Source organism: Euprymna scolopes, chromosome 2 (assembly GCF_053919585.1).
Source record: "Euprymna scolopes isolate OS-2025 chromosome 2, ASM5391958v1, whole genome shotgun sequence".
NCBI lineage: Eukaryota > Metazoa > Mollusca > Cephalopoda > Sepiida > Sepiolidae > Euprymna > Euprymna scolopes.
In genome coordinates this window covers 26,070,063-26,142,151 of record NC_136483.1, presented here as the reverse complement: position 1 = coordinate 26,142,151, position 72,089 = coordinate 26,070,063, and the positions used below count along the sequence as shown (strand labels likewise).

At 32.9% G+C, this 72,089-nt stretch overlaps 2 protein-coding genes across 2 annotated transcripts in view; both read left to right on the top strand.

Annotated features, from left to right (window-relative positions):
• Positions 1-25,825, top strand: part of LOC145290012 (F-box only protein 25-like) — a 143,688-nt gene extending 117,863 nt beyond the window's left edge. Inside the window, exons 6-8 of the mRNA XM_080136455.1 lie at positions 4,758-5,017; positions 7,522-7,594; positions 15,986-25,825. Coding sequence (XP_079992581.1) covers positions 4,758-5,017; positions 7,522-7,594; positions 15,986-16,078 — 426 coding nt within the window. The 3' untranslated portion in view covers positions 16,079-25,825. The remainder of the gene's footprint in view (positions 1-4,757; positions 5,018-7,521; positions 7,595-15,985) is intronic.
• A 15,742-nt stretch (positions 25,826-41,567) lies between these two features.
• Positions 41,568-70,780, top strand: LOC145289970 (N-acetyltaurine hydrolase-like). The gene is made up of 8 exons (XM_080136451.1): positions 41,568-42,147; positions 47,156-47,321; positions 53,945-54,017; positions 57,136-57,247; positions 62,304-62,459; positions 64,136-64,300; positions 65,514-65,731; positions 67,919-70,780. Exons 1-8 carry the CDS (start codon positions 42,117-42,119, stop codon positions 68,051-68,053), a joined length of 1,056 nt encoding a protein of 351 aa, XP_079992577.1. The 5' UTR covers positions 41,568-42,116; the 3' UTR covers positions 68,054-70,780.
• The last annotated feature ends 1,309 nt before the right edge of the window (positions 70,781-72,089 follow it).

Genomic DNA, 72,089 nt, shown 5'->3' with positions numbered 1-72,089 from the left:
ATAATATGCTAATGGCAGTTTGTTTATCACTTCCCAATATACTCAACCTCTGTCCGTCTGTCTCTCTCCCAATATATATATATATATATAGAGAGAGAGAGAGAAAATAGATAGATAGATTGGCAATTTTAAGCACTCATTTATGTTATATACATCAGGTTGATTTTCATTGCAATCCATTTAATTTATAGTAGTTGCATAAGAGATCTATTTTTGTTTATATGTACAGGTTACATCTTGCGTTATGTCAAATTGTAATTTGGCCGGCGTATTAATACAGTGTGGTTTGAGTTGTTCCCCCTTTGCAAATTTGCTGTTTGGAAAAATGGAAAAATGGAAATGGCTCTGGTTGATAGTCAATTTGCATAAGTGGAGAAATGGGCAGCATATAAACGGTACTTTTTTTAAAGCAGGGCGAAGAGTGCAGAGTGTGAAACGACGGTTGGAAGAAGTGACGGTGAATTCTTTTTGTGACGGTGAATTATTTTTTGGACGTTGAAGAGCTCAACCTTTTGGAAGGAACAGCTGTGTCTTATATATATTTTTTTAATTTCTTTTTTTTTCCTCCTACTTTACTACACATAGGCAATTAGTGCGCACTACTTACATATGCACATGAAATATACTAATTTCTACCTACCTCATAAGCAGGAAGACACCAATCAGTTCCCAAGTAGAATTCACACAAGCCAGACTAAATGTGTAACTGTTTGTGACAAAAGTTACGGTAAGTTATTGGATGGGTTTTTTACCAGTATTGTTTTATTTTTGATTCTTAAGCCATTATCGAAACTTCAAAGATATAAGAATTACATCATGGCCATTTTTTTCTTGTTCTTATGTAATGCTCGATACTAGTTGATTAATTGTTTGTTTTTTTTTTTTTAAAACGAATAAATATTTTAAAGATTTGTTATATATTTCTTTTTGGTCACTATTTCGTACATCTATTGTAAAACGAACTCCTTTTTTTTCTTCAAAAAAGTATGTGTACCCTCTCCAATCCCCCCAAAAAACATCCGAACGAACCAAGAAATGAAAATTATTCATCATAAAACAAATTAATATTTTTTCTTCATTTATTTATTGTGGACCGTTATCCTCATATTTTTAGTTGTTTCACGACATTTCGTGCTAATTATTCCTCTGGCCTTCGTCACATGGTAACCATGACAGGATAGGATCTCCGAATCTCCTAACTGCATCCTCAGCAATTACTGCCTTCCATAGTTGTTGCGACAAAGGCCAGAGAAATAGTTGGGCGAAACGTTGGGAAACAACAACTAAAAAGATGAGGATAATAGTTCGCAATAAATAAATGAATAAGTAATACAAATTGCTCATCTCAATAATAAATTCCAATTGATTAAAATAAATTAATATTTATTTGTAAAATAATTGGAAAAAATCAGAAAATGGATCATTTCATATAAAAATAAAACTGCACAATTTTTTTGAAAAGGTTTTGCTACACAGTAAAATAAATCAACGAAACTCACCAAATGAAGGGAAGTAATCAATAGAAATTCTTGTAAGAGTTATTTCCCTTGCACTGAAAGTCGGTGTATCCTTAATTTTAATATACATTAAGAAAACAAAATAAACAATTAGATTTATTTTATTTAGATATAATTAAACGGTTAGCTTCTAAAATTAATGACAAATTACTGATGCTACGCTTATTAGATGTATTCCAAAATTTATAATAATCAATTAATAAGCTTAGAAGTGAATTCTATACATAGAAATATATTATATCTATATGTACATCATATGAACAGATATTAATCTTTAGAATTATTTAATTACATTATATTCTATTGTTATTCACAGCACATAAGAAAAAAATACAAAAACTGTAAATACTTTAAAAGATAATTTTTATAAAACAAAACATAAAAATTGGATGCTTAGAATTAAATGTTGCTGTTTTAGATTCTCTTCTGAAATGTTTCAGGTTGAATGGAATTTCATCATCTAGCCATTTGGAATTGCGTCGATAACACTGATTTCCATTATTTATTTATTTTTTAATACAGCTCGCTGATTAACTTTGTACTCTTCTCATAAAAGGATTCTATTTCTTCATAAAATTCATGAAAAAAAATATCGCTTCATCAACATCTTTGTCCATTAATCAATGTATTAAACGTACAATTGCAGACTGATATGTTTGGGACACAAAGCTTGAATGCATGAAGCCCCTAAAAAATATATATATTTTACTTTGATTCACCTTAAACAAAGAACATTTTCACCGAGATGTTAGGGGCTACTGTGAATTAGGTACAATACCTATTGACCAAATAGGTAATACCTAGTGTGGTATTAGCTCTGAGTGAGCTATGCCAAAGGAGGAAGTTTATAGGGAAATTGAAACCACAACCACATGTATATCCCATCCATGAGAAGATGACATAGTGTGTAGCATTTCCAAATGGTCACCCATCTATTATTGGCCAGGATCCACATCACTTAATGTTGGTGATCTAATGAGAACCAGTATTTCAACATGACTATGCCATACATTACATGGCATCTTAAGTATGGCGTTGTGCAGTGAGATACTTGTTCACATTACATTTAAATATTTGCATGCGGGTACAGTTGGGAAATGATGAGCAAGGAGGGAATTGCAAAGGCAAGCAATAGGAAAAAAAACTATTAGAGTAAAAAGTTTTCCAGCGTCTGGAGACCTTTAAGGTGAAGGGTGAGATTTTGCTGCTTGTCAAGTTGAACAAGCTATTCACATCGAGGAAGCAAGCGCATTTCATGAAAGCACTTTTAAAACAAGCACGGAGATTCAACATTGTGGTGATGGGGCAGGGGTTTGAGCTTGAGCCTGATAGTGTGGGATCTATTATATTAGAGGCTCTCCTATATATCCTGTCTAAGAAAGAGAGGCTTATAGTTGGTGCACTAGTCCAGATATGACAATACTCTATGCGTGAGCTTTATAGAAATATAGAATACGCACATATGTGAGAATTTTTCTAACATATAGAAGGAGCCCACCTTCTTTGCAGCAACCTTGGCAATATCTTCTATGTATTTTTTCCAATTCATGTTGTGTTGCTTGTGAATGTTAGGCCAAGAAGTTAGAAGTTTTATTAGCCATGAAAATTGGTGATTCAAAAGGTTCTTTATAGTTAAAAGAAACAAGCTTTGTCTTTGTGGCATTTAATGTTACCATCCATTTATGTCCTCATTCCACTACAAACTGGAGGTCATTTCCTAAGGATTTGACCACTGCCTTAGACATATGTATATTCGTTTTACTCACATTTCAAGAGTAGAATGCAGTGTCATCGGCAAATATGCATATCTAAATCTGCTAACATCCAAAGAGTCTTTTTTTATTTTGCTGTTGTTGAATCCTTAAGACCCACATAGCAGAAACAGATTAATAATGAGTGAAAATAGGCCGTACTGAGAAGTCCTTCTCACACAGCTGGGAAATTAAGCATCGTAAGCTCTAGAGAAAAACTTTTACCAATTCGTATAGGAAGCATTTTTTTTAATCGCTTGAGACAAGGCATGAAGTCACTTGTTGTAAAGAACTAAAAAAAAAAAACTATTTTAAAAAATACTACTTCAAGGTTAAAAATTAATGAAAGTGTTAGACTCCGACCCAGAAAACAGTAATTTTTCCCCTTTTGTCAGAAACTTTGCACATGGAATTTGAGAACTAAAGGACAAAATAAGAGAAGCGAGAGTTATAAGACTGTTGAGAATAAACTCAAGGCTCATTTAAGAAAATAATTAAGAATTTGATGCCCAATTCATCTAAATATACAAGTGTAAATCGTCTGTCAAAAATTATAAAAAAAAACTTATGCTTTGTTAGTGTTCACTCTAATATTTATATATAAAAAAAAAAACATCTCCGTTGGTGAAGTTAAAAAAGGACATAGAAAATTTCTGAAGCTGTAATTAAAAAAAAAAAAGGATGAATAAACTTGTATCAATCGGCATAGAAAGAAAAGAAAAAAAGAATACATTTCAAAGAGTGAAGGATTTACTTTTGAATTTATTTTAGCTGCGGAGGATAAGTGTTATCGGATTTATTATTTGATTTTTCCTTCACTCTTATCACTAGAAATGGTTTCATCCTGCAGTTTTTACGAACCAAATTTTGTCTTATGACAATAATATATATATATATATATATATATATATATATATATATATATATATACAAAGTATGATGTAATATGATTTATGGAAAAATCATTTACTTAGCCTCTTAAAATATAATATCAACAACCAAACTGTGTACGATCGTTTCTGAGATGATACAAATTTTATTGAAATAAAATTTCTTCATTATCTTCATTAAATATATGATCAAGCCTAAAGTGAGGATAGCTGATGTTTATACAGCAAATTATTAAATTTATAGGCTAAAGAGAGGTTAATTATAATTTACATAGAAAAATTTGCATACCGTCCATATCAAGGCAAGTACACACACAGACACACACAGATATGGAGAAATAAGTACACAGTAGTTTTTATTATATAGTGGAGGATGCCAGGTTAGGTGTAATAGAAAGTGTTTGTTCTCGAGGGGAGATGAGATTTTCCAACTCTTGGACCTCCAGAACAAAATGTCAGCTAAATTCTCTCCCCACCTTCTCTCATAGGCCTTGGTGCCAGTATGCAAACATAACAATAACAAGGACGAGGATAACTTTCTAAAATTTTAAAATTGATGTAAATAATTACTGCAACTTTTTTCCTTCTGTATTTGACAGCGTGAAAACGATGGGAAAGTGATGTTTGAGGATTTGCCTGAAGACTGCATTCGGGATATTCTGCTCCGTTTGTCCGATCATCGAGACATTGTCCACACGGGCCTGACTAACAGTTGCATTTACGACCTGTCACAGGAGAAGTTGCTATGGAAACAGCTCTGCTTTTATAACTTTGATAACCATCAGTTATTGATCTTCATTCCAAAAGATGCAGAGGAGGATGAAGTTGATTGGAAAATGATCTACAGAAGATGTGTTAAGTAAGTAGAAAGAGAAAGGGTCAACCTTGCACTGAAAGAAACATGCGTTGACATGTAGGAATACAAAAAGTCTTTTTATATTTATTAAATAAGTTCAAATGTATTGAACTAAAAACAATATTTTTTTCAAAAGTGCTCAATACATATGTAGAGTTATTATAAGTGAAATTGTATAAATGTAAGAAAAATGTGTTGATGATATCTCGGGATTTAATGACTACATTAACCATTATCAAACATATCCAAATTTCAATTCACCATGGAATTAGCAATAATTCATCTAATGACGAAATTTTCAATGATAATAGTTACATATATTATACAGCTCTAAAAATTAGTGGGTATGTAAATACTAATATTGAATATAATAAAAGAAATAATGGTGACAATAGAAGGAAACATAGAAGCAGAAAAATTATTTGGTATACCCCACCACTATCACCATCATTTAACTTATTAATTAAATCCAAAATTGGCCATGTTTCTTAAGCAGTGTTAAACCTCTGAGGACATGATTAATGTCATCAAAATATAAATTAATCTATTTAGTGTTTTTTTCTGATGTTTATATTGTTTCACTTACATATACTGGTATATTGTTTCACTTACATATACTGGTATATTGTTTCACTTACATATACTGGTAAGGTAGTTTCCAATAATCAAGGGAAGGAATTTGTTTACAATAATAATTTTGGTTTACTTTTTTAAAATTTAAGCAAATACCTATATTTTCTTCTTTACTATCTTACACGTGTTTCACCCTCATGATGGAAAAAGTTTTCTATTATAATATGGTGAAACATGTGTAAGACACTACAGAAGAAAATATAGGCATTCACTTAAATTAAAAAGAAAAAATTAAATATAAAATAAAAGAATGAAACAAAAGCTAGGATTGTGGACTGATTTTTTCCTTTGGTCATTGGAATATAACTTATCAGTATATAAGCTCTGAAGTTGGAAACATAGCTTCATTGAGCATGTTATGAGTAATAATTTGGCCTATATCATAAGGAATATATACCTGAAAAATATATTTTTATATAAAATCTAAAAATATATGTTTAGAACGATTTGAATAAATTATCATTATAGAGTTCCAAAATAATGTGGTAAAAATTTATCGGATTATTTAAAAATTTGAAATTTTTTGTTGATATGTCCAAAATTTAAACACGTTTTTCATCATATATAAGTAGCAGTTTTTATAAAATAAGAATAGTTGCCATTGTTGAAAGTTGGACATCCGTATGTTTCTGGGTATTTTTTTCAAATATTTTATTACCATTAAAGTAGTTTATATATATATATATATATATATATATATATATATATATATATATATAAATAAATGTAGGTGTGTGTGTATATATATATATTTAAATAGAAAATCAATACGAAAAATATATAAATGTTTATATCTTTTCTAGATTTATTTCCTATGTGTTGACATGTAGGAATACAAAAAGTCTTTTGAAAAAAACAAGAATGTTTCTTTCAAAAGCGCATATTTTCGACCGATCCTTCGACCTTTCTCAGTGTGAATGATGGAAACATTAGTGTAAGGCGGGAAAGGTTAGCATCAGGAGGGGCACGGGTATAACCAATAAGGTTAAGATCTATTTGATTATGACTCTTCCAACATTTTTGACTTGGAATGGTCAGCAACTTGTGTGGCATCTATTCAAAACCAAGTCTTTCATAAAACTTTGAATTGGACACCCACGCATCCCATGAACATCCTCACATATGTGAACATACTTGCATATACACCAACGCACTACCACATATGATTCTTCATATATATATTAGTGTACACCTTCTCTTAAAAATGACTAAAAATATAATGCTTCACCAGATATCATAATTTATTTCTAAAATATTCACATAATTATTATTTCTGATGACCTAAGAAAAAAAGACACCCACCATTAATTTTTATTATAGAATGAAGGATTTCTTTCTGAATTAATTTCAGTCGAGAGGGTAAGATTAAAGTGGTTGTCTGACTTGCTATTTGTTTTCTCACTCCTCTCCATCAATTGAAATGCTTTCACATTGAGGCTTTGAAAAAAAACAAAAAAAAACGTGTGCTTTACTAACTTCTGTGTAATGGAGTGGGAGTGCGCACGCACACACACACACACACACACACACACACACACACATTAATTAATTAATTAATTAATTAATTAATTCAGGTATATTGTTACCATGAAGTAAAACCAATATTTCTTCAAAAGTGCTCAATACATGTGTAGAGCTTTTATAGAAATAAAATTATATAAACATTGTAAATAATTATACACACACACACGCAAAATAAATACACATCGATCTTTATTACAAAGTGAAGGATGGGCTTTCAAAAGGTTATTTATGATTTACCAATCCATAATCAGAAATGCATTTGTGCTGGCTTTTTTTTTTCTTTCAATTTTTAGATTTTGAACGGCTGCAAATAATCTGCATATTAAGAGTATTTTTAATTCATTTTTCAGGAGATTTGGCCGAAAAGATACATTTGCTGATATGCTTTGCATGTGTTCCCATTGTACTTGTATATTCTGGAAGGTAAGAAAACCTTATATTCATTGTCTTCTCCAAACCATTTTATGAGTGGCCTCTGGGCCTTGATAAGTGGTGACACCCTTGTAAAAAAAAAAAAAAAAAAAAAAAAAAAAAAAAAAATGGTCTATTGCGATCCTTTATCAAATGAGATGCCACAGGAAATGGCACTGGTAAATTTTATCAAAACTTTCAACTCTGAAACTATCTTTTGAATAAATATAAATTCAAGTTTGTTATAGTTTGAATCTTATCAAGATATAAAAATTTAATGGAAGGATGCCATACTAGTGGGTAATTGTTACGGCTTTGCCTTATCATTAGCTACAAAAAAAAAAAAAAATTCTTCGTTTCCTTTTCTCTCTTAGTTTCCCCTCTCTGTCCTGGTCTAAGTAAATCTGACGACCTAGTCCACAAATTCCAAAATTTCATCATGACAAGTTTCAAGAAAAAATACACGATTGAACCCGGTTCTCCAACTTCCAACATAGACCCCTACTACCATGTCTCCTTCTCCAACATCAGGGGTCTACGTTCTAACCTTCCAGAGGTTGAAACCCAATTACAGGAGACTAAACAAGACCTTTTATTTTTAAGTGAAACTGGCATTGGACAGGCTATTTCCCTAGAAGAGTTTGCAATTACAGGATACTCTAACTTAACTTCTAAATCTGACCCCCAAGATCGCCATGGGCATGGAATATGTGCCTATATTAGGGATAGCTTTCCATGTGGGAGGGACATCTCCAGGGAAGATCCTAACTTACCCTATATGTGCTTCCGGATTGCTTTAGCTCACACTACTGCATTTATATTTACTCTCTATCGCCCCCACAACAGCGGAGTTACTATCTTTCAAAGCATATCTGAGAAAATTGACCAAGTCCTATCTGCTTATCCTTCAGCTAACATTCACGTATGTGGAGACTTCAATGTTCACAACGTCGAATGGTTGACCCACTCAAACAAGACCGATGATGAGGGGAGGTTCTGTCATGATTTCTCCATTGCCTATGACCTCACTCAGATTGTTCAGGAACCCACCCGTGTGCCTGACAATGACGGCCAGTATGCGAGCCTACTAGACCTTTTTCTCACAACTTGCCCTGAACTATGTTCAGTTTCTGTTCTGTCGCCTCTTGGATCTTCCGACCACTCTGTTGTATCAATTAAGATAAAAATGAAATGTAATAAGTCCCCAGATGTACCTCTCCATCGTACAGTATATCGATACACTAAGGCTGACTGGGATAGCTTCCATACATTTATATCTGATCTACCTCTGCATTCCATGTTTAAAAAGGATGTGTCCTCTATAGTATTAGACCTGACTGAATGGTTAATTGTAGGTATTGACCATTTCATACCCTCTAAAAAGTTTCAGCAAAAACCTAACAGCCAGCCATGGTTCTCTCCAGAATGTGCTGCTGCCATTGCGCACAGAAATCAGTTTTTCCACTGCTTCAAACGTAATAGATGTATGGAAACTAAAGCCGTTTTCAGGACTGCCAGCAACCATTGTAAGAAAGTAATAAGGAACGCAAGAGAGTTGTATGCTCAATCTGTTAAGTCCAAAGTAGCTGAGCAGCGGCTTGGTTCCCACCAGTTTTGGCAAATAGCAAACAGAATCCTGAACAGAAGCGTGTGCTCCATCCCAACTATTATCAATGGACCTGAGGTAATCTCGTCAGCATCAGACAAAGCCAAACTCTTTGTCAAGAACTTTGCAGCTAATTCTACCCTTTGCGACCAAGGCCGCCAACCCCCAATATTTCCTCCTGTATCAGAAAACACGCTATGTGATATACGTATATCTGTACGTGATGTTGCCAAGCTAATCAAAAACCTTGATTCCAGTAAAGTAACTGGCCCTGACGGTATTCCAATTATAGTACTCAAAAAACTTCAACCTGAACTAGCGCGCATACTTACAAAACTGTTTAAACGTTGTCTTAAGGAGAATAGTTTCCCATCTGCCTGGAAAATCTCATCAGTATGCCCTGTATTTAAGAATTCAGGTGATCGCTCATCCCCCTCTCAGTACAGGCCAATAAGTCTCCTGTGCGTCATGAGTAAGTTGCTAGAATCTGTGTTAAATACAGAAGTAATCAACCATCTCAACAAAAATAACCTTCTTAGTGACACTCAATATGGTTTCCGTTCTGCTAGATCTACAGCAGATGTGCTTACAGTTATATCGCATAGGATTAGCAAATCTCTCGACGGTGGCAATCTTTCTAGGGCAATTGCTCTTGACATATCTAAAGCCTTTGATAGGGTATGGCATAAAGGTTTACTTCATGAGATCGCTAGCTATGGTATAGCTGGAAAAGTCTTCTCAATTATTAAATCATTTCTTTCTGATAGATTCATAAGAGTAGTAGTTGAGGGGCAAAAATCAGAAGCTCACAGTATTAATGCCGGTGTCCCTCAGGGGTCCATCCTGGGCCCGACTCTTTTCCTGATCTACATTAATGATCTTCCAAATCACATCCTTACATCATTTGTAGACATTTATGCTGACGACACTACCATTTATGGTAGCACATCTAAGACAGTAAACGACCAAGTTCTCTCCAATTCTCTCTCCTCTGATCTTGAGCACGTAGTACAATGGGGAAAGGAGTGGCTGGTTACTTTTAATGCATCTAAAACCAAGCTTCTCTCTTTACATCATCAACATTCTAATCCACATTTGGCATCAATTGAAATGAATGGCTCTTGTCTTCAGGAGGCCTCAAGTTTTGACAAGCTTCTGGGCTTGATCATTACTCCTGATCTTAAATGGAACACGTACATCAAATCTGTTGCCAAGGCCGCTGGAAAAATGGTGGGATCTTTCTATTGATCCGGTAAATATCTCACTGCTGATGCTATTCTCTATCTATATAAGAGCCAGGTACGTCCAAGGATGGAATACTGTTGCCACATCTGGGCAGGAGCTGCTAGAAAGGACTTGTCCTGCCTTGATAGAGTTCAAAATAGACTTCGTAACCTCGTAGGAGATGTCCTTTTCTCCTCCTTGCAACCTCTATCTCACAGAAGAGATGTTGCGAGTTTGTCTCTGATGTATCGTTATTTTCATGGAAAGTGTTCGACTGAGCTTCAATCTATGGTCCCCCCTCGCCAAACTTTCACAAGAAACACTCGTTTAGCTGTAAACACTATCAATAATTCCCCCCACTCTTTATCTGTGCCTAAACCTAAACGTAGATTCCATGAACAAAGCTTCTTTCTTAGAACTGCACGCCTGTGGAATTGTCTTCCGTTTTCCTACTTTCCAGCTGACTACAATATGGTTGTGTTCAAGTCTAAAGTAAATAAGTTCTTGATAAGCCGTTCCATATAAGTTATCAAATTTACCAAATTTTCATTACTAATGATTACTATATTGTCCAATTTCTACTGTACACTCTTTAACCCTTTATCCTTGATAATGTGGTGATGCCTATGTAAAAAAAAAGGTCATGTTCCCTTTTAAGATTTACAAGAGATTATGTCTCCAAATATGTCAATGAAATCAAAAATATTGCAATGTCAAAAACTATGTAAAAATAGAAATCAAGAGTTTTTAAGTTCCCAAATTTTTAGAATTCATTAAATTTTATTTTATAAAAGTAAAATGGTTGACTATAGTCGAGGGCGACCTGAAGATTTCTTTTTTCATTAATTACTACGTGAGATGTAGGGAAGGGTGCTACTACTTTTGGCTCGAAGGCCAAGAAAGAAAAAAGAAAAACAATTTTCTTATACATGGGTCATTAAATTGCATTTACTAGCAAAAGATCTAACTAATTTGCATATTCTTTTAAACATTCATTTTAATTAATTTCTTATTAGTTTTTTTTCGGATTTCTTATGGGATGATCATCTTTATTTAACTATTATTATTCATACAGATATTCTACATGATTTATACTTGTATAATATTTGCGTAAAAAGTTTATAGTAAACACAAAACTTTTTCCATATATATTTATGCATGCGTATATATATTTTTTAAAATTTTGCCTACCAAACTCCTCCTATAGTTTTTGGCCTATGGACATGAAACTTCATATATAAGGTATTTCAACCCATGAAAAACTTTATATTTTAATTTTAGCCCGGGAAAATCGGTACAAAAGTGTGAAAATCAAAAAAATGAAATTTGCCAGGTGAAGGTCGAACGGCAGCATTACGAATATGCATGCATAACGTAGTAGCTATTGGTTTGTTTTAATTTTTAGTCTTGCAGCAAACATGTCTTCATAGCTCAGTCATTAATGGCAAAGGATAAAATAAATCATAAGCTAGACGTTCTGGTTTTGATTCTCGGTGGTGGCGTACAATTTTTTTTTTAAAAACTTTTTAAATCATTACTATATGTTGGGTCCAATATTATATGATAACAAATACGAAATCTGCATTAATCAAAATATAATATTTAAGCGCATTTTATGACCAGGCAATGCTGGGTGCCCTGTTAGTATGTATATATATAATGGTGACCTTATCTATCTATAATTAAATAGCCTGTGTGCCCGACGTTGCCCGGGTGTTTGAATGTGCATGTTAAGCAAAAAAAAAAAAAAAGTGGTAGTAGGCAGGCAAGCTTGGACTCGTACTGCAAAGAAGGAAAAGAATGTGAAAAAAAAATGGACTTCTTTGCTGTTGTGCCCATTGCCAAACTGGAAGTGACGAATGGTTTAATTAAGGCTAGTCAATCGAAAAGAGGGGATGACTTTCGAAAATATTGGTGGAAAAAGCGACCCCTTCCTGTAGAAATGTGCTCAGTTGAAAGTGAAGGAGTTAATGTTTTTAGCCAATTTTTCGATATTTGTCGTCCAAAGAGTAGAGCTTCAAAATGATTTTGTGAAAATCCGTCACCTATGTCGAAAGTTTTAGGCAGATATACATACATACATACATACATGCATGCATTTAAACAGACAGGTGAGATTTATATAACAGATTAGCCTGGGTGCCCGGCATTGCCCGGGTTTTGGAGGTGTGTGTTGAGCAAAAAAAATGATAATAATAAAAGTGGTTGTAGATAGGCAGGCTCACACCTGTACCGCAAAGGAGGAAAAGAATGTGAAAAAAAATGACGTCTTTGCTGTTGCCGATCTCATGAAAATCCTTTGCCTCTATCAAAAGTTTTAGGCAGACATACAAACATACATACATACATTTAAACAGGCAGGTGAGATTTATATTATAGATGGTTCCCATAGTGTATTAAACTTTATGCAAATTCTCGAGTTTGACAGAAAGATTTGAGAGTTCAACAAGTTACACTTACAGAAGGCTGGAGGTAACATCAGCGAAAACGTTGTGCAAATAATACTCAAGATGAGAGCAATAATCTAAATAATTTAATTAATCAATCCTCATCGCAAAAATTCAGAAACATAAGCAAGATATTTTATTGAAGAATCACTCCTGCAAGTGTGGTCCGATCAACATGACCGACTAATCATCATGAATTCATCAAGCTTTGGTATATTTATCCTTGTTAACAAGGTATCAGTGCTGATATATCAGGTCTGACAGTTGCTCCATCATTACACTAAAGACAGATGATCAAGAACTAGGAGTGGATGCAGCATTCACTGTTATACAGCATCCTATTGCTAACACAGCTAAACACTCTCCTCCTGGTGTATTATGCAGAAAGTGCTGTAAACAAAAGTGTAGCTCACGAGAAAGAAAGTCAGTCAACAACATAGTCTTCAGGAAAACGGTGGCTAAGTGATCAGAAACATGGACTAGAAACCTTGTTTGGCCAAGTTCAAATCCAATTCGTTGCACAGAAACATTTTCATCAAGCCAATACTTGACCTTGTGTCTAACCTCCTGAGAAGAAGGTAAATAAAACAGCAATAAGACAATTTAAAATGGTTCAGTCACTTTTTAATTTACTTATTTTTAAACTCTTTGGGCTTATTAAAATATTTGAAACTAGATTATCTAAGATATGCATGGAAAGGATGATAAAAAGAAAATAAAAGTAGAGAAGACTTTTCTGACACGACAACATCTATGTGTGGCCACAGCTAAGTTTAAATCAACTTAATTATGTAATAAAAAAACTTAGATCAATGGAAAGTATTTTCTCATATATCAGTTTAAAATCTGGTCTAATCAGAGATAATGAAACCAAACGTCATGAATAAATATGTGAAGATATAAACAACTTGAATCATAAAATCTTTTTTTTTTTTCAAAATCATTTAATTCGGCATTAAATAACCTGAAAAGGACTGATTTGAAAATCACCCCTTCTCAGGTACATGCTATTATAAAAAACCTAGACACCTCAAAAGCGTGTGGACCAGATCTCATCCCGGCTGTGCTATTAAAAAAATGCTCTGCCGCGGTTGCTCCAGTTCTGTCCAAACTTTACAATAAATGCCTTAACGAATCTTGTTTTCCTGATTGCTGGAAAACCGCCTCTGTGGTACCAGTCTTCAAGAATTCTGGTGAAATAACTGACCCACTAAATTATCGCCCCATTAGCCTCCTCCCGCTTTTCACCAAAATATTTGAGTCCTTAGTTAATCAAGCCCTAGTCCAGCACCTAACAGCTGCTAAACTCCTGACTGACAAACAATATGGATTCAGGCAAGCCCGTTCAACAGCAGATATCTTAACTGTAGTTTCTGAACGTATATACCGTTCATTGGATAAAACAGGGGAGGGTAGAGCGGTGGCCCTCGATATATCTAAGGCTTTTGACAGGGTATGGCACGATGGTCTTCTAAGGAAAATTAGATCATATGGAATCACTGGAAGAATTCATAATGTAATTAAATCCTTCTTAAGTAATAGAAAAATCCAAGTTGTCCTTGACGGTCGTACATCCAAACAATATGACATAAATGCAGGAGTACCTCAGGGGTCTATCCTTGGACCTCTATTATTCTTGATATTCATAAACGACCTCCCTGATAAAATTGTTTCGGAGATGGGTATATTTGCCGATGACACCACTCTCTATAACAGATATGAGGGGAAAACAAATGAACACATATCCAAGGAAATGGCAGAAACACTAGAGGATGACCTCCAATCCGTAGTGGAATGGGGACAAAAATGGTTGGTCACATTCAATGCTGCTAAGACTAAGCTTGTTTCCTTCAATAACTACAAGAAACCTTCTCTACCACCAATAGCAATGGCCAAGAACACATTACCTGAAAGTACTTCTTTTAAACTCCTCGGCCTAACGTTTACAGGGAATATGAACTGGAATAGATACATTGAGAGCATTGCCAAGGCTGCTGCAAGGAAGGTTGGCTCCCTCTACCGTGCTAGAAAACTACTTACGCCTGACAGTATCCTATACCTCTATAAGGCAACCATTCGCCCATGTATGGAGTACTGTTGTCACATCTGGGCTGGTGCATCTGCTGCTTGTCTCTCGCTCCTGGACAGGGTTCAAAAGAGAATCGCCAACCTGATAGGTCCTGAACTGTCATCTAGGCTTCAGCCTCTGTCCCATCGACGAGATGTTGCATCCCTCTGCCTGTTCTACAAATACTTCAATGGTGAATGCTCTGATGAACTGCAAACACTTGTACCTCCCCGACGTAACTACCCCCGACAAACCCGACAAGCTACTAAGTCTCATCCCTTTACAGTAGAGATCCCTAGGTGCAAGAAAGCCTTTTACTCCAATAGTTTCTTCCCCAGAACTGCGGGTCTTTGGAACTCCCTTCCGGGATTCTGCTTTCCCAACTGCAACGATATGCAGAAGTTAAAGTGTAATGTCAACAAACATCTTTCTACTCATCTCCCTTCATAATGACCCCGCTAATTAAGTCCCTGATAGTAGCCCCCTGCTTCAAAGTGGTACTGTGCCTTGTTTGGGGTGAAAATTGAATAAAAAAAAAAAAAAAAAAAGATATACTGTAAACCAAAACAACGGGAGATAATAAAACATAAAAAAGTCTGGTGCTTGTTTAGAGTCAACAGATCGAGTTTTTTTAAATATGTAGTTTTAAGCAAAAATAACAGTTATGTCGAAAATAGTAATATATCCAAAAATTCATCAAGTACAAAATTATTTATAGTTAAAAGTAATTTTTACGGAAAATTGGGAGAAATTGCATTTTCCTTATATGTGAACACCTTGAAAATTGTGAATACAGGGGAACATACTTATCTAGCAATAGACTTGTTTTTACTAAAACACAATGGCAGTTGTTTTACTTAATGAATTTTCGTGATTTTTGCATATATCAATATGTTCAACTTGACAATTATGTAAGTATTGTTATTTTAGTTTAAAACTACATGTTTAAAAAAATCGATCTGTCGACTCTATATTAACAAACACCAAAATTCTTGTTTTTATGAAGGTAGTTCAAGTGTTTTATTGAATTTTTTTTTTTTTTTTTTTTTACTTTTCAGTTGTCTGGCCATCCTTGTTCAAAAGAAGATGAAGCAGAAGCCGTGTTTCGTCCTTTGACTCCCGAAGCATTCCTCTCACTGTTTACATTGTAAATTGTTGGCTGGCACTTCGCTAGTTCTTTCTCCCAACTTTGCTCTCCACCCAATTAATAATCAGTAAAAGACAAATAAATCAAAAAGCAAAGGGGTGAAAATTAAAAAAAACAAAAACAGTCAAGACGAATTTCCAAAAAAGATGGCGTCTGTTTCCTTTGAAGTGATATCCAATCAAACACTCATCGATTATTGATCCCCTCTGCCAAAACGGATCAATCACTGCATTTTTTTTAATCATGCTAGCATGCATTCTACAACACATGTACACATGCACAAAAAGTGATTTCACACACGTCACTGTCCATTTGTATACATATCGAACTGAATGTGTGTGAAGAGATTATGATAGGTACATGCAAAATGAATGCCGATGCTCAAAATGTATAGACATTTTGACCCTTCCCTTTTACTTAAAAATTTACCAAAAATCAGGAAATATGTATGAGTGATGGGACGATTCCAATATTCTTCCCGATTCTGATACAATTATCGACTCCATACTAAATTACTGATTCCAAAACAATTACTACTTCCTTGATATAAAATCAACAGATTTACATAAATAAAGTGAAAACAAGATTAAAGTTACTTGTTGCAAATTTTCTAAAAAATTTCTTAATCCATTGAGTCGATTTTCAGTATAAATCATTATTAGATGATATAAAATTATTCTGAAATATATATATATATATAGTATCAAAATATATTTATCGCAAATAAGTTACATGAAAATGTTAATGTTTCATTTTTGAGAGAAGTCATCAGGCTAAATATGTGGCCGTATAGCTTATCATTGCTTTTATATCTAAGTAATATATATCTTCGCTAACTTATCGATCCGATCGATTAGTTTTATTACTCCTCTTGGGTTATATATTTCCATCAGCCAATGAGTGTCAAGCCTTTTGTTTGAGAAAGGTTTTGATCCTCCCCATCTTTAAATGGGCAAAATTAACAAAATGATATATCATTCAAATAAATGAGTTTGTTACCATAAGTTTTCCATATCGATCTTGGTTTAGTAAAAACATAGGAAATCATCATCGTATTTGACTTACCATATGTTTTACATGCTGGCATGTGTTTTAAAAAGCAAATTCATAACTCGAGCAGACAAGAGTCTGTATTATGAAGGTCTATCTAGAGGGTTACCCACTTTTTGAGAAGCACTGAGAATTATCTTATGAAGAAATAAAATGCCTCATATGTTTTTGAACATTTCAAATTTCTTGGTGGTAGATCGACACAATTATATGCTGCAAATAAAATGCTGATTTTTTGGTGAATTTGAGGTAATTTTAATATTAATATTTATATTGGATTGAAGTTTACAGTTGCTTTTGTCTAGTAAACCTTTCTCATCTTCTTTCCTGATTGGTATATATACATATATAAGAAATAAAAGATGAGAATTCAAAGTTAAATAAAACTGTATCACATCATTGGATCAACAAGAAAAAAAGGAAAAATAAGTTCTTTAGGCCATAGCATTTCAAAGCCTCAAATAAAATGCCTCATATATTTTGAATGTTACTATTATCTTGGTGGTGGACTGAAACAATTGTATGCTGCAAAAGAAAACCCTGATTTTTTGGTGAATTTTTTGGTTTATTTACATTTAATGTGGGTTATATAATATAAAGGATATTTTATTATATCTCTAGTCTTGCTCTATCAAGCTATTGGAAAAACTTTGGGTTATTAAAAATCTATATTTGAAATATTCATACATATCCAAAACTAAGCAATTATAACTCAGTATAAATATGGCATTTATTAGCATTAAATCCAATAGTATTCAACGCATATTTGTAGAGATGTATAACAATAGAATAACATGATAAAAATGAAAATTAAATGGTTAAAAAAATACAAGCATGTTTTGATCTTATAATATTCTGATGAGATCTGGGATTGAAATCTGATTGTGTTTGTGAAGCCATTTAATTTTTTTATGTATATGTACGTACAATCATTCACACACAATTACATATCGTGTATACACATGCACAGAATTGCATATATACATATCAATTTGAAACACTTTATAGCAAATATCTATATATTATCTATGTTTATATATATATATATATATATATATATATATATATATATATATATACACACATGGTCACATATTGTGTGCATATATATATCTCTATATATATATATATATATATATATATGTACAAAATTGCGTATGCATGTTAACTTGAAACACGCACACACATGCTTATGCAAATGTACATAATTTTATTGTGACTAACAATAATAAAATATCACACACACACATTTATATGAAAAAACCTTTATATATATATATATATATATATATATATATATATATATATATATATATATGTTTTGTTAAAAAGTACGCTTTTGCGATTATTTTTCACTAAGGTAGTTTGTTTGAAGTATTGCTGATAAAAAATATCCAAATGTATAAGAAGGCTGTTAGAAATGTAGAATACCACGATGTTGAAGTGACATAATGTATAAACAAAAAACAGACAAAGATCTAATTAAGATTATAAATCTTTGTATATTTTTCAAAATCTTTCACATATATAAATCAGTAACTATAAAAATATGGATTTACGATTTAATATAACTAGGATGGTAAATGTCTTTGATAATTTCGAGAAGTACCTCTCTTTTTTTTAAAAGAAAACAAGCCAAAAGAATGCCGTTTTTCTATTTTTGCTCATACACAACATCTCTTCAACACCCCGGTATTCTACATTGCTGATAGCCTTCTTGTACACACAAACACCCACATATAATATATATATATATATATATATATATATATATATATATAATTTCAGCATACAAACAAAAATATATACTTTCAATATACAAATAAAATATAATTTCAATATACAAATAAAAACATAATTTCAACATACAAACTAAAATATATAATTTCAACATACAAACAAAATATATCATTTCAACATACAAACTAAAATATACCATTTCAACATACAAACTAAAATATACCATTTCAACATACAAACTAAAATATACCATTTCAACATACAAACTAAAATATACCATTTCAACATACAAACTAAAATATACCATTTCAACATACAAACTAAAATATACCATTTCAACATACAAACTAAAATATACCATTTCAACATACAAACTAAAATATACCATTTCAACATACAAACTAAAATATACCATTTCAACATACAAACTAAAATATACCATTTCAACATACAAACTAAAATATACCATTTCAACATACAAACTAAAATATACCATTTCAACATACAAACTAAAATATACCATTTCAACATACAAACTAAAATATACCATTTCAACATACAAACTAAAATATATCATTTCAACATACAAACTAAAATATATCATTTCAACATACAAACTAAAATATATCATTTCAACATACAAACTAAAATATATCATTTCAACATACAAACTAAAATATATCATTTCAACATACAAACTAAAATATATCATTTCAACATACAAACTAAAATATATCATTTCAACATACAAACTAAAATATATCATTTCAACATACAAACTAAAATATATCATTTCAACATACAAACTAAAATATATCATTTCAACATACAAACTAAAATATATCATTTCAACATACAAACTAAAATATATCATTTCAACATACAAACTAAAATATATCATTTCAACATACAAACTAAAATATATCATTTCAACATACAAACTAAAATATATCATTTCAACATACAAACTAAAATATATCATTTCAACATACAAACTAAAATATATCATTTCAACATACAAACTAAAAATATCATTTCAACATACAAACTAAAAATATCATTTCAACATACAAACTAAAAATATCATTTCAACATACAAACTAAAAATATCATTTCAACATACAAACTAAAAATATCATTTCAACATACAAACTAAAAATATCATTTCAACATACAAACTAAAAATATCATTTCAACATACAAACTAAAAATATCATTTCAACATACAAACTAAAAATATCATTTCAACATACAAACTAAAAATATCATTTCAACATAGCAAATAAAAACATGCCAAAACTGTTTTCCATTCTTTTGTGGAAGAACAAAGATGTTTGTCCACATTGAAAATAGTTGTGAAATCTCTTCTGCCAAATGGAAGAAATCCAAATATTCTGGAAGTTTCTTCATCAAAAGCACTCAAAAAAACTTCAAAACAAATGCCAGTAAAAAAAAAAACCCTGTTATTTTTTACAATAAACCCACCATGAATAAAAGCAACTTATTATTTTTTCATTCTTATTACGTTTTAAATTGTTGAAATTTTAGCATGGACACTTCAATAGTCATAAACTATTAGCATTTCTGTGCATTTTAATAACAAGCAAGTATATTTGTTATTTTACTTAAATACATGATAGCATTATGAGTTTCAATCATTTTGTTTTTGTTTTCCTAAGACTATAGTAGGACAAAAAAAACAATCATTATTTTGATGTTTGTGTGTTTTAGAAAACTATTTTTTAGAAAATCTCTAATTTTCTAACTTACATAATATAACAATTTTTTTAAATAAACTCGACTTTTAGCTCCTTAAAAACTCACAAAAGTCATAGCCCGTTGACTTAGAATGGGTATTTTATGTCAAATTGATGGTTGAATATAGTTCATTTTTGCATTAAATAATTTAATTATTAATTTTTGCATTAAATAATTTAATTAAATAATCCCTATATTAATTCTTAACTGTGCATCAAACGAATACAATAATACTTAGTTAATTGCACTTTATCATAAGAAAGGTCTGTACAAAATTTCAGTCAGATTGACCCAGTAGTTTCCAAAAAAACTTGTAGAATAAATGTGGTGTTATGGTGACTAATCCCTATTAACTGTGCATTGAAAAGATATCATAATACTTAGTTTGCTGCACCGTATCATAAAAAAGGCTTATACAAAATTTTGGTCAGGTCAACTCAGTAGTTTCCAAGAAAAAATGAAATCGACAAACAGACAGACTAAGAGAAATTTAATATAGATTATTTAAAAATAGTTTGCTTTTTAATAAATTCTGCAATTTTGGAAATAAAATTGAATAGTTAAATTCTAGCAAAAATTGTGAAAAATGAGTTCACTAATTATCCAAAGCGAATTTTTTTGCTGTAGTAGTCTCATGTAAAGACAGACACTATGGCTGAAACCTGTAATGTAATGCTATCCTGTATTGAATAAAAAAATATTATTGAAATGTTTCAAGATTTGCAGCAATCGAAGCGGTTCATTCTGTTTATAATCCTGTATTCTAGTTTTTCGTTAATTTTGATTCGATATTTTGATGATTGTTAATTGTTTATATTCGACCTGAAATCTTACTTTATTTTCCATTGTTTGTTGACGTATGTCATTCTAATTCCATTTGGGGATTTTAACCCGATTATCTTTTGACTGATGCCAATAAGAAAAATCTCAACACCAAGTTTCATTGCCAAAATCCCTAACCAAAAAGCATTTTAATAATTCGTTCGACTTTTATTGGTTTTAAGTATTCATCAGTAATTTATGCTAAATTATCCATCTACCTGCTTCATTGTTTTTTGCTCAGAGTTTATGACTATTGGAATACCAACACCAATGAAATTTTTAAACATAAAAAAATTAGGTCTATGTAAAAAAAATTAATAAGCTGCTCTTTTTATAGTGACATTATTGTACTGAAGTATCAAAGATTGTTAACTTGATTCCGGGTCAAAAAAAGTTACAGAAAAACTCATCGGACAATGTCATAGGATAATGTTATAGCACTGTTTTTTGCAACTTTCTATAATAGAAAGATGAATACTTGTTTTTTAAAGTTTAATATTATGAACAAAACCCTAAATAACTGACGTAAATAGTTTGGTTTGATTTTTCGTACTGTGATATAAAAAAATATGTTTTATTGCTTCTATTGTTTATAGTTTCTCATTCAAGTCTGTCACAATTTATTTAAATAAATTCTGACATATTAGAATGTTTTATGTCTGATTCTTCCCCCTCCCCTCACCCCCATGTCCAAATTGTGGACCCCCCCCCCGTGACTTTATTACTGCCTACTATAAATTATAACTTTTTTACTAGATTAATTTCAGACATTTTCTGTGGCATTTTGTGACATAATTACCGGCCATGTTTAACTTTTATCAAACAGGAAAAAAAAAACCCCAAAAAAACCCATAACTATCTGGTAGATTTTTTTTAAACGTCCAATTGATTTTTTATAAAACATATTTGAAATATTGTTTCCACCAGTTTTGTTTTTAAAAATAAAAAAACAACAACAATAAAAAAAATAAAAAAAAACAATTCATTGTTTTCTTTCTTAAAATATTCATTGTTTGATTTTTGTTTTGTTTTAAAAGTTATTTTATATTTTAATTTTAAAATTATCTACTTTCAGTTTGATTTAATGGTATAATTCGATTAATGGCGATCATTTTTTAAAAAAGATTTGAAGCATAATCATCATCATCATCATATGACATGATAAAAAAAATTGTGGATATTTGAAATAATAACTTTAAACAATAAACAGCAATTGATTTTATGTTTGGGAATTTTTGGGATGAGGAGTGATTATTTGTATTATTAATAGTGTTCTCATTTAGGATATTATTTTGACCGAGCTTATGAATCTGTATTGGTTCAGTTTGGAATTTCTTACAGATTCTCTAGTTCAAGAAGATGCATCTAAAGTAGGTTAGAGATTATATCAGTTGAAATGTGAGAATAAATACTCTTTGTAAATACTATTATAGCAGGTGTTCCTCAGAATTGTTTGATCTATTCCCTGTTTCCTTTCTTCCAGTTCATTAAAATCGTTGGTCTCATGGTCATTCGTTTTTTAGATACCTTATTATTAAACAGCTTCATATTCCAGCAGCTTCTTTCCAAATATTGCAAGCTTGTGGAACTCTCTTCCTGCTAACTGTTTTCCTCTGACCTTATTCTTTTCAAGACTAAGACTAATAGGCATCTCCTGTCTTTGTGATAATCATCCTTCGTTCTTGCTAGCTCATTACATCCCTTGTCAGGAGCGATTTCAATAATAAAAAAATAACATTAAAGAAGAAAATAGTAGTTTGAGTGTTTGAAATGATACAAACAATTGATTTTTTGTTTTGTTTTGCAGAATATTGCCTCCTCCCCCTTTATTGAAATAAAAAGATTTGTTTTCACTGTTTAAACATTGTTATTAGCATAAAAAAAATTGTAAAAGTTTTTCTGTTATTATTGCTTCAATATTTTAATTTTTGTGGTTGAAAAAATATATCAATTTTATATGGTTGTTTTTTTTGGTTGTAGTGTTCTTTGTATTTTTATATCATATGATTCTCTTATTATTATATAGTCAGGTTGTCAGCAAAAAAAAAACAAAACAAAAAAACCTATATTTAACACATATATAACAGTTTCTTTATTTGTGGATAGACATATCCTGAAATGAAAAAAGCTTTTTTGCAAATTTGTGATCTTCATGTAGGTTGGAAAGAATTTTTAAGTAGGACCAGACATTATAGTGAGATTTTGTTTTATGTTTTTGAACTTTTGAGATGAGGATTGATTGTTTGGATTAAGACTACTATTCTCATCTTGAGTGTTATTCTCACAATGTTTCAACTGAGGTTAGCTCTAATCTTCTTTAGGTGTATCTTGTCGAACTTGGGAATCTGCATGGAATTTCAAATAGAACCCTTTATGAAATTTATGGGAGTAGAATGTTCTCATTCTGTCAACCATGACCAGGTGAAATCTTTAGTAATTTGCAATTTGTTCAATTCTTAATATGGGCAATACAAATTATACAACTGTGAATTATATACATTATTCCTTAATTGGAATTCATTTAAAAAATAAAAATTAATATAAACTGTGAATTACTTAAGACTTTTACTTGGTCATGGCTGAGGAATGAGAACATGCTACCCTTGTGGATCAGATAAAAGGTTCCATTTGAAATTCTATATAGATTTTTGAGTTCAACAGAAAGATTCCTAAGTTTGACAGAAAGATTCCCGAGTTTGACAAGATACACTTGAAGAAAGTCGAAGTTACATTGGCCAACACCTTGTACGAATAGCACTGAAGATGAGAATAGTAGTTAGAATGGTGAGAGTTTGCTAGCTGTCAGTTTGATTAACTACAAAAGAGAACTTTTGTTATACGTCCATCTCTGTCAACATTCGTGCTCTCTTTGATCTACTGGCCACAAATTCCAATGAAATTGACTTTTCTCATGCTGTGTTTTCTCATATCTGCAAACGTACTTTTATCATTGATCTTCTGTCTGACCCTGCATAGTGATCTTCCTTAACTCTCGACCTTCCATGGTTATGTATTCTTTTGGCTCGTCCTTTAAATTACTTCGACACTTAATTCTTATGTGTCGTTTCATAATATTTTATTGAAACTAAGTGGCATATCTTAAGCTCAATACATTATATGTAAAAGCTTTTTTTAAAATGATCCTGTTTTCCTTTGGCATGAAAGCCATCAGTGTATAGGCCATTGTGGAGATGGCTTTTTCCCTGTTGACTGTGCAGTTCCAGGTTTTTCTTTTTCATCTTTTGAGAAGAGGTTAGTTTATTGCTAATCGCCTGAGGCGCTCCTATTGGGAAATGCAGACTGAGCTGTCCAGGTATTTTTTATTTATTTTTTTTTTTTAGAGTGTTTTTCCTCTAGGGCGTTGACTCTTCAAATCCTACTTTCTCGACTTTGTGTCACATTTTCCTGCCATAGAAGAGAGATAAGAAAACCATGTAAATTGAATTGTACTGATTTTATAAAAAGCCAGGAGTTTTCAACTTTGGGGTAGGAGGAGGAGGAGGAGGAGGAGGGAGGAGGTCTTGCTGTCCTCTTTTGTCTCATTCTCGTAAAATGTCACTGCCTTCATGCACAAAATGTTCATATATTTCTACTGTCAATTTCGTACAAAACCAACTGATAAAATTTATTACTTTTAATGTAGTTCATTGTTTCTATTGAAGACAAGGTTTGGTTTGTCAATTTTATGGCATATCAACCCTTTCTGAATGTTTCAAGGTGGAAACACAACCATTTTAAACAATTCATTGCTTATGAGTTAAGAACGCATTTTTATTTTACCCATAGCGATTAGAGGGGAATTGTGGGTTTATGCCTTTATATGAACAAAAAAATATAGCGTTTCTGAATTTTTTGAGATGAGGATTGATAATGTGTGTTATTTGGATTATTCAGACTACTGTTCTCATCTTGAGTGTTATTTGCACAACATTTCGGCCAACTTCCTTCAGGTGTACCTTGTTGAATTTATGACTCTTTCTGTTGAACTTGGAAATCTGCACAGAATTTAAACTAGAACTCTTTAATTCACACAAGTAGTATTGGCTCATTCCGTCAGCCATGAATGGGTAGAATTCTTAAATAATTTGCAATTGTATTTTTTGTATCGCCTGCACTTAAGGTTGGCATAACAGATAAAGTACTGAGTAAAATTCATTTGTAAGTGACCTTCTCCTGTAGATCGAAGGTTCAATTCTCAGTGTGAGCAATACAAAGAAATACAAAGTATTGCACAATTACAGATCTGTTTCATTCATAGGCGAACAGCTGATATTTGTATGTCAATACTGGATATTTCATCCATGGACTCATCAGAAAAACCAGAAAGTTCTCAACAAGAAAAGTGCATCATGATATAACAGATAAAATTTAAAAAAATAAATAAATAAACAAAATTATTCACACTGAATCCATCTTTAGTTTTGGGAGTTTTTTTTTTTTTTTTTTATAATCGCTATCGATTGTAGACTGATATTTTATCTTTAAGACATCATCATAGAATTCTAACTTGGATCTTTTAAATCTATTACTTTCCGAATATGACAAGCATGTAATACAATCTCTAGTTGAGTGCCTAATGGTATTCTTTAAATCAAACTCCTCCTCCATTATTTTTGCTAATTGCTCCTTTACAGAAAGTAGTAACCATGTTGAAAACTCCTGATCTATAAGTTGTTTTGAATCTCTTGTTACCCACAGAAAAAAAAATCAAAAAAATCTGTGAAACTTGTATAATCTTAAAGGAAAAAAATATTTATTTCCATTTGTATATACACAGTGTTTTCTTACTACATATATATAAATTATAGCAAAGACTTCTTTAATATAATAGAAATTTGATGTACGTCTGTAACCAAACTTATGTCAAAAATGAGAATTTATTCTCGATGATATATTGTCATGAATCAGGATTTATTCTCAATTTTTTTTACTCTGAATGTTAAAAAACAAAACATGTCTACAAAATTTTTGATGAAAGGTTTATTTTTTCTTTTAAATGTTTTTTTGTACTGACTGAATTTAAATTATTTCAATAAATGTAATACAAGTGTAAATAAAATCATTGAATAAAATGAAATTTTCTTTGACTTTATTGAAATTATTCTTGGTGCTACCAGGTCAGGCAGTCTGAAGATACTGACTCCCTGACCAAACATTGATGTTGTTGTTTTTTTCTTTCCCTTCGCAAAACTAAATTATTTTCTACAAAGTCAGAAAAGAAAAAGACAATTTTTCTCGACAAAACAACCAAACCAAACGCCATGAATAAATATTTGAAGATATAAAGAACTTGAAGCATAAAAACTTTCCAAAATTACCGAATTTGACATTAAATAACCCAAAATGGTTTGATATGCTGCAAAAGAAAGCGACCAAATAGTCCAAATTATTGTACAAAAAGTAAAACTATTTTATAAATTTTGGTTTCCCGTTGAAGAATATTTCACTGTTGTTGTCCCTAAATGCCAAAAAGTTTTCTATTCTAATAGTTTTCTTCCCTCGAACAGCTAAACTTTGAAATTCCCTTCCTGCTGCCTGCTTCCCTGTCTGTACTTTTATGCAGAAGTTCAAATGTAACATAAACAAATATCTTGTTAATCTTTCCTAGACATGGCCCCAAATAGTAGCCCCTTACGTCCAAGTGGCGATATGCTTTGTAAGGGGTGAACATGAGTAAAAAAAAAAAAAAAAAAAAAACAACTCCAGAAGGATAAATATTAAAGTTTTAAAGAATTAAAAAAACTAAAACATAAGTATATTTTAATCATTCAAGTGGCTTTTTTTTTCTTTTTTGATAAAAAATTACTATGTAAAATGGCCCAATAGACATTAATTCAAAAGAAGAAATCTTAGTATACAAAAGCAATCCTATCTTTCTCTCATATATTCAGACACATGCACACACTTCAGAATAGTGTAATGCAATAGATCTACTGGTATGGAAATCCAGTGATTATTAGTCTTACAAAATACTATTGACTGTAATATTTTCTTAAGACAATCCCAGCTAAATAAAAAATTGCTCAATATACCAGATAGAGCAAATAAATAAAAATATTGGTAATTTAAATTCTATGACGTGAAATGGTTAAGTTTCAAATCTAGAATTTTTATTATATGCAAGACAAAGAATACAATTCAATTTAAATTAATAATTTATGACACACACACATAGTAGCTTCGTTCAGTTTTGATAGACTATAGATAACTACCGTAAGGTTGCCTGTGTGTGAAATTTTTGTGACAAGAGTTGCACAATCTCCAACCATACCTCTCCTGAGTCGGCGTTGTTAAATACTCGTGGCAAGTGGAGGAGGTTCAGGATGACTGGAAACAATGCCGAGATAAGCAGAGAGCACAAATACAACACCTAGAATTTCCAAATGGTCACCCATCTGGTACTAGCCAGGCTCAACGTTGCTTAACTTTAGTGATCTGATGAGAACCGATCTCACACACACACACACACACACACACACACACACATATACTAGCAGGCCACTCGGCGTTGCCTTGTCATAAATACACATAAATATTATATTTTAATACATGCAGATTTTGCATTTATAATTAAATAGCAAATTTTCTATTGATTATTATATTGGGTACAATATATATATATATATATATATATATATATATACCTACTTCATTTACTCACATAAAATTAATATACAAAAGTATAAATTTATGCGTTAAGTATTTACTTCAAAAGTGCTCAATACGTAGGTAGAGCTAGTTAGTAATTTATAAAATATATATGGCGATAAGGCTACACTGAATATTCCACGTTTCATCCACTCTAGGATTCTTCAGGCTTATAAGCCTGAAGAATTCTAGGGTGGATGAAATGTGGAATAATCAGTGTAGCTTAATCGCCATATATATTTTATAAATTACTAATGTGTAATATATATATATATATATATATATATATATATATTAGTAATGATTTCAAAAATTAAATAGAAATAAAAAATGCCATCAATGCCATCTGCTGGAATCCAAACCAAAACATTTAGCGTTTCAGTGTTAGTCATTATTTAGTGCTTCAGCCTTTGTTATTACCGTCTGAACTATTGCTAGATGGATAAAAAATAATAAAAATTAAGTGACTTTAAACTAATATATATATATATATATGCATGCTCATAAAGTTAATCGATTTACTCCTGCCATGATCAACTGTTTTTTTGTTGTTTTTTTTAATTTGGTTCTGCTTTTTCTGGAAAAATTGAGTGGCTATCACACATCCACCACTTCCATGTCGCAGCCATCATATAATTCGGTTTTGGGTATACAGAGGAAGAAGTTTTTTTGTAGTAGTGGTCGGAATTCGAGTTCTTGCTGTGAATGCTTTACAAGAGGGCAGAGATTTGAGCTCAGTCAAACACCTACCATGGAAATAGCAATAGAGAAAGACTAACAACACGTTTATCAGTCAACTTCATACTTATTTATTATCATTTATCATGGCCTAAAAGTTACTCAAAGGTAAGGAATGAGTGAGTGCCAGAGGGATAGTGAGATAATACCATGATGATTAATAATGATGGTGGTTATTGAAGAATTAGATTATTTAAGGGGGGGGGGCGACTCAACAAAAGTTTGTTTACATTGGACTTGAAAGTGGGCATGTTGTAGTCAGTTGAGAAGCAGCCCTGTGGTATTATGATCTATAGAAAAGCAGTTCTAGGACAGAAACTTTGCTCAATGAAGTTTCATTTAGTTTTTGATAAAGAGAGAAGAATGAAAATTAACTTATTTAATTTTTTTTTTCTTGCTAAAGCATGAAACCCATTTCACTGTAAGTAATTGACACCCTTGAATTTGTAAATTACCGCAAATAATTCTTCCTTCTTAGGCTAAATGCAAATATTGCATTTATTTCAATAAATTTTTAAAACAGACATCCGGACAATATGTTACTCGTATTTGATAAAAGGGATTGTGCATATTTTTTTTTCCAAACGAGGCTGAACACGTTATGAATATATCTTTATTTGAAATCGAGGCTAAAAACATTGTAGCCTTGTTTTGTTTTTTTTGTTGTTGTTTTTTTACTTCAGATATGCCAGCTGCGAATAACCAATGAGCAGTCCTGAATAAATTTATTCTAGAGGGTAGTGTAGGACACATCCTAATCAGATATGTTGTCATGAAATTCAATATTTGTAAAAGAATGGCAAGTATTAGGAGTTTGAAAACCTAACTGATTGACCCAGTCTGGTGTAAACTATTCATCTTGTCTGATAACTCACTAAGAGATTGTATTTTGATAAAAAATAGAGATACCTGCTCTGTAACAGGTTGGCGTTAAGAAGGGTATTCATCTGTAAAACTATACTTCAATTCTCATTATGTTCTCAGTGAAAGAAATTGACTTTGTACTTCCATGGCCAACGTGCAACCCATTTCTGGTGTGCAAAAGCGATCTGTACAAAAAATGTCTACTGTGAAACGTTGATTTACTCTGAAATAAGGCATTTTCACTTTACTGTTAGTGCAAGAAATGAGCCCAACGTTCACATTTATTCATTTAAATCATCCACGTCAATGTAAATTGAAAATAAAATTTTAAATTAAAATGGAAGAAATAACGATGAGAAATTTCCCTTTCTTTCTTTCTTTCTTTCTTTCTTTCATACAGGAAAAATGGAATTCTAAAATTAGTATTAGAAAGAGATGTGGCATGCGTAGCGGTGGACGTTTACCCTTTGAGGGTCAAAATAAAAGTGCCTAAAATCGTTTGTCCATGTATGATTCAGTGCAGATTTCTGATTGCATCAATAAATGAAGATGTGTATTTTGGAGCTAATCAGAAAAGTCTGTGTGAAATTACCAGATTATTATTTAGAATCTACTTAAATGTCTATAAGAGTATAAATAAAATTTAATTGATCTCCAGTTAAGTAAGGAAAATCTTAGTCACCACTCTTCTGTGCTGTGGATATTTCATGGCACTTAATTGTTGACTAAACCTTCCTCATTTACTCAGCTAATTGCTTGCTCCCTCTTGGTGTCTTCCTTGTATTTCAGGTTCTCTGTAAAGAGTTCACACTTCCTAGGAGATTTTAACATGTTGTTTGCCCATTCTTGCATTACTCAAAATTCAGCCTTACATGTTTTTGTATTGACCAAAGCTTTTATTGCCTTTCAGACACTCATTCACAAAGAAACTCATTCTTAAAAAGTATTCTTTGTTTTCAACCTTTGTTAGCCATATATATATATATATATATATATATATATATATATATATATATATATATATATATATATATATATATATATACTTCGTTTAGTCACATAAATTAATATACGAAAGTATAATTTTATGCGTAAACTTTAAGTATTTACTTCAACGGTGCTCAATACTATGTAGAGCTACGTAGTAAGTTATAAGATATATATGGCGATTAAGCTACACAGAATATTCCGCGTTTCATCCACGCTAGTCTGAGGAATCCTAGCGTGGATGAAACGCGGAATATTCTGTGTAGCTTAATCGCCATATATATTTTATAACTTACTATATATATATATATATATATATATATATATATATATACTAGCAAAAGTACCCGTCGTTGACTGGGTTCAAAAACAGCCTACAGAAAATGGACTGTGATTGATCAAAGTATAATAAGTTATGAAAAGGAGGGGGTTGTAAAGACAAAGGTTTTGATACTCAAAAATTTTACCCTAAGCAAAATATGATGAAAGTAAAGATAATTTTCGCGAAAATATATTTTTTTATATCAACTTTGTTTCCATTCGTAGCTAAGAGTGACTAACAAAATGATGTTTCCTTACAAAGAGAAAATATTATATATATAATAATATAAATATACAAGAAATAAATGTTATCATAGTCAATAAAAGTTACTTTTATTGTAGAAAGGTTCATTGGTTTGTATTTTTAAGTAGTTTGTAAAAATTTTTTTTATTTTTAATTCACGAACCGGTTTTTAAAAATATCAAAATGGCAGCGACTTTGAAATGGAAAGCCTCGTTTTCAATTTGAAGGAGTGGCACCTAAGCATTCTGTGTTAACAATTTAAGAGAGTTCCGTCAACGTAAGGAATATTTATAAACATATTTTAATGTTTTCCGTTATTTTGTGCTTGAGGAATATTCGATTATGTCATGTGTAGTTTATATAAAAAAATTCATTTAAGTAGTTATCGCCTCAAATTTTGTTTTAATTCCGGTTCGCTGAAATTATTTCAAGTAAAGAGCATTAAAAACTATTTCAAAACAAAAAAACAAAACATGAACTGAACTTTTATTGACTATGGTAACATTTATTTCTTGTATATTTATTTTTTCGGGTAGTCGTTTGCTGCCTTTTCTGCTAAACACTCTACTAAATAATATCGACGAAATATCGAAAAACAAAGAAACAAAAACAGTTTTGAAAAATAATGAAGCTTTACTTACTTTAGTAAAATAATCCGAAACAGCAAAATGGGGTATTAAAAAAGTAAACACGTAATTACTTTAGTTTTTTAAAGCAAAGAATCGATATAAATATGAATAAGAAGAAAATGGCGCCCTTTTCAAGCAGAACAGCGTAGTTTCAGTTTTACAGTATTGAACGGTGCAGTATTGCGCCGTCGGATTCAGGGTTGTACTATTGTAATGTAAAGAACACGCAGAAAGGGTTGTAATCAACTGAATTCCTTCTAGTACACTGATAAAAAAAAAGCTTAAACAGATATATATAAATAAAAATAAAAAGGTTATGTAAATGTTTTTAAAAAGACACGTAATCACGAGAGCAGGATTTTTTCTTCTTTTGACACGATAACAAGTAACGTTCTTATTTTTTATTATTTATTTATTTATCTATTTTCGAAAGAGCGCCATGTGCAAATGGAGAAGGAAAAAACAGAGTTATGCTAAATTTGTGTCGAGAATTTTTTCTTATTTATTTATTTATCTATTTTCGAAAGAGTGCCACATGCAAATGGAGGAGGAAAAAAACAGAGTTATGCAAAATTTGTTTTGAGAATTGTCTAAAGTTCCGACGTTTTTTCCTTGGCTTTCACTTTAATAAGAACGTGAATTTATGAATTGAACTTTTATTGACTATGATTCAACACAAAAAAATAAATAAAAGCTAACATGAATTAAGAATAAAGTTAAGGTGTTATTGTGGACCCTCACCCCTTTTAAAAACCTTGTTAAACTTTGTGACATATTTACATTCTATGGAGGTCAGGCGAGAACAAACACCCCATAATTTTATGATACCATATTTCTTCAAACTGAAACATAATCATCAAAGTATACTTACGCAAATGAAAAGTTTTTGTTAAAGCTTGTGCCATATTTCCATGGAGTACAGGTGCGAACGCAGACCCCACAATTTTATTATACCATCACTATTAAAGTTGAAACATACTTATCAAAGTATTCTTATGTACATCTATATCAAAAACCCTTGTAAACGTTTTTTTTCATTTTTTATTTCCATACTTTGTGGACCAGGCGCGACCGCAGACCCCACAATTTTAATGAACCACCGTTCTGCCAGATCCTTCCTGATCCTCGATACATCTTCTATCATTATATATAATCAGTTTTATTAAAATAGTAAACCATATAGGAACCTATTTGTGACCACACACACACACACACACACACACATACACACGTTCAGCTTTATATTATAGATATATTACGCCCTGTCTCGGCAACCGAGTCTAACGCATATCTTATTTTTCTTTTAATAATGTTATTGGAATTCCTTCCTCTTTTCCTAGTACATATTTGTGAATTATTCCACGGATTTCGGCCTTTTGGATTATTTTGGACCATCTTCCAATTACGTGATTCTCTTGCATTTTACTTGCATGAATGAAAATTTAACTAACTTTCTTGGATTTGCATTTTTGAATTTTACCGTCATTGGATACTTTACCTTTTACCAGACTATCTATTCACGTGAAATCACCTTTTTCTTCACCATTTTCCCTCCGCTTCACTTTTTGTTATCAAGTAAGATCTTTGACTTACTTGCAGTTTCATCAAATACTTTTGCAAGCAAAATCAGATCCAGCATTTTGCTAAATCCTACCCTCTGATGAGAAGGAAAGCATTTCTTCGAAACTCTGTGGATTAAGGACTATCCACTTATTTAGTTACTCCTTTTCAAATTAAATATGGTTTTAACTCTTTTTCAAAGTGTTTTTTAACATGTTTTATTAACTATTTGCTCTTATATATAAGTTGTTTGGCTGTGGAATTTATTATATACAATCTCTCACATTCTGAAAATCCTATCAGTAGTTGCTCGCTTGGTTAGCATTGGTGGATGGCATCGTCCTTTCAAGTTAAACTCCTACTTGTGAGACATCAGCTTGGAGTTATTAGCTGATTGGATGACCGCGTCCCTTGTTGAGACGAAGTAGGTTCATTTCACAGTCGGATTTCGGCACGGCTTGCTTGATCTGTGTTGGTTAATAGAAATTCTTGTGAGCAGGGCGTTTGCTTAGTTGGTAGAGTGCTTGCCTTGCATGCAAGAGGCTCGGGTTTCGAATCCTGAGTTCGGATGTGTCTTACTGATGAGCCCAAATGAGGGCGAAACTCGAGTCTTGGACTTCCGGTTCTTTGACTGTCATGGCTCTTGTGAGCTGCGACGTTGTTTGGCTGTGGAATTTATTATATATATATATATGAATAACGAGGTGCATTAAATCACAGATTAATTAATTTGGTGGTTCACAGTCTTACAAAATAGTGTTCGGGAGAAATATTTTTATATAAGACAATTCCAGCCAAATAAAATTGCTCTATATATACTAGATAGAGCAAATAAAAAATTGTAGTTTAAAACCTACAATTTTTTTATATAAATAAATAAAGATATATCAGAGGTAAATACCAGGAATTTGTTAAATTTGATTTAATTCAGATATTCATTTTTAAGGCTATCAGAGTAGTTAACTTCAACGTCACTTTTGGCATCAGTGGATTATCAGTTTTCACAATGAAAAAGTCACGAGTACATTCAACTTTATGGGAGTCATTGGCAAGGTTTAAAAAATGTGGTTGCACGGTGTTGCGCTAATGCTATGACTCTCTACACAATAGTTTATTGGCCTTCTTTGTTTTTTCTCCAACTTTGGCTTGCTTTAGTTCTCCATTTTTTTTTCTTTTGGATCCGGGCATGTCACCTCTTTGACAGTCATCTCTTTTGCCTTGGTCAGAGTGGCCACTGCCAATTTGACCAGCTGGTCGATGATTTAGTTCTTGATGTTTGTCTTGTGAACCTTCCTTAAAATTTTGTGGAAATTTTTTTTCGCAACCCATTCCCTCCCCCATTCGTCTGAGGGAGATTTCTGCTGATTAATTCGTTCTTTTGTCTACACATTCTCTTTTGGCTTCCCATTCTATATACTGGCAACGTTCTCAACCAGTCATAGATATTGACTTCTCCATTTTGGACTGAGGTGATAAATTAGTAAAAACTTGTTTTTCCGGTGAAATTTCTGTTTTGGTTTTCACATTTCAAAAATCACTTTCACAAACATCGTTATGCACAATTCTGAGACATTGAGTGTTTCGTCTTCCACCAGATTTTGGAAATTGTGTTACTGCATGAGTTGCTGTATGGGCTGCTTCCTTTAGTTTATTGTAGTTCAAATAGTACATGCTCCCAACTTTTTAGCATGTAACTATTATTTTCTGTTTGTCCAAAATCTTACAACCTGTCTCAGTAAATATGCAGGTCTTCCTAGATTTAGTAGCTCTCAACACACGTAATAAGTTGTAACATAATTTGGGAACGTATTGAGTCTCATACAACTTGCATCTTTGTTATTTTCCTTTTTTTTCCATTTAATTCTATTGTTGCAACTCATAATGCCTCAACTGATAATCCATCACCAAGGGATATTTTTTCTGACACATCCAATTTTTGGAAATTAATAAATTTCTTTATATCATAACACATGTAGCACGTAGCATCAGAGTTCACAATCGAGTCTGTAATTTTATTCTTAGACGACATATTATGTGGAAAAGTCTTATAACCTTTGAATTATCATGCATTTTCTTAGGGAAGTACAATTTCCTTTTTGGATAATTTAGCTTCAAATTTTCCTCAGTAGCTTCGCCCAGCAGTCGATAATCACGTTTAATATGTCCAGCTTTTCCACAATGATAACATTTAGTCCCCTTTTGCTGATGTATTGTTTTGAAGTCATGGTTTTCAATTCAGCATTATTATTCTTCACGTAATAGTCACTCTGTTACAAAAATCTACTTAGGAACCTCTTGATTAGCTTCAAGTGCTGTCACAAACTTTGTCCTCTTTGTTTATTAAATCAACAATTACTGCCAACTCATCAAATATCTCAACCATCGTTTTGATGTGTTAAGTAACAGAGCCACTGTCTTTTAATTTAAGGGAATATAATTTTCTCCTTAACGCTAAATTGTTAGCCCATGTTTTCTTTAGAAATTGATCTGTCAATTTCTTCCAAACGATCTTGAGATCAGTCGGATCTCTAATTAAATATAACAGTTACGTTTTCACGGAGAGAACAATTGTGGCTAATGCAGAGTCTCTTCTTAGCATATACGTTCTGTGTGCTTGTACATCAAGGCTCTGTTGGGAAGCAAGTTCTATTCCATCCACAATTCCCAAGTCACCATCTTTCATTAGTGTCATCTTGGACTGAATTTTCCATATTACATAATTTATTCCATAAAGTGATGGCACGAGAATGCTATTCACTTCACTTCAATAATTATTATTTGTTATAAACAACAAAAACTTTTTTTTTATCACAACTGAAAATTTCAGATGGTCAAAAAAAACTTGTTAAAATTTTTTTATCATCGATATGTCGATACAGGACACATAACCTTTGTTGGTTAATTAATTAGCAAATTAATAACATTTGATAGTTTATTATAAACTAAATAAAAAACATACCTTGCTTGTTTTAAATAAAATTCACATTGTAAGTCATATCAACGGTTGACAAAAAGATAAATCAATTAACATGTAACATGTTTTTAGTTTTAACTCAGATAATGAGAGATCCGTCTGCTTTATTTACATGATCAGACAAAGAGAGTGAGTACACGTAAACACTCGTTTTTATACAAACAAACAGAGGGGAGTAACTCTAAGTTAGTCAAAGCTTATTTTTATTTATTTATTTTTTTTTTACAAGGTGGTCACCACTTATCAAGGCCCAGAAGCCACTCAGGGATAAGGGTTATTGCAAGTACAGTACGTTAGTGTGGAGCTTTAATAAAGTGTCTACTTAAGGGGGCGGTTCATCAGGAATTTGTTTATGTTGGACTTGAAGACATCCATGTTGTAGTCAGGTGGGAAGCAGGAAGACGAAACAGAGTTTCACAGGCGTGCAGTTCTAAGAAGCTTTGTTCATGGAATCTGCGCTTTGATTTAGGCACAGATAAAGAGTGGGGAAAATTTTTCACAGTGGATTCAGCTAGACAGGTGTTTTTCGTAAAAGATTGGCGAGGGGGAGACCAAAGATTGGAGTTCAGACGAGCATCTGCCATGGAAATAACGATAAAACAAAGATAGGCTTGCAACGTCTCTTCTGTGGGAAAGAGGTTGCAGAGAAGAAAAAAAGGGCATTCCCCACTTAGCCACGAAGTCTATTTTGTACTCTGTCAAGGTAGGATAGGCTGTTTTTAGCAGCTCCTACCACGATATGGCAGCAGTATTCCATCCTTGGACGTACTTGGCTTTTATATAGATAGAGAATTGTATCAGTAGTGAGATATCTTCTGGAGCGGTAGAATGATTCCACCATCTTTCCAGCGACCTTGGCAACAGACTTGATGTACGTGTTCCATTTCAGATCAGGAGTAAAGGTCAAGCCCAGAAGCTTGTCAAAACATGGGGCTTCTCCTAGACGAGAGCCATCCATTTCAATTGATGCCAGATGGGGATCAAAGCGTTGATGATGTAAAGATATGAGTTTGGTTTTAGATGCATTAAAGGTAACCAGCCACGTCTTCCCCCACTGAACCACGCGCTCGAGATCAGAGGAGAGAGAATCAGAGAGAACTTTGTCATTTACAGCCTTTGATGTGTTGCCGTAGATGGTCGTGTCATCAGCATAGATGTCAACGAATGATATAAGTATGTGTTTAGAGAGATCATTGATATAGATCAGGAAGAGAGTTGGGCCTAGATGGACCCTTGAGGGACTCCAACATTAATACTGCAGGCCTCTGACACGTCAGCTAAACCCAGACAAGAAGAGGCAACTCCTTACACGGTCCAGGACTCAAAACTGTTGTATATATATATATATATATATATATATATATATATATATATATATATACATGAGAAAGAAGCTTGCATAAGTTCATAATAAAAAAAGGTCAAGTAGTTAGTCATCTTTCATTTTTTTTTTTTGCTTGGTGGTTTATTTGTTTATTTTTTCTTCGAAAATGGAAATTGTCCTTTCAAACTTTTCAAATGCACTTGTTATGGTAGGCTGTATAAGAGTGTTAACTTTAGTAAAAATCTGACTGTTTCTTCTTTAATGATATTTTTGATTATTGATACTTATTTGAGGCATTCCAATACACAGCCTATCTAAGAACTGTAAGAAATTCTGCAGGCTCTTTATTGGGCAGTTTCTCCGTTCACAGATTTATTTCAACCAATCAAATTGCATGTTCTTCTCAAGTACGTTAAGCTTGAATTGACTGAGATGGACAAGTCCTTTAGTACAGATTTTTTTTTCAGATAATTCTACATCTGGAATTATGGTTGCACACATTCTGTTTGCTAAATTTCCAAACAGCGTGAGCAGAGAACAAATCTAAAGAACGTTTCCCTTCTCTTTCTTCCATCATGTCGTACACTTTAAACATTTTGGATATATTGATGGCATCACCATTAGTTGTGCCAAGGCGGGAAAATTGCTCGCTAAAAATGTTGGCTTCTTCTTCGGATTCAAAATCCAATATAGCGAAGAGTTCCGAGCCTAAACAGATTTATTCAAAAAAGAGTAATAATAATTCTAAGTCTCTCATTAATAATCGTGAGATTAATAAATTTTGTAAATTATGTAGGGTTACTGATCACCTGACTAAAATTTGTTCCAAATATCGAGACTTTGACTCAAAAATTATAAGAGCCAAAGAACTTAAATTATGTATTAGGTGCCTCGGTGAGCACTCTGAGACTGTTTGCAAAGGGATAAAGGGTTTTCCTTATCATTGCGCCGTTTGTGGTTTTAAGAACCATATTTCTATTCTGTGCCCCAAAAGTCCCAAATCCTTTGTGGGACGTACATCATTATCGGGACAGGAAAAATGTATATTTCCTGTACTCAAAATATCAATGAAGGCGAAAGGGCGCCCAGTCTATTTTTACTGTCTTTTGGATACGGGTAGCCAGAAATCCTTTTTTTCTAAGGTAATTCTAAAACTTATAAGTCTCGGGAACAAATTAAAACCAAGGATGGTGGAAATGCCTGTTAATACTCTTGTGGGGACTAATTCATTAAAACTTAGGGAGCTGGAAGTGTCTCTTAAATTGGGACATCAGTGTTCCTTTCCTTTTTCTGCCTTGTTTGCAGATGATTTGAGGTTAAAATTTCAAGTGGGCAAATTTGATGAGATCAAAATTTGATGAGATCACGTCAAAATTGACTAAAGAGGGTTTTCGTCTTTGTCCTGAATACTCTGAATTGAATGGGTCTGCTATTCACGGCATAATTGGCCTGGACCTTATTCCACAGATAGATAATCTCAGTTTAATTAAATGTTTGGGAGGTTCTGCATGGAAACTCCCCAAGTACATAATTTCCTTTGGCGAGAGGTCTAAATTTTTGAATTCCAATGCAAAGGTTAAGGAAGAGTTACCGGCCTTTGATCATGTACTAGAGCACTACCTACATGCCATTCTTACTTAGTTGATAGCGCGTTAAATCCTGTAGCTACTTATGAAGATACACTTCAACTCTTTTTCAACGATTCTGCTGTCAGTCGTGAAGTGGAAAGGTTTTTATCCCTAGACTTCATTAGTATTAACAAACAAAAAAGTTGTCTTCTCTTGATGAAGAAAAAATAAATGCCTTCAAGGAGGCTATTGTTCTTAGGGACGGCAAATATTATATCGATCTACCATGGGATCCTGAGAAGCTTCCTAAGGTAAAATCCAACTATGTGCCCTCACTGCGAATAATGCATAGAGTGGCCCAGTCCTTAGATGGTAAAGGACTGTATGATGATTATATGCAAGTCTTCAAGGAGTATGAAGACTGCGGGATTATTGAATCCTTCTCTGTTCCACATGGAACGTATGAGAATTATATATGGATTCCTCACAGACCTGTAATTAAGGAAGGTCAGGGAATAACTATGAAGATCTGTCCTGTTTTCAACTGTTCTCTCAAGCGTAAGGGTGGTATTTAGATTAATGATGCAGCTTATTCGGACATCAATTTAACAGCACAATTGCTAGATATTTTACTAGCTTTCAGGAAAGAGAAGTATGTTCTCTTGAGCGATCTACGTAAAGCATTTTTACAGATCCGATTGAAATCTATCTAAGATAAAAATAGATTTAACCCTTTCCCCAGCCAAACACATATAGAGAAAAAACTTCAGTTGTCCTTCTTCAGTTGTTATAGTACAAATCATTTGTTTTGTATTGTACATTAAATTGTTAAATGAAAGTATAAACTAGTGTTAAGAAATCGATCTCCAAAAAGTTCTCTGCATAAGTACTATTGTTTTTTTTATTATTTTAACATCTTTATTTTATTTTTGTGATGTTGCATGATATTGCAAAGAAAAATGATGGAAAATGGTACTATTACATCTCCTTCCCCCACCTATGAAAATGTGCTGGGGTATCAATATTCCCCTCAAAGGGACTCCTTTAAAATTGCTGCCACAGTAATAGACGAAAATGCCAATACTAAACATGGGATATTATCTCAAGTTTCGAGTGTTTATGATCTGTTAGCATTGCTTCTTCCTGTCACTGTGCAGAGGAAGATTATTATCAGCCAATTATGGAAAAATAACATCTTGGGATCAGCAAATCCCTTAAGAATTTATCACCTCGTGGCAAGCACATACCAAAGAGTTGAACAGTATATGGGACTTTGAATTCCCCAGATGTATACTCCTGGAGGACTCCCCAATTGAAATTATTTGTTTTTGTGATGCTTCTAAGCATGCTTATGGGTTTTCCTTGTATGCCAAGCAAGGAGCTCAGTGTTCTTGGATATTTGCCAAGGCTAAGGTGGCTCCCATTAAAGGGAAATCACTCCCCGTATTGGAATTGTGTGCTATATTTCTAGCCCTTAATGTTATTCCTCAGGTTTTGGAGGTTCTAATGCCTATCAAGATCAAATCATTTTTTCTTGTGTATGATGCACAAGTAGCCCTGTCATGGGTTTTAAATGGGAAAGCTTCAAGAAAGAATATTTTTGTGGAAAATTGTGTATTAGATATAAACAAAGCTATTGAGGAGGTTAGCCTAAATTCAAATATGTTCCTTCGCCGGACAATCCAGCAGATCTTCTAACCAGAGGTATTACTACCTCTAAGTTCGAACAATTGTTCAAATTTTGGATCTGCGGACCAGATTGGCTTAATCAAATTAACATCTGCTGAAGACACCTGAACTCCAACCAGCGCATTCTTTGTCAGTGGGAATTCTACCCAGTATTTATCGAAGACAAACTATTATTCCCTGCGGGGACGTTACAAGCCCAAAGTGGCAGATAGCTGAAGATGACAAATCTTTTGCAATATGGACCTTTTTTTACTTTAATAAAATTTACATTGGAGTCTTAAGGTGAGCTTGTTGTAATTTTCTGTTTGGTTTTCTTCCAAACGCAAAAACTTTGTGAGAGAAAATCTCACAGAACACCACCAAACACATAAAGTACATTTGTGTGAACGTAAAAAATTCGACCCAGCCGTTTTGGAGTCTATAAGAAACTCTCTCTCTCTCTCTCTCTCTCTCTCTCTCTCTCTCTCTCCCCCTGTCTCTCACACATATACACACGCACACATAAAGTGCCTTTTATATATAAGCACAGTTTTACTTTTAAGTTTTTCAGGGTGTTTAGTACACACATTTTTACCCAAAACTAAATCAATATCATTGTGAAACTGGAGTAACCTTCTTTCATGCGATCATGACATGAATAATAATAAATTACTTATTAGAGCGGTGAATAGATTGTTTTATTTTCGTTCTATCAACACACTTGGTTCAGTGACAAGTGGGCCACTTTTTCCTCTCTCGTCAAATACGATGTAAAAACAAAAAAAAGAAAAGAAAAAAACAAAAAACAAATTGTTTACGCAAAATAATTCGTCCTACTCCTGTGCGGTTAGGTTGACATTAATGAGTCTTTCTTCTCCTCGTAAATTAAAAACAGTTGGCAAGAAACAAAACTCTGTCATAGAAATGTTTAAAAGCTATTCCTTTTTATCTTAAAAAAAAAAAAAAAATAGAAAAAGGAATACGACTAACCAAAAAATAATTATCGGAGCTTTCTTCAAACGTACACCACAAAAACAACGATAAAAAAGAGCGCAAATAATACCTTTAATTATTGCTGGAACACACAAAAAAAGTTTTTTCCCCTCGTAAAAAATATAAATATTTGATTTAAGTTCTCACACACAAAATGTCTATTCAAAAAGGAAAAGTTCAAACGGGTAAGCATTTTAATTTATTTTATTCGGAATTTAATGCAGTTTATGGACCGTGCTATTTTTAAATATGATTTTAAAATTTAATTTAATTTTTACGGTATCTTTTGTTTATTAAATTGTTAGGTGAAAGTACAGAATCGTTACAAAAAAAAAAAAAAAAAAATTAAAAAAAACCCTAAAATTAATCCGAACCTTTGCAAATGCTGTCAATTATTTTTTTTTTGTAATTAATAAATAACTTGTAATTCTAAATTTGTGCTCTTGTATCTGATCGGTACCTCTAAATCCAACGGTGAGATTGAGTTTATTTTAATTCGGTGCATGGACATTTGCTAAATCTACTTTTAATAGATACGTGAATGTGCCCGGAAAGTTTAATGCGAAATGCCAAATCTACCTTTTCAATAGAAACGGTGAACACCGAGAAATAGTTCCCCACACAATATTAGCCTCCATTAAAATCGCTAGAAAATTTGACGTTTAATTTGTTCTTTTCATTTTGAAATATTTTCTGGAAATTAAAATAATTTTAAATATTGAGGGATACAACATGTGCTTGTCATGTACAAAGACAAAAAACAAAACAAAAACACAAACAAACAAAAAAAAACCCATCCCATCCTCCGTCAAATTGCCGATGTGTCCTTTCTGATGTTGATTTTTGGGGGTATTCTTTCAGGTATGTTTTGAACGAATATCAAATTTATTGAACAATGAAAATCATTAAAGAATACATTGGATAATAAAGGTCGTAATACCATAAAAAAATACTTAAATGCGATATTCGTTCAAAACAGATCCGTCCGAATACCCTTAAAAATAAACTTTTGAAAGGTGAGTGTTTATTTGGTACACATCGACAAGTTGGCCTTAAAGACAAAAATAAAGAAAAATATTTATAGTATACGTCGTGATGGTAAGAAAATAGTCTACTTAAAATCACGTAAATTAACCAAGTAGGTGCTTGTCCAGAATTTCTCCTATATTAAAAAACAAAAATGAAGAAAGAATAAAGAAAATATCGTACACCAAAAATATCACGTATTTTTATTTGGTTTTCACAAGGTAGTCACCACTTATGAAGCCCCGAAGGCCATTCGAGGATAAGGGTTAATGAATGGAAGGTGGTAGTGTTGTAATCGGTAATGGTGGAAATTGGGCACAATTTAATTAAAGGGGACGGCTCAGCAAGAACTTGTTTACATTGGACTTGAAGACGACCATATTGTAGTCAGCTCGAAAGCAGGCCAGTGGAAAAATGTTTAAAAGGCGGGCAGTTCTAGGAAAGAAGCCTTTTTTTATGGAATCAATTTCTGCTTAGATTTAGGCACAGATAGAAAGCAGGGGAAATTGTTGGTAGTATAGAGACGCTTGTTGAACTACAATTCAGCCTTGAACGCATGGACATGCACACTCTTGGACTCTGTAGACCCACTTGCAGATTAAGAACGCAAACAATCATGTAGACCCACTTGCACTCCCACATCACTTTAAACCCCTTTATGACAGACCATACATTGGATGCGAACGCTGCAATAAATACTTCATTGTCAACCATAATGGCAAGTGAGACACTGTTGCAATAGACTGTGTCAAACCAGATTTTCTCAAAAACCCATTGAATTCAGCACCTACTACAATCAGTTTTTCCAATCAAGAACTCGTCATTGTGTCTGCTCCAGACCTTGCACCCACCCTTGCACCTGCAGCCTACACAACTCGTTGTGGTCATCATGTAACTTTTCCACACATGTATGCAGACTTTGACATGTCCTGAACTTTCTTCGTTTGTGTAGTTGTTCTTTTTATAAGCATTTCCTAGCCTCTGTCTAACTGGGGAGGGGAGTATTATAGAGACGCTTGTCAAACTACACGGACACCATGCACAACTCCTTTAAGTTTGAGATATATACAGTTATCACCCCTTATTTCCAGGATTGTATTTTTAAACCGATAGGTGGTGATATCAACCTTTTTTCTCTTTATCTCTATCTCAGTCTCTTTCATTTGGGACACCAGGCTGTATGAACGTGTGGAAATTTTCTCCTCCTGACTTTCTCATAAAAGATCTTGTACCAGTTGTACATAATAAATTCAAACAGTTTGTAAGTTACATATTTTTGGTGAGCGTTGTTTCTTTATTTATTGTTTGTCCATTAATTTTACTTTTCTCATAACAGTGTCCTCACCAATAGTGGTTGCAAATAGTCAAGTGTTTTCTGTGAAAGTTTAGCAATGGGGGACCATAGATTGGAGCTCAGACTAGAACTTGATATGAAAATATTGATAGAGCAGAGACAGGCTCACAACGTTTCTTCTGTGGAAAAGATGTTGCAGAGAAGAGAAAAGGGCATCATCTACTAGGTTTTGAAGCTGGTTTTGAACTCTATCAAGGCAGAATTGGGCACACCAAGCAGCTCCTGCCCAAATTTTATTTATATTGTGTTGAGCAAAAATAAAAAAATAAGTAAATAAAATAAAATAAGTTTGTGGGAAAAAACTGTTTGAGTAGAAGGCTTTTTGGGCAACTAAGGCTCTCTACAAAGTAGGGGTGGGATTTTGTTGCTTGTTGGGTTAGTTGGGGGTATTTACGTCGAAGAGGTACAAGGTTCATTAAAGCACCATACTATTAAAATACTTGTAGAATAGGAAGAGGGGTGTCACATTTCATCAATGGGACAGAGGTTGGAGTTTGGTTGATGACTTTTTAACCTTGTCCAGGAGTGAAAGACTAGTAGCAGATGCACTTTTTTTTTTTTTTTTTTGCATGGGGGTCACCACTTATCAAGGCCCGGAGGCCATTCAGGGATAAGGGTTATTGCGTGTACAGTAATCAATGAGATAGTATTGTTGTAATCATTAGTATTGGAGATTTGATAGAGTGTCTTACTTAAGGGGGCGGTTTGTCAGGAATTTGTTTATGTTGGATTTGAAGACATCCAAGTTGTAGTCAGGTGGGAAACAGGCCAACGGAAGAGAGTTCCACACTCGTGCACTTCTGAGAAAGAAGCTCTGCTCATGGAATCTACGTTTGGATTTAGGCACAGATAAAGAGTGGGGAAAATTATTGACAGTAGTTACAGCCAGACGGGTGTTTCTCGTGAAAGATTGGCGAGGGGGGACCAGAGGTTGGAGCTCAGACGAACACTTGCCATGGAAGTAACGATAAAACAAAGACAGGCTCGCAACATCTCTTCTGTGGGAGAGAGGTTGCAGGGAATAGAAAAGGACATCCCCCACTAAGCCACGAAGTCTATTTTGTACTCTCTCAAGGCAGGATAGGCTGTTTTTAGCAGCTCCTGCCTAGATGTGGCAGCAGTACTCCATCCTTGGACGTACATGGCTTTTATACAGATAGAGAATTGCGTCAGTAGTGAGATATCTTCTGGAGCGGTAGAAGTATCCCACCATTTTCCCAGCTTCCCTGGCAACAGATTTGATGTACATGTTCCATTTCAGATCAGGAGTAAAGGTCAAATCCAGAAGCTTGTAAAAACAATGAGCCTCCCCAAGACGAGAGCCATCCATTTCAATTGCACTAGCCCAAATGTGGCAACAATACTCCATGCATGGGCAAATGATGGCCTTGTACACATATAGAATAATCTCAGGCATAAGAAAATTTTTACAGCACAACATATTCATAAAGCAGGTTAGAGAGTCTTATTCATAGTTTTTTTTTTTTTAAAGGATATCACTCCAGAAAAAACATGAAGCCACTTGATGCAAAAAGCCCAAAAATTTCAAGGTCAAAACCAACTATAAACGTTATACTGATAGATTCTGACCCAGAAAACAGCAATATTTCTCCTTTGTCAGAACCTTTGCTCATTGAATGTGAGAACTAAAAGACAAAATAAGGGAAGTGAGAGTTATGAAGCTATCGAGAGTAAAGCCAAGGTTCACTTTCTACACTACCTAAAAAGATATTGTGAGTTGTATAGTTTACCTAAGAAAGAATTGGAAGAGGAAGTGGAAACCCTACCTTTGCAAAGGAGCACTTGATAGAAACGATTACCAGGATGCCGCCTTTCAGATCAGAGGGGAATATGATGACAGTGTGCAGAGAAGCTACAAGATAAACGTCTGTGACTGGCATGTTTTTATTACAAATGTACAGTGGCTGCATGCAGAAGCAAACCAGAGATTCTCTGAAAGCGATTGTTGAAAACCTGTGACTTTGCTTGTCTGAAAAGCTCAATAAAAAAGGAACAATACTCTTGTGTTGTTTCGGCATGTGTGGTAATGGTGTGGAGAGATAGAGAAATAAATCGCCATGGTTAACATGTACTCGAGGTTAGGAAACAAACCTTGAGCCATTTAGAGTGAGTGCAATTATTCAAATAATAAAATCTAAACAGATTTTTTACTCAATGGTTTTTTTGTTTTTGTATGCCACATCATATGCATGTGAAAAAAGAAGAAAGAAAAAGACTTCTGCTGCTTTAGCCGAAGAGTGAAGAAAACAAAATAATCTGGCTTGAGCGGGTGTTCTTTCAACTTGAAATAATCTATTAAACTGAAATAGGAATTAGTTACCTAAATAACTCTTTCAGTCATGCAAATTATAAATATATCTTTCAATGTTTTTTTCAGCATTAACCCAGAGCAATTCGAGGTTCATCTTTTGACTTTTTGTTATTTGACTCATGTATTTCCAGCGTTGAAGTTTGCTCCTTTACTGAAAATATTATTACAACTACAACGATCTATATTGTATTTATTTTTGCCTATTCCACTTTTTCTCAGAAACTACTAGGCTGACCTGGCTGAAATTTTAAATGAACCTTTTCTATGATAAGATGCAGTAGAATTATTATGGTATTTGATGAAAAAATGAGCACAAAATTAACTATCTTCAACCATCAAGTTGGCATAAAATTCTTATTCTAAGTCAACAGGTTAAAACCTTTTTCCCGTTTTTAAAGAACAAAAAGTCTAGTTTTTAATTTTCTTATTTTTAATGTTTTTTTTTTTTTGTAATGTTTTATTTATTTTATTTTTTTTTCAGTCTTGGGTCTAATTGATCCTTCCGAATTGGGAGTAACTTTATGCCATGAACATTTACATATTAGTAGTGAGCCTCTGCTGCTGTCACCAGATCCATGTTCCTTTCATGCAGCCAATGTGGATATTCCATTCTCTATGGAAAATCTTGGATGGATTCGGCAATATCCGTAAGAATCTCTCGATTTATAAGTCTATTAATTGAAAATTTTTTTTGAGTTGCTTTAACACATGATTATGCACCAAAAAATAAAATTGATATTTTCAGATTTTGGAGTACTTTTTTTTTCAGTAAAACACGGTTTTTATATACTTATATATACTAAAATTGTTTAATATTCATTTTTAAATATATATTTGAAATCTACACCCCCCCCCAAAAAAAAACCCAATTTAAATTGATTAATAATTGTTTTCTAAAGAGTTGAGAAGACTGAGTCTACATTATGTTGGGAAGTTACCTAGGATGTAACCGCTTTTCTCATATCAGCAAGTGAAGTTGTTTTATTTATCTATTTTTTAAACATTTGCAGAAAAAAAATCTTTTCAGAATGAAAGTAATATGCCACAAATTCTCGAATTCATAAAATACTTCTAGAAAGGGATTTAACATTGCAGAAAAAATGTCAGTCTTTTTAACACATTTTTTTTTTAATGAGTTCAAAATGTTGATGTTTTGTTCAATGTTCAAACCTTTTTCATGAAATTAAAAAAAAGGGTTATAATCAAGATTGTCCGCTCTTTTTGACTTTCGGTTTCTTTTCCACGGATGAGACAATGGTAACAAGCAAGATATAGTTCCTTCTGATAATGATTATTTTCCTCTTGGATAATGTGAAAGACCCCTCCTTCCCTTTTCTCTCATGTTAAGGATGACTTTCTTGTCTGCTTGACCATGTCTAATTATCCATTTAAATGCACACTAAAAATTGGAAGTCCATAAACGCAGACAAAAATTAATTATATACCATATTGTTTCAGTTGTATGTAAAACATCGTTAGAAATCTGTTTACAAACCTGCTTTGACTTATGAATGCATTCATCAAAAAAATCATTTCAAATTGAATGCCATTTTATAGCACATTTAATGACAACTTTAATGTAAAACTAGAAGTCCATCAGGGTTTTGTACTGAATTTGTTGCTTTTTATTTGTGTATTAGAAGCATTGTCCAACGAGTTCTGTACTGGTTATCTGGAAAAGATACAGTTTGTCGATGTCTTTTAAATAAATGAATGTCTACAAGTTAAGTTAAAAAAAAATGGAGGAATGCTATAGAAAGTTTTGTACAAATTGTCTGTAAGAGATGCAGTATGTTGATGATTTAGTACTTGTCTATGAAATAATGGAATACTTACTTGTTAATTTAAAGATTTGGAGAAATGCTATGGGAAGAAAAAATCTGAAAGTGAATGTTACCAAGATCTAAATGATGGTCAGTGGTTGTTGTGATGAAAAATATTTCCCTGCTAAGTTTATGGAAAGAGATTCAGGTGCAATTCAATTTTTTGTGTAAACATTGGGTACACAAGAAGCGCGGTGGAATTATTGGTGGATTTAGGGAAGATAACAAAATTGTAAAACGATGGAAATGAGAACTCGCATGTGAACAAAGTATATCTGATGATAAAAGCTATTAATGTTGTTAGGAAGTTTTCACTTTTTTTTTTTTTTTTACAAAGAAGTCACCACTTATCAAGGCCCAGAGGCCACTCGAGGATAAGGGTTAATGAGTGTACAATAGTCAATGGGAAAAATATTGTAGTAATAGTTAATAGTGGAAATTTGGTAAATTGGATTACTTAAGGGGACGGCTCATCAAGAACTTGTTCAAGTTGGACTTAAAGACGACCATATTGTAGTCAGTTGGAAAGCAGAAAAACGAAACAGTTCCACAGATGTGCCGTTCTAAGAAAAAAGCTTTGTTCATGGAATTTATATTTAGGTTTAGGCACAGATAAAGAGTAAGGGAAATTATTGATAGTGGTTCCAGCTAGATGAGTGCTTTTCATGAAAGTCAGGCCGGGGGGGGGCATAGGTTGGAACTCAGAAGAGCATTTGCCATGAAAATAAGGATAAATCAGAGACAGGCTTGCAACATCTCTTCTGTGAGAAAGAGGTTGCAGGGAAGGGAAAAGGGCATCCCCCACGATTTTGAATTCTGTCACGGCAGGATAAGATCTTTCTAGCAGGTCCTACCTAGATGTGGCAACAGTACTCCATCCTTGGGCGTACTTGGCTCTTTGTGATACCATTGGAACACAGGATGAAGCAAGTGATAATGTCGTTGCAAGAAATAGTAGTGGATGGAACAAGTTCAGGAAACTTCTGCCATTATTAACTATCAGAGGATTACCACTGTTGATCCAGAGATGTATAGAAGTGAAACTTGGTCCGTGAGCATTGAGGATATGTGTTGCATGGCGAGAAATGATATAAGAATGATAGGATTGATATGTAATGTGACTCTTAAGGACAGGCTTAGTTCTGATGACTTCAGAGGAAGATTAAATCTGAACAGTATAGAGAGATGTGTGCAGAACAGGAGACTCTGATGGTCTGGCCATGTTTAAAGAATGGATGAAACTACTTGGGTTAGTACAACCTTTTTTAGTACGTGAATGCTTTCATCATGCATCAAAATGATATCCCTTCCTTCTTTTTAGAAAATGTCTGATTCAAAATGTGCATTCATACTAACAATAATAACTAATTCTAACATAATAGCATTTAACACAAATGCTAGTAGAGAGAAAATTCTTTTAGTAGTGATGGGAAATGCACACTCTGTTCTTTGCAGTCCTGAATCCAGTTTGTGTCTTCTGATTAATTCACCCCACCTGAAATCCCCCCTCCCTGGAAAGAGTGGAGGTAAATTTTCCCCTGGCTGAGAAACACTGTGTTAGTACATGTAGAACAGTTGGGCCAATGTAGGGAATAAGGACCCTAACTGATTTCACTGTGAAGAAAGAAAAAAAAAAGACAGTGGTTTGACCTTCACACACATTAGTTCTGAAACAAATATTGCAACAAGAAAACTTTTTTAACCAGACTTTGTATTGATCTATCTTATGTAGCTTACGACCACCATTTCTGCCACATTCACTCATAATAATAAAATGCTACATTATATCCGGTGAGCAACACCATCACAATCGCCACATCTACAAAAGAAGTTCCTATTTTTCTCTCTTAATATTTAGTGCTCCCACCACTACCAGTTGAGACTGAGTCAAATTCTATATTTTTCTATGATATTATGCTTGCATTGCTATTGACTCGTTATTACATTCATACACATAACATAATCTTTCCATTTCCCGATTCAAAAATAATAAATTCTCCATTCTCAAATTCCGCCCATTTTGATTGGCTGATACCTGACTATTTGCATATTCCAGAATCTATTTCTACAATGAATAAACAAATGCTGCAGAAATTATACAATATAGTGTCGCTCTCTGCAGAAGAAAATCGTGCTAAAAAAAACTAACTAAATTAAACATATTAACTGATTGTTGTCACACTCTATATATTGCAATCATGCTAAAAAAAAAAAAAAAAAATTGAATATATAAACTGATTACCGTCGCTCTATACAGAAGACAATAACTTTTTTTTTTGTGGATAAATTTTTATATTAGCTCTACCTCCACAATTTTCTGAAACATGACGACTTTTAAGTTTTCAGCTATGCTGATTACGAAAATCTCGTTTAAATTTGGTAGAGACAAGTACTTTTTGATGGTTGGGGGTGTCTATTCCGAAAGCTGTTTTTAACATGAGGAGGTTGGGAGTTGGCCACTGACAACAACAACAACAACAACAACAACAACAACAGAAACTGTACTTAAATTTTTTATGAGGTTGGGGGGGGGGCGCCTGTGTCAACCGGGCAATGCTGATAAACGGGCCCTGCTATTATTATTATTATTATTATTATTATTATTATTATTATTATTATATAGCAACAATAAAACTTTTTGGATGAAGTAGCAGGTAAAGTTCATAAGGGAAGACACAGGAAAGCATGGGAGGAAGTAATAAATATGGACTTGCTGGAAAGATAGATAAACACCTATCCAGAGATATGTTAGATAAAAGTCAATTTCTTAAGGCTGTCCAACATATGCCAGCATGTAAAATAGATACTAAATCAAATATGATGATGATGATGCTGATCTTGAAGCACACGGACAATTATCAGCATCCACAATTTGATGTTTTATCATCTACTTATCACCAATCGTATTAATTAATCTGACTGAATTGTTGTGTTGTTTGTTTTTAATGATGCAAACTATCGTTTGTATCGATAAAAGTGTGAAAACATGAGATGAAATGTTTTTTATGATTCTGAATTTTTGAGATGAGAATTGATAATTTATATTATTTGGACTATTATTCTCATCTTTGCCTTTTGAGAACAGATTAGTTAATTGCTAATCACCTGAGATGCTCCAACCGGAGATTGCCAGTAGGGCTGCCCAGGCATTTTTTGCAGGTCAAGAGTGCTGACTTTTCAATCCCACTTTCTGACTCTTGTGTCACATTTCTCACCATGGGAGAGATAATTATCATGTCTTATCGAACTCAGGAATCTTTTTGAACTTTCGAATCTGCACAGAATTTTGAACAGAACCGTTTATTTAATCCACAGGGATGCTCTAGTTCTGTCAGCCATGACCAGATAGAAGTCTTAAGTAATTCACAATATATATACCTTATTGAACTTTGCAAGGACCCATAGTATAATGAATAAAGTATTCAGTAAAATTCAGTTGTAAGTGACACTCTTTTAGAGGTTGAAGATTCAATCCTCAGTGCGGGCGATACTCAGAATTGTGAATTACTTAAGACTTCTATCTGGCCATGACTGCAGAAGGTTGGAGGACACATCAACTGAAACATTGTGAAAATAACAGTCAAGATGAGAACAGTAACACGAATAATCCAAAATGTTTTTCTATAATGTGTGAACAACATGGAGACATGAAAAACTTTTCTCAACAAATTCAGTTGGGAAAAACAATTTATATTGCTTTGCTTACTCGTTTTTGATCTATTTGCATAAAAAAATGTAATATTTAAAATAAAATTAATGTAATTTGATTTGCTATAAACAGTGACTGAATAACATAATCCATGTTCAGCCATTACTCAAGTACATAAACAAATTATTTGATAGCAAATTAAATTGTTTAACTTCTTTTAGATATTTATTTTTGTTTTTAAACACAAATAAGTCGCAATAAGTAGGTAAAGCAAAATAAGCTATTTTTGAATAATTTCCAAACAATATTTCTTTAAAATAATCTATTTTGGTAATAGTAATGATTACCTGACTCTTTTTTTTGTGTTTATGTGTGAATCAGTGGTTAAAATGAAAGTCTTTTCTTCAGAAGGAAACTAGACAATAACAGTTTTAACTTAAACTTTATTTCAGTCAACTAATACATTTCCATTACTTTAACTAAACACAATCCACAGAAAGTCTAAGCACATCCATCTCTCCAGACTTTGCATAATATCTATCTGATATGAAATTCTTGCAGCAATTAATTTAAAAATTCTGGACGAATATGTAATATAATCGGATCATTCTTAGACAAAAGAAAAATCTAGGTTGTCCTCCAAGGACGTACATCTAAACAACATGATATTAATGCAGGACCTTTATTATTCCTGATATCCAAAAACAACTTCCCTGATAATATTGTGTCTGAGATGGATATATTTGCTGATGACACCATGCTCTATAATAGACATGAGGTAAAAACAAATGTACACGTATCTAAGATAATGCAGAAACCTTATAAAACGACCTTCAGTCTTTAGTAGAATAGAGTCATAAATTGATGGTAACATTTAATACTACTAAGACTAAGCTTTTTTTCCTTTAAGACTTACAACAAGCCTCCTCAACCACCAATAGCCATGATTAATAACACGCTACATGAGCCCATCTTTCAAGCTCCTTGATTTAACATTCACATGCAATATGAACTGTAAAAAATACATGGAGGACATTGCCAAAACTGTTGCAAAGAAGGTGGATTCCTTCTACTGTACTAGAAAATTATTCACACCTGAGAGTATATAATATCTCTACAAAGTCACAATTCGCCCATGCAGGGAGTATTGTTGCCACAGCTGGGCTGGTTCAGCTACCATTAATCTCTCCATCTTAGACAGAGTCCAAAAAAGAGTTTCAAATCTAATAAGTCCCGCACTACGAACCAAGCTCCAAACCCTGTCACATCACTGCAGTGTTGCATCCCTGTGCCTGTTTTACTTTACTTTAATGGAATGTGTTCTGATGAACTCATTGCCCTTGTACTCCTTTGATGCACCTACCCAAACAAACTTGTCTAGCAACAAAATCCCAGCCTTTCACTGTAGAGATTTCTAGATTCCGGAAAGCCTTCTAACTCTAATTGTTTCTTCCCAAAGACTTTTAAACTTTGGAATTTCCTCCTTGTTTCCTGCTTCCATAACTGTATTAACATGCAAAAATTTAAATGTTATGTGAACAGACACCTCACTCATTTCTTCACATACTCTCCTGTAGACATGGTTTCAAATATTAGCTCTTTACGTCCACGTGGCGATATGCCTTGTTTAGGGTTAATAAGAGTAAAAAAAAAAAAAAAAAGAAAAACTAATTTAACTAATTAGTCTCTCTTTCTCTAAAATAAACTTAAAACCAAGACTCCCAACGAACATCTTAGTCTCCTTTTTTGTACATGTATAAAAAGAACCTTAAGAATAAAATATTACAATTTTTTTCAGATATTATCATCGAAAAAATTTAGTCTTAACTGATGTAGAGGATTCTTTAATTGATGAACTGAAATACTACAAGGTATGTATGATCTTGTTAAAAATGTTTTCTGTTCTTAGGAAATCAAAATATCCAATTTACTGGCCAAACCATATTAAAACCATTTGGTTGTTTTTTGCTAACAATAAACCTTAATAAAATATAGCAGTTTTTTTTTTACTTTTTTTTTTACAAAGGAGTTGTCACTTAAAAAAAAAATACTGTAAAAACCTGGGCAATTTCTGCATATTTTTTGGCAGCAAAAAAGATTTTAAGTTGAGGCATAAATTGTACATGAGTAGATTATTTTCAATGATTTGTAAAAAATAAAAATTTTTGTTGGAAAAGGAAATAGAAAATGTTAGCATTTGAATCTGTTGTTGATCGATTTAATGTCTGAATAAGTTTATACATCGAAAATATTTACTCGTCTCTGCACAATAACAGAATTAGAAATAAGGTCAATTTTAATGTGAGGAAAATCCATTTACCTAAAAGGGAGAAAAAGAAAAATTACTTTCATCTTGAGCTCTTTTTTACTGATTTAGGAGAGAACGTATACATTGAATTATTTATTTGCTCCACAGTACGACATTTACACTAGGAGCCATTCTACTTAAAATAACCCCAAATTATTAGAAATCTTATTTTTTCATAGCTATATTTATATACAAAGATTTCATAGGTATAAAATGGGGGAGTAGTTAGTAAGACCCTCCTAACCCTTTTTAAATAATAGACCACTCATCGTGTTCTGGTTTGTTCAGAACCAAAAACAGGTAGGTGATAATTTTTATACAATGATAAAATTTCTCGTCCAAAAAAATAATACTATAGCTTTATTTTAAAACTTTTAACGAAAAAATCAATTCGGGTAACTTGATTATGTAGTAGAGCTGACATCTATTTAATGTAGCTGCCTTCAGCCTCAATCACTGCCTCAATACAGGTCTGGAACTGGGAGCATGCCTTTTCAATAAGTGCCGGCGAGATCTCTGTGAATACTCTGCAGATGGCGGCGATCAGGCTGTCTTTGGTGTTGTGGGATGTCATGTTAGCGATGTTCTCAACATATGACCAAATGAAGTAGTCCAGGGGTTCAGGTTATGAGAGGAAGGGGGTCATTAAGAGAAGGGTAGAAAATTTTAGTACTCCTGAAGCCAATCCTGGGTCTCTTTGGACTTGTGGACCAGCGCTGAATCCTGCTGCCATACCCAGGGCCTGCCAGTGGCCACCTAATTGCACCAGGGGATCAGCACACTCTGTAGCACATCCAGGTACACTTTGGTGTTGACTTTCAGGCTTACTTCGAGGATGTGAGGTGGCATGATGTGGCCCTCACTTGAAACCGCACCAAAGACCATAACTGTGGCTGAAAACTTTGATTTCATCACCCTGGTCATGTCATCAAACGTTGAACCATCCGGATTTGCACATTGAAGGTGCTGGCAATGGTCCTGTTATCATAACTTGGATTAGTAGAGAACATGAGTTGTACAGCAGCGCATCTCCGATCTCGCTCATTGAACATTGTGTCACTTTCAGACATGATAGAAAACTTTTAGTGCTCTAGTGATTTTTACACAACTGGTCAACTAGTAGAAGGTCTGCAACAAAGAAAGAAAGCCGATTTTCATCAAATGAAAATGGAATCGTGTCGTTTTTTTCTAGGATGACAATTTTATCGTTCCATTCCATATAAAAAAATAAAATTATTAATGTAATTCTATGATTTTATATGAATATTAATACGAATACTAGCGAATTGTAATGCTTTTTTATGTCCTATATGTATCCATAAATATTTAAACAATGGCTATTATTTTAATGTTTTAATATATATATATATATATATATATATATATATATATATATATATATATATTACTCTTTATTCACAATCCATTTAGGAGCTTTGCAGAGTGTGGGATCAATGTATAGTTATCATTACTCTCAGGTTCATTTTAATTTGAACTTTAGTACTTCAAGTCCAAGCTATGTGTTTAATAGAATTTGTCCTGGGTATCACATGAAACTGCAGCCAGTCATATAAACATACATTTATATAATGAGTTAAAGTAAACATTCATAAATATTTGAAGATCTATGGGAAGCAGCAGCAGTGAATTTTGTTTTTACATATCAACTCTTGATTGCACAAAATCTCCAATGAACAGTTTCTTTCAGATAACCACAAATGTGAGAATATCCACTGCCAAAGTTTTGTATATAATATAAAAACTCAAACACACACCTTTCTTCCTCTTTTTTTTTATTTCTTTTAAACTCAACACATGTGCATACATCCAGTAGTTCTTTAAGGCTGAAATCCTCAGCACACACAAGAACTACAAAACACAGCTCATTGAACTCTCGCACACACACGTCCCTACACATACTTTTTCACTGATGAAAAAACAGACTAGCTAACATGCACACACATGTCTATCCATTTTTTACATACTAACTCACGTGGTGGCAGCTGAAATAAACACGTCTACTAAAATTTTTTTCACCTAGAATTTTCTTAGATTTTATGAACTTGCTTTCATTAACTCTTTATTTCTCATTTTCTTAAGAAATTCAGTAAAAAATGAATTCTTTTTGTATACGAGCTGATTTTGTTATCTTTTTTTTTTTTTGATAATGCATTTTCCTTAATAGATATTAAACTTGAAGCATAAACAAACTTTTACTCAAATGACTGGATTCGGCATTAATTAATTCACAATTCATATGCCATGAAAGAAAATAAACAATAGTCATAAAAGTTTCTGAATATAAGAAGCTAGGTAGAATTATCTAACTATTCTATTCATTGCTCTGAAAGGTATGAGGACGATGTGTATTTCTGCTTTAAGCTCTGGGTCCCCTATTTCAATCATTGATTTTTTTTTTTTTTGTTAATTTTTACTTTCATTTTTTAAGTTATAAATAAAATAAAGTATTTACTATTTATGGATATCTGATGTAAACGTTAAATGCAACTATTGGATTTTTCATAAAATTCTACTACAAAAGTTATTTTATGTTGGTGTAGGGCTTTGTTTTGAATTGCATCCCTGGATAGAGACATAAACACACACCGCATCTATGTTATCGATATAACATAAACTTCTAAATTTTTTCCTGCTTCTTATCCCCCTTTCTGCCTTGACAGAAAAATGGAGGTTCTGCTCTTGTGGAGAATACAGTAACCGGCTTGCAGAGGAACATTCATTTTCAGAAGAAGTTGTCTGAAGAGACTGGAATTCATATTATATCTGGCACAGGTAGGTTGGAGATTATTTTTTAATACTTTAGTTTTTGTAAGCAGCAAAAGAAAATAGATTTTTTCAGCTGAGACAACCATTTCCTTTTCTTTTCATTTTCAATGAACATTCTCTTCATCTTCTTACCAGGTGATAGTGGCTCAGTGGTTAATGACACAAGCTGGCAACCTGGTAGTGCCAAATTCAAATCCAGTTTATTCCATAGAAACACTTGAATCTAAGCTAGTAACCTTCACATGGTCCCTCCTGTAAGTACCCAATGTCTTTCTAGAAAGAACTTTAATTAGTGTTAGATAATACCCGGGTTGAAGCAGTTATTCTGTCTTGACAGAGTCCTATCCTTACATCATCAACACTCTGATCCCCATCTGGCATCAATTGTGATGGATGGCTCTCGTCTGGGTGAGGCCCCGTGTTTTGACAAGCTTCTGGGTTTACCTTTACTCCTGATCTGAAATGGAACACGTACATCAAGTCTGTTGCTAAGGTCGCTGGAAAGATGGTGGGATCATTCTACCGCTCCAGAAAATATCTCACTACTGATGCAATTCTCTATCTATATAAAAGCCAAGTACGTCCAAGGATGGAATACTGTTGCCATATCTGGGCAGGAGCGGCCAAAAACAGCTTATCATGCCTTGACAGAATACAAAATAGACTTCGTGGCTTAGTGGGGGATGCCCTTTTCTCTACCCTGCAACCTCTCTCCCACAGAAGAGACGTTGCGAGCCTATCCTTGTTTTATCGTTATTTTCATGGCAGTGCTCGTCTGAACTCCAATCTCTGGTCCCCCCTCGCCAATCTTTCATGAAAAACACCCGTCTAGCTGAATCCACTGTGAAAAATTTCCCCCACTCTATATCTGTGCCTAAATTAAAACGCGGATTCCATGAACAAAGCTTCTTTCTTAGAACTGCACGCCTGTGGAACTCTGTTCCGTCTGCCTGCTTCCCACCGGACTACAACTTGAATGTCTTCAAGTCCAATGTTATCAAATTCCTAATGAACCGCCCCCTTAAATAAACACTTCATCAAATCTCCACACTAACGTAATGTACTTGCAATAACCCTTATCCCTGAGTGGCTTCTGGGCCTTGATAAGTGGTGATCACTGTATAAAAAAAAAAAAAAATAGACTTTGTAGCTTAGTGGGGGATGCCCTTTTCTTTTCCCTGCAACCTCTTTCCCACAGAAGAGACGCAGCAAGCCTGTCCCTGCTTTATCGTTATTTTCATAGCAGGTGCTCATCTGAATAATTGTCATGCTTTGACAACATATCAAATTCTGTGACCCGATGGGTTTGCACCAAAAGTATGCAAGCGGGGATGTGACGTGTCGTGTGTCATGTGTTCCGGTTTGTGCAAGCATAGTGTGAGTTGGGTCCGAGATGCCAAGAAAGGCAGATAGGCTAAAATGGGGTTCCCCATGAGGGACAGTCTCAGAATGAAGACATAAAAAAACTCACAAGCTGAGAGTTCATCGATCACTCCCATTCTGCTATGACGAATATGTGGGAGTGGAAGAAATATATAAAATCCTACAACGTCTTGGTCTATGTCTTGTGAAATATCTTTCTTAAAACAGGTTCGGCGCCCCAACATAGTTGAAGAAGCTCCCAGAAGCAACCAGCAGACACTAACATTAGTCGAGTCATGGGCCATTAAGATAGACATTTAGGACAAGGACAATAGTCTGTTATATACCACAAACACAACGTACATACATACATATGGTCCGTTATGATAAAAACATAACAGACATATATTTTGTGCCACATACACACACAACACATGTACGATATAACCCCATATACAACACTAGAAAGATATTGAGGAAACCAATGCCAACAGTAAAATCATCTGATTCATATGAAATTAATGAATCTCCTTCATTTTCTCTTCTTTCTGTTTTATTTTCTTTTCTTTTTCATCCTTCCATTTTCCTTCCTTTTCTTTTTTCGACCTTTCCTTTCTCTTTCTACCTTTTTCCTTTCTCTTTCCTCCTCTTTTCCTTTTACCTCTCTCTTCCCTACTCCTACTTCCTTTCATAAAAGCTGGTCTTAGCATCCGCTGATAAGACCAACTATTAATTATTAATAAGTAACGAAAACTATTGCACAAAAGGAAAAACAAAACCTTTTTTTATAACAAGTGTTGCATATCTGGAGTCTGTATACAAACAACATCTATTTAACTGCTGTTTCTTTAATTTTGGAACATGTTGATATATATAATACTAGCATTTCAGCCCGGCGTTGCCCGGCTGTTTGGAGATGTATGTTGAACAAAAAAAAAAAAGTGGTCAATTTTTTAAACTTTTACCCCTATTATGACCTCTTAACATTTATTGTTTTGGGCTCAAATCAAGTTATTAAGTTAGATCCATGTCCAAGGAACCTATATCTAAAATTTCAAGTGTTTAGACCCAAAATTGTCGGAGGAGTTTGGTAGAGTTCTCAAAGGTCAAATCGTTAAACTTTGACTCCTTAACAGTCAAATTTCTGACTGAAAACGGATCACAAAGATTTTCCAAAATCTTAGTACCTTGTATATTAAATTTCGAGTCTGTAGACTTCAAATTGACAGAGTTATATATATATATATATATGTATATATTCGTCTCTTTGGACTTGTGGGCCAGTGCCGAGTCCTGTTGCCACACCCAGGATTTGCCAGCAGCCACTTGATTGCACCAGATATCACCACACTCTTCAGCACATCCATGTACACTTTGGTGTTGACTTTCAAGCCGACTTTGAAGATGTGAGGTGTCATGATGTGGCCCTCATTTGAAACTACAACAAAGACCATAACCATTGCTGGAAACTTTGTTGAGTTCTGCCCTCAAGCGTTGAATCATCTGGATCTGCATTTTGAGGGTGCTGGCAATGGTCCGGTTGTCATAACTTGGATCGGTAGAGAGCATGAGTTGTACAACGGCACATCTCCAATCTCACTTGTTGAACATTGTGTCACTTTCAGACATGATAAAACGCTCCTATCACTCTTGGGATTTATACACAGATTGCCAACTAGTAGTTGGTCTGCAACAAAAAAAAAGAAAACCAGTTTTCATCAAACGGAAATGGAATCGTGTCATCTTTTCTAAGGCAACAATTTTATCGTTCCACCCTGTAGAATCAAAATCAAAACATTTAGCGCTCCAGCCATGTTCTCTCCATTTGAGCTAGCAACAGATAAAGATTTAAAATTAAACCACTTCAAGCTATGAATGAATTTGCGCATGCACAAAAGCAATAAAAATATGTTGGCAAGTTGAAATGAACTTTTTGCATTTCAACTTGCTGACATATTTCTGTATACATTATTCAGCCATACAAATCAAGATTTTGTTATAAACCATCTTTGGTGTATGATTACTATTTCTTGTTAATTTCAGTGTTAAGTGACCAGTAGTTAATCAGTTAAATATTTTCACACACATATACATACATCTGCTGTTTTATTTATATAGATGTGAACAAACATCTTGCTGCCCAACTCTCAATCCAGGTAGCATCCTTTCTCTCTAGTTGCGTTTGCTTCAGCAGCAATATATTTTGGGGCAAACAAAAGTGAGTAGTCACTTGGGACAAATAGATTGATGATAATGAGTTCCTCAAACACTTCCTAAAGCCAAAGTTGCATCCGCAAAAGATTATGGTAATTGTCTAGTGATATGCATTAGGTGTTATCTACTGCATCTTTTTGGAAAATAATTGGAGCATTATTGCTGACGTTTACTCAATCAGTTTGCTTGCAAGAAAGAAGACCTGTATTGGCGAATCAACAATGTGCAGCTGCATGTTGTAAGAACAACTTTGCAGAAACTCATAAGCTTGGGATACAAGAACTTCCCACGTCCGCCATTTTCTTCAGATCTTTCACTTACTCATCGTCGCCATCGGCCATCGTATCCGAGAATTTCAGTTTCCTCTTCTCTCAGTGTTTGGATCGCAGATGGCTCCTCAGACCAATCTGAGTGTGGAATTTGCGTTTGCAGAGAAGGCAAGCAATGCTTGGCAGAGGGCGTTGTTGTTCAGCACGATTTTTTCTTGCCTGTCTCTTGATCTCCACCAGTCTTCTTCTTTCTGCTTCGTATCCTTTGGTACCATGTATGATGGATTGACACCACAGGCATTGATCCTGCGATGTTGTTTCCCAGATGTGAAGATCAAATCCAGTGTTTTTTAGGGTGGATTTGAGTTGGTCCTTACATCGCAGTAGAGGGCGGCCGATAGGTCTTTTTCCTGTGGCTAGCTCCGAGTACAGGGTTTGACGAGGGAGCCTGTTTTCATCCATTCTGAGGATATGCCCCAAACCAACGGAGTCTGTGCTTCATAGTGGTGGCCTCAATACTGCAGCTGTTTGCTCTCTCAAGAACGCTTGTGTTGGTTACATAGTCATACCATTTGATGTTCAGTATAGCTCGAAGTTTTTGTTGGTGCAATTTTTCGAGTTTAATGAGATCACTTTGGTATATAGTCCAGGTCTCACACCCATACAGAAGCGTAGGTATAACAATCGCATTGTATACCATGAGTTTAGTTTTTAATGAAAGATGTTTAGTTTTTAAGCAGTTAAGTACATTTTTAGATGATAAAACTTTCTAGTCTAAAAACGATGTGGAATCAACTTTCAAAGATTTTATTACATCACAATCAATAACTTTTTAAGCAATGAGGAATGAATAATCTTGTAAATCGATGGTGTAGAAATGCATAGTTGCTCAAGGCTCATATTTTGACTAATTTGGACTTTTCTACCGTTAATTTTTCATGAATAAACAGATGTTTCTGAAACTGGGCATTATTTTTCAAACAACCTAATGTTAGATAGTTATATATCTTTAAAACTCTATTTAAAAACATTTTTTTAAAAATATATTTCTAACAATTCATCCAATCAAATCAGTTGCTTTCAATATAATAGACCAAAAATGATTGATAATTTTATATCATCAAGCCAACTCCCAAATTGCATATTTATTTACTTTTTTTGCTGCCTTTCTTTAACATTTTAATATTTTTTTTTACTTTAACATTTTTTCATAATAGGCTTCTATGTGGATTTGACACATTCAAGTGAAACCCGAAATAGCAGTGTAGAACAATTGGCAAGCAAGATGGAAAATGATGTTCTTATCGGAGTGGATGGATCCGATATAAAATCAGGAGTCATTGGAGAACTTGGATGCAGCTGGCCACTCACAGGTAAATGTTCAGAACTTATAGTTCTGTAATTAAGATTGTGTATCTAAAAACAAGAATAGGTATAAGACTCCCAAAGTTTATACTAGAATTGTACGCACGTTTGTGGCACAATGGATAAAGTACTTGGTAAAATTCAATTGTAAATTACATTCTTTTGGAGGTTGATGGTTTAGTCCTCAGTGTGGGCAATACTCAAAATACAATTACAAATTACTTAAAACTTCTATCAGAATGGATGATGGAATGTGAGCTTGCTGCCCTCATGGATTAAATAAAGGTTTCCATATGAAATTCCATGCAGATTCTCGAGTTTCCCAGAAAGACTTTGAAGTGCAATAAGATCCACCTGAAGAAGGCCGTAGGTTACATCAACCATAATGTTGTGCGCATAATGCTGAAGATGAGAACAGTAATCTGAATAAGCGAAAAAATCTGAATTATCATAATTAGGACCGTTGATTCTCTGCAGGTGCATATTTTTCTCTCTTGATTATTTTTAGGATTCTATTTATCTGACTCCCCATGAGAGCCAGGTATGACACAAGGTTGTTTAATGTGAGGAGAAAACTAGTTTTCAAAAAGTGAATTCTAGTAAATTGACAAAATCTTGTACAGATCCCTCTGCATTTCTATCACAAGTTTAAGTACCTCTAATCGTTTCTGGGTTGGTAGGTTTAGTGTTTAGTGAAGATTTGCTTCCTTTTGCATTTGGGAAGTTCAGAGACAACAAGGCATGCACATCGAGATATATAATAAACTAATCAATTTAATTTTTTGTGCAAAATGTAAAACATACACATATCTCTTTGTCTTGTTTCTTCATCTTGTTTTTTCTTTGTTTCTAGTGCTACCAGATCAGGCTGTCTGAAGGTACTGCTTGTTAACCTATAATGCACCAAACATTGATATTGTATTTTTTTCTTTCCCATTGCAGAACTTAATCATGTTCTGCAAAGATAAAAGCAAAACAACAATTTTCCTCTACAAAACAACCAAAGCAAATGATGATTACTCTATGAATAAATATTTGAAGATAAAAAGAATTTGAAGCATAAAAAATTTGATTGGATTTGGGTTTAAATAACTTGAAAAGGGTTTATATGCTATAAAACAAAGCAACCAAATCAAACACCATGAATTTTGCTTGGAAAAAGTTTATTAAAAGGGATTAATCTTTTATGCAGAATAAGTTAAAATCTTAAGGCTTGGTATGACAACTAGTCTGGGAGTTCAATGCAACCACAATGTTGGGTTAGTCAGGTGACTGTTTGGAATAGGGAAATGTTGAGGTTTTTGTTGGTGTTGGTGTCAATATTAACCTGTTGAAAAGATGAGATTACAATGACTGAGGCAGACAGGAAAACACAATGAATGTCAGCAGACAAGGGATTCATGCAACTGAAATGGCATTTTTGGCAGTTGTGCTAGTATTAATCTGATGTTGATTGAATAAAAGTTCTTACCAAATGTTAGATCATCATAGAGACCTAATTACATGACAAAGGATGTTTTCAGTTTTGTTTTTTTTACAAAAGTATAAAGATTAATGTTGAAGACAATAATTCAAAGAAAGCAAAAATAACTAAAATTCAGACAATTTTTTTTATTGTTTATAAAAATAAATGATTACAAGTTTGATAAATACTGAAATCTTTTTGTGCATTGCTTTATTCTAGACAGTGAAAAAAAGGTGTTACAAGCCGGTGCCACTGTCCAGAAAAGCACAGGTTGTCCAATTATCATCCATCCTGGCAGAAACAAGGCAGCACCTGAAGAAATCTTGCGAATCCTGTTGGAATCTGGTGCTAAAGCTGATCAGATAGTTGTTTCACATCTGGACCGTAAGTGTTGTTATTTGAACATTTGTAGATAGAGAATTATGTCCAGAGTTCAACTTAATTAAAAAATAAAAATAAAGAAAAATCTTTATGATGGAATGAAAGTGTCATATTCCAAAAATCATATAAATTGATCAAGTAGTTTTTTAAAGTAAGAAAATCAAATTTTATAAGGAAGTGAAAATGTTGTCTTGATCTGCCATATTTAATAAATAAAGGGGGACAACTTAATTCAAACTACTGAAATAAAAATAAGTTTTGTAATGTCTATCATATATTATTAAAATAAAAAAAATTGTTAAAAAATGATTTTCTATATGATAAAAAGTACTTGATTAATTTATGGGATTTTTAGAATATGATATTTTCATTCTATAACAGCTACATGCATCATAAAAATTTTTTATGTGTTTTTGTTAATTAGGTTGAACTCTGGACTTGCACCAGAATTATATAAATGTTGAAGTTCATAAATTTTAGAAGGAAGAATCCATTACTTTATGGATTATTTGTTGTATTCAAATTTGACTAAGCTTTTGGATTTTAATTTAATCCACTCAGACTTCTTCCTTATAGAGTACCACTCCATTAACTAATTAATTAATTTATTAATTAATTAATTATTTGATTTTTGTTTTCTCTTATTCTATTGAAAACACTTTTATAATATATTTCCAAATTTATGCTAATTAATGATATATATATATTTTGTACTAATGTTAATCCTCTGATGAAAAGTATTTACCTTTGAAAATCGATTAAGGATATTTCTTAATTATAATCCCTTGTTTGAATTTGTGATGGATTAATAACTATTGTAATTTATTCAATTTTGATTTCATAAATTTTTCTTGTTTGTTTAATATCTAGTATATTAAGCTTTCTATTATTTTGAAATAAAATTTTCCAATTTTGTTTTCAAATATAAATACTAATAACACAAAGTGCATTTAGATAGCTCGATAGTGTCATACTAAAGCTATAAATAGTTTTAATATTATACCACTTCACTGGGAACAGACACTCATCTTTATGCTCATCTAAAAGTCTAAATAAACCATACTTTTTTTATATTAGCATAAAAATGAATGTATGTTTTTATTGAAATGGTACAATATAAAAGTATCTATCTATCTATCTATCTATCTATCTATCTATCTATAATTTCACACCCAAAATACATAAAAATTGATCATGGTCCATTTCTAACTTTCAGGAACAATATTAGACAAAGAATCTCTGCTAGAATTTGCTGCTTTGGGTTCCTATTGTGAGTTTGATTTATTCGGTATTGAAACCTCTCATTATCAACAAGATGAAGTGACTGATATGCCAAGTGATGCTCAAAGAATCCAAAGGATAAAATGGCTACTGGATGCTGGCTATCAAGATAAAGTCACAATAGCCCACGACATCCACACAAAACATCGTCTGGTAAGTAAATCAAAGTAGATGCAATTTATATTTGTAATGTGATTTGATATTGAACGCTATGTAAATAAGTATGAATTTTTGTGTTTGTATTGCTTGCTGTTTTTTTAGAACTATTCCCTTACATTTGAAGAAGCTGACAATACAATGTAATCCAATACAGCAATAAGGATCAAAGTAAAGCAATTATGTAATTAATTTAATGAGATGAGCATTAGAATTTGACCATGACCTTGTGACAGACCAGGACAAGTGCAAATTAAAAATCAAACAATAAAACTAACTTTTAAAACCTGATACAAATATAAGTGAAAGAGTGCATGTAGTGGTCAATGATTGGAATACAATCTTATGTGCCAGCATTGGTTGGAACTACTAAGGCTTTTGCAGAGCCATAATAATAAAAATAAAAAAATATAAAGGCTGAAGTTCTAGGGTTCTTATTTAAATAATAGAGAAAAGAACGGAGAGGAAAGATTTTTCTATTAAAAGTAAAAGATAAAACAACACACAAGTGTGAAATCATATAAGTTGGAAATTCGAATGCAAATATTTATTTATATAAACACAGCAAAGAAATAGAAAACAAAAGATGAAAATCTTATGGAGAAGCAAAGATTTAAAAGGAATATATCTAAGCGATGAACAAAGAATATATTCATAAGAATAATATAAGTTCATGAAAGAAATAAGGATTCCAACTTCTGGTACAGGAGAAGGATGGCAAAATGAATAAGTCATTGAGCACAGTAAATAAAAGTCCAATAAGTATAAGGTAAAGATGGGTTGAGTTTTAACAACAGGATTGTTGCTACACAATCGGAATATTGAATTAATAATCAAGTTAAGACTCCGCTCATGTCTTTCAATCATAGGCATATCTCTTTTCTTCCTGAGATTTTCATGGATGACTTCACTCTTTTGGCCTTTCTTTCTCATCAAATCTTTCTTGGAGTCCATATACTAGATCCATTGCTCTTTCTGCTTCTCATAAACACGATTTTCTTTACCGCTCTAAACACTTAAGGCTATTCTCTATCATTACAAATCTGCTATCAAATCACGTGAATCTCTATTCCATTTGAAGGTTATTAATGGATCTGTAATTTGATTGGTTCCACTCTTTCTTCTCTGAAACTTCTCTCTTACAGACGTGATGTTGCTAGTCTCAGTCTTTTGTATAAATATTATTATGGCATGTGTTGTTTGGAATTGTCTGATCTATTCTCTGCTTCCTTTATTTCAGGTCGTTTGTTGGTCTATTGGTCTCCATTGATTTTCTGTTTTGACACCTCAATGTAATACAGCTTCCTATTCCAGTAGCTTCTTGCCAAGAAATGCAGGCTTGGGGAACTCTTGTTTTGCAGAGGGTTTCCCTCCTAATAATAGCTTTAGACTTTTTAAAACTAAGGTCAATAGACATCTTTTCTCTCTTTGATAATCATGTTTTGTTCATATTAACTTCTTACATCAAGTTGCTTCATACCTTGTCTGGAGTGATTTCCATAAAAAATTTTAATGTAAAAAAGTAACCACAGACAGCAAAAGACAAGTTGGAGTGTCATATATTTACTCATATTGGGTGAAAATGTCAATGGGATTCTTATCAGTTGGTTGAGTTGAGTTGGCAACTTCTGAAATCAGTCTAGTATTTCAAATTTAGTTTTTCGTTAACTATAAAAAAGTGTCAGACTATTAAAATTATTCATATCGGTTTTTTGTTGACTTGAAAATTTGTTTTCATTGCTTTTTTTGCTCAATTTTGTACAATAATAAAAAAAAACAAGAAAAAAAGACATTGTCTCTTTTTTTTCCTCTTTGTCTTTGTCCTTTTCTTTTTCTACATCCCTGAATTAGAAGATTACAGGTCAGTGAATCTGGAAGTAATAGAAATAAAGCAAGCTTAGACTGGATGTAGTTTCAAGTCATACTCAAAACAGGGTTAGTAGAAATAGTTTAAGTAGTTGACAAAATTGGGAAGTAGGAGACATGTAACAGACTGAGAAAGATGGATTTTATGCTGATATGGAAAGGTGAAATGCAGACATCTTTGTCCAAAAATGTCTGTTGTTGTTTAGTGTTGTGCGATCAATAAATTATTTGACAGACATACAAAAAATTATCTTCTATTCTATTAGTATTGTTATCATTTCATTAATTTTAATATTCTCCTTTTCTGAATGATTGCAGATGAAATATGGTGGCCATGGTTTCTCTCACATTCTACAGACGATTGTACCGATGATGAAGACGAGAGAAGTGAGCCAGGAAGACATTGATAAGATTCTCATCCACAATCCGAAAACTTGGTTGACTTTTAAATAATTTCCTGGTCTTCAGAAAATACAAAAAGAAATTATTCTTTTTGATTACTTTTGTATTAAGTAAAAAGAAAAATTCCTTCCATATTTTTTTTATATTAATTTTTGTTTATTATGCACTGCTAAATTGGTAATCAACCATAATTGTCTTTCAATATATCTGGTTGCAAATAAAATGTAACACTAAGGGAGATAAGTAAGTATATGATATCAGCAGCAGCTCATATTATTTGGATTATTCAGACAACTGTTTTTATCTTAAATCTTATTTGCACAACTCTTTGGACGATGTATCCTCTGACCTTCTTCAGGCATATCTTGTTGAACTCTGCAATGACCTGTCATATTACAGTTAAGTGCTAGGTAAAATTCAGTTGTAAGTGACACTCTTCTGGAGTTTGAAGGTTCAATCGTCAGTGCGGGTGATGCTAAGAATACAATTGTGAATTACTTAAGACTCGGTCATGACTGACAGAATGAAAGCATGCTAAAAATAAAAGATTTTCTTCAAAGTTCCATGCAGATTCAAGAGTTTGACAGAAAGATTCCTGTGTTCAACAAGATAAACCTGAAAAAGGCTGAAGGTTACATCGGCCGAAATGTTGTCAAAGTGAGAACAGTAGTCCAAATAATCTCAAATATTCAAATTACCAAACCCTTATCTCAAAAATACAGAAAGATAACATCAGAAGTAGTTGATTTAAAGTATTTAAAAAGTGAAAATTGTTTGTGATTACTTGATTTAAACTAGCAATAAACATTGGGTTAAAGCCAATTTTGATGAGGATCAAACCTAAATACTTCACTGTTTATTGTGTGATAAGCTATATTTTCAATGTCTGATTTATTTATTTAAAAAATATATTTTGGAAAAAATCTAAAGAGAATACAAGCATAATATTATTAACCCACATAAAATGTTTACATCTAACAAAAAGAAGTAATTTATACTTAGAAAACATTGTCGGAATTATATTCCATTGTTTATTTAATAAAGTAAGCCTTTAATTTACTTTCGGCAGTCTTGTAAATCGATTCCTCCTTATTTGTTCCTTTAGGCCTCACGTTCTATAAACAATGTTTCTGGATTGATTATTATTTTGAGTAAGTGTTATGTGGAGATTTTCAATCCTCTCATAGTATTCATCATCATTCAACTGTCAATTTAGCCATCTTGTTAATCCTTTTTGTTGATAAATGGTTACTCATTAGTTTAAAAAAAAAAAAAAAAAAAGAAGCTTAACCAAAAAAAAAAATAAAAAAGCAAATGTGAATTTACCATACCCATAGTGAACCGGCACGCACCCTAGATGGGTTGAAACAACTTCCTCCAAAGGAGGAAGCCTCAATAGACTATTAAATCCACAAGCGGTCCTCAGTTGCTTATATATATCTCCGTCAATATTAGGCTTTTGCAATTCTTGCTGGGAGGTGTTGACATCCTCCTAGTTTCATGCTGAAAGTAGGAGGATGTCAACACCTCTCTGCAAGAATTGCAGAAGAAAAATGTTAGTTGAGTTTATATTTGATGATGAACCTCGTAAGATTGAAAAAAAAAATGTTTAAAAATAATATTTTTGTCTGTTGAGTGTTCTGATAGGTGAAATTATGCCCCTTTAACCAGATTTATCAATTTTGAACTACCAGGCAGCTTATAGTTACAGGTTTTAACATATTTAAATGCATTTTTTATGTTGTTCTATTATGCAGTCAAATATTTGGTGGTATTTTTACATCAGGTAAAGATGAAATAAAAAGAAGTAATGCAGCAGTTGATAATAACATATGTAAAACTTCCTGCAAAATCAACTGTAATGACTCACCCACTTTGTAATAATCACGCTGACACATCGATTCCTATTAGATCACTGAAGTTAAGCATAATTTAGCCTGGTTTGTACTAAAATGGGTGACCATTTGTGAATAGCAGGTAGTGGATGTAACCCCGCCCTCGTTTATCTTGTCATTATTTTCAGTCATTCTGGACTTCTATTTATCACTGCAATCAAGCAGTGCCAACTCATGAGAGGAATGGTTAGGTATTACACAATTTAGCGCATGTCATTTATTATCCCTCCAGGATGATCAGATGGTCATTGTTGTTCTGACGAACAAACATCTAATATTGAATTTCAAACTATATTGAGTCATCCACTTAGTAATATTGAATCTCAACTCTGACAAGTAACCACAACTCTAACGATTTACTTCGTAATATTGAATCTCTAAGTCTGTTTGCAAGGAGTTATTGGAAAAACTGAAGACATTTTAACATACATTTTTTACTATAATAAAGTAATCCTAGGTTTGCCTGGCAATGAAGATGGAAAATATCTAAAAAAATCTGTAAAAATATCTAAAAAAATCTGTAAAAATATCTAAAAAAATCTGTAAAAATATCTAAAAAAATCTGTAAAAATATCTAAAAAGAACTAAAAAAAAAAAAAAAAAAAAAAAAAAAGGAAGATTTAGATTTTTTTTTTTTTTTATGAAATTGTTGTTTGCCCTCCATTATTGATAACCTGAGTTTATAACATTTTTTTTTCAATTCAATTTTAATGCACATGTTTGGGTTGGTTTTCTATACTATTTTTTATTGTTGGACAATTTATCCACCGTGACATATTTACTGCCCGTCTATATAAATAATCCGACGCATTTTCATGTTCAAGTGACACGCATTCTTTTGTATCTGAACATTTTGATTTTATGAATAAAACTTTTGACTTTATTTATTGACTTATATGATTATTTGAGTTTTTATATACAGCACTTATTTAAACTTGCACTTATAATAAAAATTTTAAGTAAAAAAAAAATACAGAATAGTCTTTATGATGTACGTGCCTGTCACGGAATGAAGATGGCATATTCAAAAAATCACATAATTTGATCAAGTAGTTTTTTTTTTTTTATGTAAGAAAATCAAATTTTATAACGTGCATGATGATAGAGAAAGCATACTCCATGTTTGTTTAAATTCAAGAGCAGACATCTCACAAGGGGAGACAACTCACTTCGGCTATTTAGTTTTTAAGTAAAAAACATAATCAGTAAAAACCATAAAATTTTATTTTTTTACATTAAAAAAATCTCCTTGATCAATTTTCTTAATTTTTGAAATATAACATCTTCATGCCGTTACAAGTAGGTATACCATAAAGGTTTTTGTTTATTTATGTTTTCCTAAATAAATGCACCTTATATTTTTTGTTTAAATTTGATTTTCATTAAAAAGCACAAGAAATAAGTTGATTACTTAAAATATTTACTTCTTATGTTAAGATATTAATATTATTCTAATATATGAATATGTCTTTTTCATTTACATAACTTAGTATTGGGATAATTACTTGTAATAAAAATCTGAAAAATTTTAGCCTAATTTCCGATTTCAAAAATGATTCTTTTAATTTTTGCTTGTTTTTGATTTTTATGTTTACAATTTTATTTTCTATTTCTAATGATAAATATTTATTGTTTTTTAAACATTAAAATTAAAATCTATATATCATAACGAATTTAGATAAAAATGGCATATGAAGAAATGACTCTTAAAAATGGCACAGGTAAAATGACATGAGTGGATAAATAACAAAAATGGCACAAATGAAAAATATAGATGAAAATCACACAATGAGTTTTTCAATCAATTACAATGAAAAGATTAAAGAGAAAATAGATTAATTCATCTAATGTAACGCTTCAAGTATACTTTTACTTTTGTGAGAATATACGCACACATCCACGAGTTTTTACAGTAATCCGAAAATTAAAAATAAACAATGAACATTATAACTAAATATTTAGAAATGTGAAAAGAATTAGAATCGTAATCGGTAATTGTATTGGAATCGGTAATTTGTAATAGAATCTGTAATTGTATTGAAGTCAGGGAAAATATTGGAATCATCCCAGTTCTAATATGAAATACATGTTACATATTTGAATGGTTGATACTTTTTGATGAAGGCTTGTGTATGTATAAACTAAGAGACGATAATTTTCACTTTCATCCACTTAATTAATGAAGCTACATT

Coding starts and splice junctions, on each gene's coding strand:
- LOC145289970 (XM_080136451.1), top strand. CDS start 42,117: ATGTCTATTCAAAAAGGAAAAGTTCAAACGG. Junction 54,018..57,135: donor ATGAACTGAAATACTACAAG/GTATGTATGATC, acceptor CTGCCTTGACAG/AAAAATGGAGGTTCTGCTCT. Junction 62,460..64,135: donor ATGCAGCTGGCCACTCACAG/GTAAATGTTCAG, acceptor GCTTTATTCTAG/ACAGTGAAAAAAAGGTGTTA.